The sequence below is a fragment of the Trichomycterus rosablanca genome, chromosome 1, assembly GCF_030014385.1.
Source record: "Trichomycterus rosablanca isolate fTriRos1 chromosome 1, fTriRos1.hap1, whole genome shotgun sequence".
In the NCBI taxonomy this organism is placed as follows: Eukaryota; Metazoa; Chordata; class Actinopteri; order Siluriformes; family Trichomycteridae; genus Trichomycterus; species Trichomycterus rosablanca.
In genome coordinates, this window is record NC_085988.1 from 19,135,840 (window position 1) to 19,207,928 (window position 72,089).

At 38.8% G+C, this 72,089-nt stretch overlaps 1 protein-coding gene across 2 annotated transcripts; it reads right to left on the minus strand.

The window, feature by feature from the left end:
- Positions 1-5,827: 5,827 nt before the first annotated feature.
- Positions 5,828-44,324, minus strand: cxxc5b (CXXC finger protein 5b). 2 transcript variants are annotated; one of them, XM_063000589.1, is made up of 3 exons: positions 44,076-44,324; positions 34,547-35,572; positions 5,828-7,146 (listed from the first exon to the last, which is right to left on the minus strand). In XM_063000589.1, the coding sequence occupies exons 2-3, from the start codon at positions 35,369-35,371 to the stop codon at positions 7,105-7,107; spliced, it is 867 nt and encodes a 288-aa protein (XP_062856659.1). In that variant the 5' UTR covers positions 35,372-35,572; positions 44,076-44,324; the 3' UTR covers positions 5,828-7,104. The 2 variants fall into 2 exon arrangements, with proteins under 2 accessions (XP_062856659.1, XP_062856651.1); XM_063000581.1 differs by having other exon boundaries at positions 5,828-7,149.
- Positions 44,325-72,089: the final 27,765 nt, after the last annotated feature.

Below are 72,089 nucleotides of genomic sequence, written 5' to 3' on the forward strand. Positions count from 1 at the left end.
AGTATGTGGACACTTACTGGAGCGTCTGCTTTTCGGATTTCCTATTTTCTGGCCATTAATATAAAGTTGGAGTGGGAAGCGCTGTCACCTCACAGCAAAAAGAGCTTGGGTTCGATTGCATGTTCTCCCTGTGTCTATGTGGGTTTTCTTTAGAAGCTCCGGTTTCCTCTTACAGTCCAAAAACATGCAGTCAGGCCAAATGGAGCTACTAGAAATTGCCCTTGGTATGAATTGGTGTGTATAGGTATATTTGCCCTTTGATGGACTGGCAACCTGTCCGGGGTGTTTCCTACCTTTTGCCCAGTGAATCAGACCCACCATGACCCTGACAAGGATAAAGCAGTGGTAAAACAGACAGTAAATAAATGAATTAATTAATTGCTAATACAAAGTCCTCACCATCACTTACCCTTTGAGGCAATAACAGCGTCCACACTTCTGGAAGGCTTCTGGAAGGTTGATTGGCAAATCTAAAGCAGCCATAGACTAAACTGATGCCATATCCAGGTTGTATTCCTGCTGGAACCACAACCCTGACCAGGATTAAACAATGAGTTCTTCAAAATATGCCATTCTGAGACCAAGCAATAAAAATGTGATCGGAGTTGAGGATCAATCCCAACTCCCTAGATCTTTTGCAACACCCACCCTACAATCTGAGTCACTGTGCCACCAGTACTAATGTCCTTTCTTACCTTAATCTTACGTGTTCATAGTATTTAATATGTGCAGTTTCTTACGAGGGTGGCACTGGTGGCAGAATAAGAACTGCATAGTAACCACGGGCACCTGGGTTTGGTCTGGTCTGTGAGCGTCCCCCCCCCCCCCCTCCTTTTCTGTAAGGGTTTCCTTTGGGTACTTTGGTTTCCTCCCACTTCCAACCACCCAAAACTTGCAGAACGTTGACTGGTTAACCTAAATATGTATAAATGTGTGTGTATGTGTGTGTTGCCCTGTGATAAATTAGCACCAGGTTATATTCCTGCACATCCTGACCAGGATGAAGTGGTTAGTGAAAATTAATATATAAATAAATCTGTTCTGCATTTATAAGGTAGTTTTGCACTGAAACAGATCCTACATTTGGCAATAATGTGTTCAATGTATTGATAGAAATATATGGACACCTGACAATGTGTTTGTTAGATATCCCATCCCACAACCCTGGGCATTTGTAAAAAGCCCTCAGCCTTTAATTTTCTGGATTAAATATTTTATCCATATCTGTTGGAATTTGTGCCCATTTAGTCAACATTTGTAAGACAATCACAGAGGGGTTCAGTTGAGGACAGGGCTCTGTGCAGGCCAATACATCGCCAGACCAAGTCAACAATCCAAGTCTTTGTGAACCTCACAGCACACAGGAACACAGTCATTTGATTCATGTATTTGATTCATTTGATTCATTTTGTATACCTGTTGTGTTTGGGTGTGGCTGAAAGACCTGATCTCATTAATGACATTTTGGCCATATAGTATAAATGTGTAGTTCAGGAAAGATAGAAAAAAGAGCATAGACAAATAGAAATAAAAACAAGATCTACAAGATGGACCAACTAGGTAGGAGTGTCTAATAGAGTAGACAGTGAGTGGACACGGTATATAAAATCTCCAGCAGTGTTGCTGTGTCTGATCCACTCGTACCAGCACAACACACACTAACACAACACCACCATGTCAGTGTCACTGCATTGCTGAGAATGATCCACTACCTAAATAATACCTGCTCTGTAGTGGTCCTGTGGGGGTCCTGACCATTGAAGAACAGGATGAAAGGGGGCTAACAAAGCATGCAGAGAAACAGATGGACTACAGTCAGTAATTGTAGAACTACAAAGTGCTTCTATATGGTAAGTGGAGCTGATAAAATGAAAAGTGAGTGTAGAAACAAGGAGGTGGTTTTAATGTTATGACTGATCAGTGTACATCCCAGGGTCGAACACTTTGAGTTCCTCTATTTATTCCGAAAACCAAGGAGAGCTGCAAACTCAGACCTGTTAATTTCTGACATAGATACATGCATTCTGTGACATAATGGCTGTGAAGACATCGGCGTTATACTAAAGATAGTCGCACATTTCGCTAAACTCAGGGTTCGACTGTTGTCCAGGCTTCAACATGGAATAACCAGCATGGCTCACGAAACACACTGTGGTTCGCCGGACAGCTGAGATGTTACTACTCATCCAAGATGGCCACCAGCACATGGCTACAAGGTAAGGAGGAAGGATTTCTGCACTCGAGCCTTGTTTACAAAATAGTGTAGTATGCTAGGTAAACATACAGAAAGCTTTCTGAAGTTGTTTATTGACTAAGAGGGATTTTTGGCCATTTTTTTACTGACAAGGTGCAGTTGTCTACTCTTAAATTGTAACTTGCTTGGGGGTTGTGGGGACCAAGCTCTAACAATCCAAATAAATGTAATTTTAAAGAGAAATGCCATGTGCAGATTTATTTTAAACGTTGTTGCCCAAAATAAAAATAAAAATTTAATTCCTAAAAATATAGGAATACTGTTACATTGCTAATGCTAATGGTTACAAACTATATTTAAGTCCATATTTGAGCAGCAACATACACTATATTGCCAAAAGTATTCGCTCGTCTGCCTTCACATGCATATGAACTTGAGTGACTCCTATTCTTAATCCATAGTGTTTAATATAGGGTGGCCAGCCGTCCGGTTTTAGGTCGGACAGTCCGGCTTTTCAGCTGCCAGTCCTCCATCCACGCAACGCTAGGATGGACACTTAAAAATCCTCCTTGTGGAGTGAACTGGTTTCATTTTTGATCAATATTATCTGTCATTGGCTCAGGTACACATCAAAACAAATGCTTTGTATTTCATTGGTTTAACAGCCTCATTTGACTGCTTATAGTGCTACCACTGGCCAGTCGCAGAAGGTCTGCCCTCTAAATGCTAGTCTGTGATTGGGTGGTTGAATTTCACCCGCTCGCTCTGTTCTGTATACACCTCTAATTGAGTCAGTTAGTCAGCAGCTCTCATGTTTAGGAACGCTGTGAAAATGCCAAAAAGTAAACTTTTGGAGGCAGCGAGGAACGTACTTAAATATCAAAAGTAGACACAACATGGTGAGTAAAACAGTAATTTGTTATAGAATTCTTGCTTAAATTGGTCAAAAACTCTGTTATATGGGTTATGGTTTCATTCTGTGTGTTGCAGTATCATGTCTGCACTACCCTGTTCCTGGTATGATGTCCTCCTTTTGGGTGTAATGTCCTCCTTTTTGGGGTGTAATGTCCTCCTTTTTGTGGCTATGAATGTGGCCACCCTAGTTTAATATGATGTCGGCCCACCCTTTGCAGCTGTAATTTTTGACCATTCTTGACCATTCTTCCAGAAGCGCATTTGTGAGGTCAGACACTGATGTTGGACGAGAAGGCCTGGCTCATAGTCTCCACTCTAATTCATCCCAAAGGTGTTCTATCGGGTTGAGGTCAGGACTCTGTGCAGGCCAGTCAAGTTCTTCTACACCAAACTCGCTCATCCATGTCTTTATGGACCTTGCTTTGTGCACTGGTGCGCAGTCATGTTGGAACAGGAAGAGGCCATCCCCAAACTGTTCCCACAAAGTTGGGAGCATGAAAATGTCCAAAATCTCTTGGTATGCTGAAGCATTAAGAGTTCCTTTCACTGGAACCAAGGCGCCGAGCCCAACTTCTGAAAAACAACCCCACACTATAATCCCCCCTCCACCAAACTTTACACTTGGCACAATGCAGTCAGACAACTACAGTTCTCCTGGGACCCGCAAAACCCAGACTCGTCCATCGGATTGCCAGACAGAGAAGAGTGATTCGTCACTTTAGAGAACACGTCTCCATGTCTTGGTGGCTACGTTGCTGTCGTTCCCAATCGCTTCCACTTTGTTATAATACCACTGACAGTTGACTGTGGAGTATTTAGTAGCGAGGAAATTTCACGACTGGAATTGTTGCACAGGTGGCATCCTATTACGGTACCACGCTGGAATTCACTGAGCTCCTGAGAGCTCCAAGCAGTCTGCATGCCTAGGTGTTTGGTTTTATACACCTGTGGCCATGGAAGTGATTGGAACACCTGAATTCAATGATTTATATGGGTGAGTGAATACTTTTGGCAATATAGTGTACTTAAAATAAATAGACCACCAGGCTGGTTAATGCGCCAGAAAGCTTGTCATAAACATTTTTTGTTTTTCACCTTTGCCTCTACCTGAGCCCTATACAGGGTATTATGAGTTATTTATCCCCCCAAGAATGTTCAGAACACTCTACGGAGTTTATCACAGACTGGACTGAATAATGAAGAACTCCAATTGCTTGTTTATTCTTTCAGCTAATTCTAACCTTTAGTTTAAATTAATTGTGTGTTTGTGTATGGTTTGTGTAAATCCTATTCATTTAAATCATTCTCCAAGTCACCTAAGGAGGATGGAGGTCCCTGCTGAGTCTGCTTCCTTTCGAAGGTTTCTTCTTGTAATTTGAAAGGAGTTTTGCCACTGATGCCCTTGGTTTGCTCAACAGAGGTGTTTGGTCTGTCAGTCCTGGATTCTGTAAAGCTGCTTTGAGACAGGGGCTGCAACCGAAATCGCGTACTTAAACAGTATGTACTAGATTTGAGGCAGTGTGCACTGTTTGGCCGGTAAAACAGTAAGCTCTTTTAGTACGCGAGTGTGCAGTATGCATTTAACCTCAGACGTATTACATCCAACATCTTACCAGCGTCACATGATGCATGATGTCATATCGCCACAGTTATAACAATTTTTAACATTAATTCTGTCGGGTTCCACAAAGCTACTCATAACGTTATTCAGGGTTGTACTTAATCATAACATTTTTAATGTTTGTCTTACTTTACTTTCTGCCATTTGCCATCTGCTTTGAATGCCTTTGCAGCTCTAGTTGAATTATGGGATAGATTATCGGACCGCAAGTGTGCATTGTTTGCATACTCAAAACTGGCCGCCCAGTCAGTTGGTCATCCGGGTACTTTTCGCGTACTGGTTAATGAATACTATGTATTCAGACACACTATCCACTCTTGTGAACTGCTTTCGCATACTGTTTAGTACGGAAGTATGCATTTTCGGACACAGCCTATGTCCATCGTAAAAAAGCGCTATACAAATAAAATTTGACTTGACTCGACTATAAGGGATCACTGAATACTCACTCACGCTCTTAACTGCTTAACCAATCAGGGTCGTGACGAGGGAGGGGGGTGCTAGAACTTTTGGAATGGGTGCAAGGCACACAGTAACACCCTGGATGGGGCGCCAGTCCATCGCAGGGCAGACACACATACACCCATTCACCTATAGGGCAATTCAGTATCTCCAATTAACTTGACTGCATGTTTTTGGACTGTGGGAGGAAACCGGAGCTCCCGGAGGAAACCCACACAGACACGGGGAGAACATGCAAGCTCAACACAGAAAGGACCCAGACCGCCCCGCCTGGGGATCGAACCCAGGACATTCTTGCTGTGAGGCAATAGTGCTACCCACCGAGCCACCGTGTCGTCCCGGATCACTGAATAGTTTGATGAATATAATATTGATTTCAATTATACGTTACAGCCTTTGTAATCACCAGATTAAAACCCAATCAATCAACAGGAGATTTTAAACTTAAGTGTTGGTGCTCAGGTAGTTTTAGAGACTTGTAGAAGATTTGTTGAGGGTGTTTGGGGGGGGGTTACTTTGTTTTATTTTCCTAGTGTAATTTTGCCACTTTACACTATTATTATTACTCCATATGACAGCTACCACTGTGAACGACTGTATGCTTTCTCAAAAGATTTGTGAAACTAGCCACCACATCTTTATGAACTACAGTTTATTTGACACAATTGAGCAGATCATTAAATGAGGGCACTGACTTCCACTTCCATACACATTACCTTAAAGACACCTGAGATTGACAAGTGTTGCTTTAAAACAGCAATGCCACACCTTTTCCCCTGAAGATGGAACAGTTATGCATTTTAATCTCCTGGGCTTTAAATCATGTTCTTAAAATCACAATGACAGGGTAAATGCCTTATTGTTGTACCATTGAAAAGCCTTATTGAGCCAAATCACTATAGCACTATAGCAGTAGACATGATTTACTCAGTTTTTAAACCCAAACAAGCTGTTAGTAATCTCCTACAACTGTTTTGGCTCTTAATTTAGAAGTATTTGGGCAGATCATTAATAAAATTGTTGGTTGTTTATGGAAAAGGGGTGCAGCTGATTACCACTTGACCAAATTGGATCCAAAAGGCAAATATGATAGGGAAAAAACCATACGATCTGTAAATGCCACTAGCTGGTGTTCAAACTCCTTTTCTCTTTGACTCCTCTTGGCCATCTTTGAATGAATAATTCTGTTTCACAATACAAAATATAACAGTAGATGATATTTCTGTATGTCTGTCAAAAGGGATGCTACATTATACTGAACGATTTCTTTGTCGTTTCATGATCTGATATCAAACAGCAATCTGAAAACCAGTTTTATGACAAACTATCCCGACCCCCCTCCCCGATCCCCAGAAAAAAAATGAACATAAAAAAGCCAGATCCAAATATACTGAAGCAGTCAGTAAGAACATCGGTGCTAACTGTACAATAGTGCTCTGGATTAATAACTAGCTTTAATACAGAGTCTGGAGTTTACATTCTCTAAAGCAAATACAGCATTCCTCCACACATGGACAAAACACAAAAACACAGAAAAATAAAATGATTGTACATCTTCTGTTTGACGCTGCAGAGTTCCCAATGTGTCCGACAAAGGACAAGACTCTACGATAAGAAGTCAACCGGTTCCGGAACGGAACATAGAGAACAACAAACAAACTAAATTAACAAAAAATTAAACAAAACAATGACACGTTGTCATAGCAGTTTATTTTTGGTTCAGAAGAACTTGCTTCGTCCTCGTATAGTGCCTTCTTTTTCCTCTCCTGATCTGGAAAGGCCGTTTGTTTATTTGTTCTGTTATTTGTGGCCAGTGTTTATGAGCCAGCAGCAGTCCGAACGGGCGTTGGTGTTGCGCTTGATTGGCAGTTTGTTAATTTGAGCTCGCCGGGGAGTCCGGATGTCTGTTGTCCTACTGGAACCAGCGGAAAGGAGCGCCGGTGGGCAGCATCACCTTCTTAGAGACACAGGGAAGTAAAAGATGGGGGAGGGGGAGAGAAAGAGAGAGAAGAAAGAAATGGTGGTGGTCAGAAAATCAGTCTGATAAAACAAGAAATACATATCAAAAATAATTTATATAAATAGTTTTCCCATTTCCACTAGTGTACTGTTAGCCAAGAATGGTTATCAGTTATTTACTAGTGCTATAAGGAGCCAAATTTAGCTTTTAGCCTCAGGTTTGGGATTAGTTTAGTTTAGAGTCATGTTTTTACTGTTTAATCAGGACACTTTATAAATGTTTATCCTGAAGCTGATCCTATATGTAGACCAGGGTTTTTTAAACTTAGTTTCTTTTAAGTGACCCACATTTTGTCCATGATTTTTACCATGACCCAGGCAACACAAACAATGCATCACAACAAAACATAAAAACTATATACTTAATTAGTAAAAATAGGGACAATCTGGTCCCACTGTGGTTTACAAGATAGAACGTAAAGCCTTCACAAAGGGCATTCATGTAGAAGTTCATTTTGTGTTTATGTGCCTGTTAAAATTCACTCACTTTCTTAACCACTTAACCGCTTAACCAATTAGGGTCGCGTGGGGTGCTGCAGCCTTTTCAATGGGTGCAAGGCACACAGTAACACCCTGGACGGGGCACAGTCCATCGCAGGGCAGACACACATACACATTCACACCCATTTACTGTACCTATAGGGTAATTAACCAATTAACCTGACGGCATGTTTTTGGACTGTGGGAGGAAACCGGAGCTTCCGGAGGAAACCCACACAGACACGGGGAGAACATGCAAACTCCGCACAGAAAGGACTCGGACCGCACTGCCTGGGGATCGAACCCAGGACCTTCTTGCTGTGAGGCGACAGCGCTAGCCACCGAGCCGCCCCCTGTTTAAATTGGTTTAACACTGATGTAGATGATATGAGGACAAGACCAGGTGGCCGAGTGGTTAAGGCAATGCTCTGCTTATCCCTTGTGCTGGTAGGGCAGTTGTAGCCTAGCGGTTAAGGTACTGGACTAGTAAACAAAAGGTTGCTGGTTTAAGCGCCACCTTTGCCAGATTGTCACTGTCAATTGCTGTCACCCTCAATTGCTTAGACAGTATTCTGTCACAGTACTGTAATTCGATTCGGATACAAAGCATCTGCTAAATGCCAGAAATGTAAATATGTTTGTTAGAAGTGTGCTAACTTTGAATGCACTTTATGCATGTCTTCATATTAAAACTTGAATGTCAGTGCTTTTGTATGTTCCAGCATAAGTCACAATATCCTGCACTTTCTTTCACTAACCCAGCACTTTTTATACCTTCACATCAGTGAGACTAATAGTGTTAATCATTACATTACATTTACATTTTCAGCATTTAGCAGACGCCTTTATTCAAAGCGACTTACAGTACTGTAACAGTATACAGTTTAAGCAATTGAGGGTTAAGGGCTTTGCTCAAGGGCCCAACAGTGACAACCTGGCAGTGGTGGGGCCTAAACCAGCAACCTTCTGATTACTAGTCCAGTACCTTAACCACTAGTCTACAACATCCCTTCACTGGATGAGATATTACCTGCATTTCAAGCTCTTATAGAAATCCTTTGTGTTGACAATAATCAACACAGCACCAGTTAATCTCTTCTCTTCATTTACATTATTGTATCATTCATATAAGAAATAAATAATAAAGGTGAACTATATTAAACTCTGAGGTGCTTGAAGCACTGTTTGCAGTACCATGACCTTACGTTACCTCCTCCTAATGTTCTTCCTACATAGTGGTTCTAATATTCATAATCATTTTATGCAGGTGATACATTGTAAAGACTAAGCATTATTTCATATTCTGTGATTTTCTATTCATTTTAAGTGTATTATTGAAATATTAAATTACAAAAGAATATTGCTGGTAAAAATGGCAGTTAATTGTATGAATTTTTCAATAACCAATCAAATTAATTAATATAAAAATACTTTAAAAATTAGTTGTGGGTTTGAATTTTGTCTTCATACCTGCTGTAATTATTACCCAAGTATCTCTGTAATATTAGTGCCATTTGAATCACTTTTATTGGGGGTCTCACCCTCCTAGGTAATACTTGGACCCCCTAAACGGGAGGGGGGTTGTTAGCTAAACTTTAACTTCAGGCAAAACTGATGTCAGCATTCATCAATATAAAGTTGACACAATCTAATTGAGAAATACACAAAGCAATAAACTGTGTTAAACAAGTTAGCTGCTACCTACATTAACATAGTACAGAACTTGTAGCACAAAATGAATTTAGGTCGTCAGGTCGCTATACAGTTCACACTTCACGACTGGATCTCTTGTAATCGGGAGTCTTTCAAGTCGGTGTGTATTTCACACTACACGACTGATAGGTGATAGGGGGTTTCACACTACACAATCTATCACCAACTGGAATCACAGGCGAGCTTCTCTGGTCTCCCAAACTACGTTTTGCCATGAAAACAAATGTGAGAAGTGATGAAAGGTTTAATACTACCAAGTCAAATGTATGTCAACAATGAGCGAGCGATCAAAGTTTGTGCGCTGATGTGCAGAGTAAAATCAAGGAGAAAAAATAAATAAATCTGAGTGAATTGTCTACGCCACCAGCATGGATTGTCTGTACTGTAGTGAGTTGGAGGTTAATAAATATTTTTTGCAATGAAATGTTGGTGTTATGTTTTGTAGAGAACAATAAGGTCACAAATACTGTAAAACTTATGTGTGTGCCAATGTATTCTGTATAAATTATACTATTCTGAGTTTCCCCTCACACCGTATCTTGCGTTCGCATTGGCTGTTCGACATAGCACTTATTGCTAGTTGAGTGACTCAGATCCAGATATTTGACAGGCTAGATATCTCAGAACGAGTTGTTGAACAGTTCATACATAGCGATTGAGAGCCGAGTTTCGATCGCCAAGCGAATGCCGAGTTGCTCCCGAGGGCGGCAAATCTAGTGCCGACCAGTCGCCGAGCAAAAATCAGGGCAAAAATCGTGTCCTTCAACAAGTCTCTGACATATTGCTAAAACATCAGATCTTTTTCATGGCTTGGTTTCTGTCTATTCTTTTCTGTCCTCATATTGTCTATTCAATGATGTCACTACATTTTGTTATTTTGTTGTAGCTTGTATATCAAAACCTGACTGTGACAGTTTTTACCTCATGTTTTTGAGGTAAAAAGCGGGAACTGCGTTGCCAAGGTAACAGTCAATGTGCTAGTAGTGGTTAGTGAGAAAAAAATAGAGTTGATTTTTTGGAGACGAGACGCAGCCTGGTACTATTTATTATAGTCGTTTGAGGTAGGCGTAGTAAAAACTTTTTGTTAGAATTAAATATGCACTAATATAATAAAACACAGAGTTCATTAGACATAGCTTTCAAATCTCAAAAATATTAAAACTTCCAAATTACCGTCTTGGCTGTTCTAGTATTAAATATTAATCACACTAACCATACTGTATTAAGTCTTTTAGGTATTTGATACAACGTGATGTTGAATGAGACTCAACCTTACACGCTTTCAGTAGGTTTGTTTGTTTGTTTATTAGAATTTTAACATCATGTTTTACACTTTGGTTACAATCATGACAGGAACGGTAGTTACTCATTACACAAGGTTCATCAGGTCACAAGTTTATATCGAACACAGTCATGGACAATTTTGTATCTCCAATTCACCTCACTTGCATGTCTTTGGACTGTGTGAGGAAACCAGAGCTCCCAGAGGAAACCTATGTGGACATAAGGAGAACATGCAAACTCCACACAGAAAGGACCTGGACCCACCCACCTAGGGATCGAATCTCTTCTCTTCATTTACATTATTGTATCATTCATTTAAGAAATTAATAATAAAGGTGAACTATATGAAACTTTGAGGTGCTTAAGGCACTGTTTGCAGTACCATGACCTTACGTTACCTCCTCCTAATGTTCTTCCTACATAGTGGTTCTAATATTCATAATCATTTTATGCAGGTGCTAAATTGTAAAGACTAAGTATTATTTCATATTCTGTGATTTTTATTCATTTCAAGTGTATTATTGAAACGGTTTCCTCCCACAGTCCAAAGACATGCAAGTGAGGTGAATTGGAGATACAAAATTGTCCATGACTGTGTTTGATATAACCTTGTGTGAACTGATGAATCTTGTGTAATGAGTAACTAACGTTTCTGTCATGAATCCTGTAACCAAAGTGTAAAATATGCCATTAAAATTCTAATAAACAAACAAACAAACCACCTGGGGATTGAACCCAGGACCTTCTTGCTGTGAGGCGACAGAGCTACCGACTTAGCCACCATGCCGCCCCTTTCAGTAGGTAAAAGATTTATAAATATACCCTAAAATAAAAATACCAGTATGTACTGTAACCCCTTATATTACTTTACTTAATAATTATATCCCCAGAAACCTCATTCCTGGAATAGTTGTGAATGTGCTGTGTAAAATGCAATACAAAGAAGAATCTGTGATTAGTTAATTCTCTTGAAGCATTATTCAAATGAAAATGTGTAATGAAAAAGGTTTTCACTGACCGACTTAATTCTGTTTTGTAAATATAAACAAATTTGAATTTGATGCCTGCAACACATAAAAAAACTGGAACACAGGCATGTTTACCACTGTGTTACATCACCTTTTCATAATTACACTTTTAATGGTTTGGGAACTGAGGACACTAATTATTGCAGTTTTGGAAGTGGAGTTTTTTCCCCCATTTTTGCTTTATACAAGCCCTCAGCTGCTCAACCGTGCATTAATGATTCTCATATTCATGATGCGCCCGAATGTTTAACATTAGACAGATCTGGACTGCAGGCTGGTGAGTCAAGCACATGCACTCTATGTCTACAAAGCCATGCTGTCGTGGTACATGCAGAATAAGGTCTGGTAGTGTCTTGCTGAAATAACCATGAACTTTTTATTAAAAAGATGTCTGCTTGCATTGTTTGTTTGTTTGTTAGGATTTTAACGTCATGTTTTACACTTTGGTTACATTCATGACAGGAACGGTAGTTACTCATTACACAAGGTTCATCAGTTCACACGGTTATATCGAACACAGTCCTGGACAATTTTGTATCTCCAATTCACCTCACTTACATGTCTTTGGACTGTGGGAGGAAACCGGAGCTCCGGGAGGAAACCCGTGCAGACACGGAGAGAACATGCAAACTCCACACAGAAAGGACCCGGGCTGCCCCACCTGGGGATCGAACCATAGGACCTTCTTGTTGTGAGGCGACAGTGCTATCCACCGAGCCACCGTGGGCTTTGTTTGTGTAATAGTTTCTAGTAACCTGCATCTCTTGATGCCCTGGTGGACTTTGTTAAGTGATAACAAATTTCTCCTGAGCTAGGAATAAGTTTGTACATCAATCTTGTGCACTCCATGCAAACCTACATTTAAAAAGACTTCTCAGAAAGCAATGACAATTGCAATCTAGTCCTACATACATGTTATAAACATGTTGCCCATTTGATATCAGGAACATAGATAGATAGACAGATAGATACTTTATTAATCCCGAAGAAAATTAAGGCCTCAGTAGTAAGTTACATAAATCAAAAGTCAAAAGTAATAGTACACACTACAGAGATTCACATTATACAAACAAGTATCTGTATAACCACAACAACACGCGACAACACACAACAACAACAGGACCTGAGGGTACATGGAGGTGTTATTTTGGTTAACATTGTAAGGCTGGTATAGATTATAAGTAACAGCTGTAAAATATAGAGTTCTAGGTTACATTTATAGGTGCAGAGACGAACTGTGTTAGGAGACAACGGTTTTCTGAAGTACAAAGAGCCAACTTCATATTAATGCCCACGGTTTTGAAATAGGGTATCAAACAAGTTAATCAAACAAAGTGTCCAAATACTTTTGGCCATATAAATAATATAGTGGTCTCACAGCTTTTCAAGTAATGTTAACAGTAATGTTATTTTTTCATAAATTACACAAATAGGAGCATCACATTGATTGAACGGACCTTTTTTTACAGCCACTTGTTGTAGGATGGATTTTAAGCACGCTACACTTCCCCAAAAGTGATTATATGAACACGCTCTACATAGAGCTCATGAATTATAGAAAGCACAACTAACATCAACTATGTTATGCGCTATGCTGTCTCAGAAGTGTGAATGTCAGACAGTCCAGAGCTTTTAGAAAAATCTTTTCTAGCCATCAATCATTCAGTGCAAGAATAGTAAATACACAACAGTGAAAGGTCACCTATTGTAAGACCTTCTTAACACTACCGTTATTATTTTTATTGTGACTTATTAAAGAGTGTGGCAACATTATTTATAACAGCAGTATCTGCCTCCACCCGATCATGCTCAGACTGATCTCACTAAGCAATCAGCCTTCAGGATGAAATTTTCATGCATAAAAACTGTGTTCTAAACCATATCTGTTTTTTGAGGACTAGGCCTAAATCACTTTATTTATTTATTTTATTAGAATTTTAATGTCATGTTTTATGCACTTTGGTTACATTCGTAACAGGACAGGTAGTTACCGGTTACACAAGAATCATCAGTTCAAATCTTTAATGTCAAACACAGTCATGAACAATTTTGTATCTTCAACCGGAGCTCCCAGAATAAACCCACACAGAAACGGGGAGAACATGCAAACTCCACACAGAAAGGACCTGGACCGCTCCACCTGGGAATCAAACTCAGGACATTCTTGCTGTGAGGCGACAGTGCTACCGACCGAGTCACTCTGCCACCCGGCCTAGATTATAGTGTACATTACCCCATCTTCTCATACAAAACAAATGCAATTTAAATAGAATTTTTGCTTATTACAAACACCCTCTAGTAACACTATACACCGACCAGGCATAACAATATGACCACTGACAGGTGAAGTGAATAACACTGAATATCTCTTCTTCATGGCACCTGTTAGTGGGTGGGATATATTAGGCAGCAAGTGAACATCCTCAGTTGATGTGTTAGAAGCAGGAAAAATGTGCAAGCGTAAGGATTTGAGCGAGTCTGACAAGGGCCAAATTGTGATGGCTAGACGACTGGGTCAGAGCATCTCCAAAACTGCAGCTCTTGTGGGGTGTTCCCGGTCTGCAGTGGTCAGTATCTATCAAAAGTGGTACAAGGAAGGAACAGTGGTAAACCGGCGACAGGGTCATGGATGGCCAAGGCTCATTAATGCACGTGGGGAGCGAAGGCTGGCCCGTGTGGTCCGATCTACTGTAGCTCAGATTGCTGAAGAAGTTAATGCTGGTTCTGATAGAAAGGTGTCAGAATACACAGTGCATCACAGTTGCAGGGTTGTTTTGGCAACAAAAGGGGGACCAACAAAATATTAAGAAGGTGGTCATAATTTTATGCCTAATCGGTGTATATAGCCTTTTTATTGTAGCTGCTATTCCAGAAACAAGTGCATTAATATGCCCATACCTAGTTTAACAACAAGGCCTAGGTCAATTTTGGCTTAAAGTGTTGCGGTCGCAAGAAAAGCCTAAATAGTGTTGCAGTCAGGGTTCTGCGCAGTCCAGTAATATTCCTCTTTACCAAACCTGTCAAATCCTGTTTTTAGACCTCACTTTGTGACCAGGTACAGTCATACTAAACAGAAAAGGTCCTTCCCTATACTGTGTTTAATAGTGTTCTTTGCGGTCAGGGTTCTGTGCAGTCCAGTATAATTCCTCTTCACTGATGCAGTCATGAACAGATGCAGTCATGCTGGAAGCTGAAACAGAAAAGGTCCTTCCCTAAACTGTGTTTAACAGTGTTGCAGTCGCGGCTCTGAACAGTCCAGTATAATTTCTCTTCACCGATGCAGTCATGAACAAATGCAGTCACGCTGGAAGCTGGAACAGAAAAGGTCCTTCCCTAAATTGTTTAATAGTGTTGCATTCAGTGTTCTGTGCAGTCCAGTGAAATTCTCCTCACCAAACCTGTCAAATCCTGTCTTACTAGAATTTGCTTTGTAAACAGATAGTCATGTCGAAAGAGAAAAGGTCCTTCCCTAAATTGTTTAATAGTGTTGCAGTCAGGGTTCTGTGCAGTCTGTTAAAATTTCTCCTCACCAAACCTGTCAAATCCTGTTTTTGTAGACCTTGCTTTGTGAATGCAGTCATGCTGGAACAGTAAAGGTCCTTCCCTAAACTGTTAAAGTGTTGCATTCAGGGCTCTGTGCAGTCCAGTTAAATTCCTCCTCACTAAACCTGTCAGATCCTTTTTTTTAAACCTCACTTTGTGAACACATGCAGTTATGCTGGATGCTGGAACAGTATAGGTCCTTCCCTAAACTGTTTAATAGTGTTGTTTGCAGTCCATTTACATTTACAGCATTTAGCAGACGCTTTTATCCAAAGCGACTTACAATTATGACTGAACATGAGGGTTATGGGCCTTGCTCAGGGACCCAACAGTGGCAACTTGGTGGTGGCGGGGCTTGAACTGGCAACCTTCTGATTACTAGTCCAGTACCTTAACCACTGAGCTACCAACACGGCAGGACAGGTCTGTAGTGCGCGCTGGTTTGGCTGCGAATCACCAGATGGCTGCTTGTCGCAGTTGGTTACTCTTCATCCCCTCATCCCTACTAGTGGCTGGTCGTGTGACTATGTTATGTTTTGTTTACATGTGCTTGTGTGCTGTAAGGAGCTTTTTTTCATGTTACCATAGTGGGCTCCTCAGGGAGCACAATCTGGTTGCTGGTTTTTTTTTTATCTCCTATCCTCCCAATGTGTTTATTATTTCTTGTTTCTTATCCTGTCTTCCCGTCCTGTCTCCCCCCCCCCCCCCCCCCCCCCCCCCCCCCCTCCCTGTCATATTGAATGTTTGGACGGGTGGATGGCTAATTTCGCTGTAATTGTACTTGTTGCAATTTATAGTGACAATAAAGTTCTACTACTACTACTACTACTACCACTGCCCAGTCCAGAATACACAGCTACCACTGCCCAGTCCAGAATACACAGCTACCACTGCCCAGTCCAGTGAAAGTCCTCCTTACCAAACCAGTCAAATCCTGTCTTTCTAGACTTTGCTTTGTGAACAGATGCAGTCATACTGGATGCTGAAAGAGAAAGGGTCCTTCCCTAAACTGTTTAATAGTGTTGTTTGCAGTCAGGGTTCTGTCCAGTCCAGTTAAATTCTCATCACTAAACTTGTCAAATCCTGTTTATCAGACCTCACTTTGTAAACACACGCAGTCATGTGGGGCAGTTGCAGCCTAGTGGTTTAGGTACTGGACTAGTAATCAAAAGGTCGCTGGTTCAAGCCCCACCACTGCCAGGTTGCCACTGTTGGGCCCTTGAGCAAGGCCCTTAACCCTCAATTGCTTAGACTGTATACTGTCACAGTACTGTAAGTCACTTTGGATGAACGCGTCTGCTAGATGCTGAAAATGTAAATGTTTGCTGGAACAGATAAGGTCCTTCCCCAAACTGTTACCTCAAAGTTGGTTGTATACACCAATCAGGAATAACATTATGACCACCTCCTTGTTTCTACACTCACTGTTTATTTTATAAGCTCCACTTACCATATAGAAGCACTTTGTAGTTCTACAATTACTGACTGTAGTCCATCCATTTCTCTACATACTTTTTAGCCTGCTTTCACCCTGTTCTTCAATGGTCAGGACCCCCACAGGACCACCACAGAGTAGGTATTATTTGGATGGTGGATGATTCTCAGCACTGCAGTGACACTGACATGGTGGTGGTGTGTTAGTGTGTGTTGTGCTGGTATGAGTGGATAAGACACAGCAGCGCTGCTGGAGTTTTTAAACACCTCACTGTCACTGCTGGACTGAGAATAGTCCACCAACCAAAAATATCCAGCCAACAGCGCCCCAATAGATGACCCTAAACCTGTCCTGGCTGATTGACCGCCTACATAAAATCTAGTATAAAATATTCTTTTAAGGTAAACTTTGAATTAAAAAACACAGCAGACTCCAAAAACGTGGCACACTACCACCTTAACAGATCTGCACTGTTCGTTCTTTCCTTCCTCGTCTTTCTTCATGCCTTCCTCCGCTTGATTTACCCCCTATTAGTCACGTTTACTCTCCCTCCCCTCCCCCCCCCCACACCCGGTTGGACTCTGAGCCTGTGGAGCCTGAAATGCCGCAGTAGTAGCGGATTTTTCCCAGCATGCCCTGGGGCTGTGGGGGCCGACCGGGCGGCGGTGGGAAGAAGGGACTGGCACTGCGTTTCCTGGAAAAGCAAACCATCATCACGCAAGCGAGAGAATTTAGGAAAGGGGGGGAGGTGCAGTCGCTTAATTATGAACTAAATTGGCAGACGATGATTTCACCTTGTGACTTTACGATAACATCACACACACACACACACACATAAATATACAAACACACACACAGATACACACATACACACACTTTTTTGTCCCGGACACCCTCTCCCACTCCCTCATTACTCTCCTAGATAGCTGACAGGACCTTGGCATATTTGCGCACACTCACACTAACGGGCATGCGCACACACACACACACACACACATACAGAGTTCCCCTTATCCCTCCCTGACCCCACTGACAAGCCAACACAGATGGACGCTCGGTGCAAGCACATGGCCAATCAACCCCTGGCCTCACACACACACACACACACACACACACACACACACACACATACACACAGACAAACACACCCATTCTACTCACACACACAAATAAATATGACACCGGGCACACTTTTGCCGTTATTTTTTTCACCCCTATTTTTAATTTCTGTAAATTAAGCTCACCCAAACACACAGTGACTCAGTGTTCCTAAAATACCCCCATCTGTCTGACTGTCCTGTGTGAGGTTAAGCTGCTTGGGAAAGAGGTGGAGCCCGAATAACAGCCAACTCTGTCTCCTCCCACACACAATCCACAGCTGTCAGAGGCTTTAGGTGGAAAACATTACACACACACACACACACACACACTGAACAATTTAGAAAGGCTTATTTAAAATAACACCCTATAGATTCTGGTCTAATCACTATCCAACATATTTAAGCACGTTAGCAGCTACGCAAGTTATTCAGCAGAAAAATCCCAAAACAAAACACCCAGGATATATCTGAGCTGATTAGTGACCTACATTTAAAATGTATTAAATATATTTAAAATATAAATGATTACAATTATTATAATATTTAAAGCATTATTATGGGCAGTTGGGTAGCACAGAGGTCTATTATGCTGTCCCACCATCGCTGAGATCCAGGTTTAAATGTCACCTGTGCTATCGGATGGCTGAGCATCTACACAGACATGATTGGCTTACTCTGAGGAGGATTGGTGTCCTGTCCAAAGGGATTGGTGCCCTGGCCAGTGGTGGAACAGGATAAAGCGGTTAATGAAAATGTAATTTAAAAAAATACTATTATTATTATTATTACTACTACTACTACTACTAATAATAATAATAATAATAATAATAATAATAATAATAATAATAATAATAATAATAATAATAATAATAAGAAGAAGAAGAAGAAGAAGAAGAAGAAGAAGAAGAAGAAGAAGAATTTCATTTAATTAAAAACATATAAATAATAATAAAAATAATAATACTATACTACTACTACTACTACTAATAAAATAATAATACTATACTACTAATAATTATTATTTTATTTAATTAAAAACATATAAATAATAATAATAAAAATAATAATACTACACTACTACTAATAATAATACAATAATATTACTATACTACTACTACTACTACTAATAATAATAATAATAAAATAAAAATAATAATACTATACTACTAATAATAATAATAATAAAATAAAAATAATAATACTATACTACTACTAATAATAATAATTTTATTTAATTAAAAACATAAATAATAATAATAATAAAAAACTAATAATACTATACTACTACTAATAATAAAATACAATTATAATACTATACTAATAATGATAATAATAATAAAATAATACTATACTACTACTACTAATAATAATTGTATTTAATTAAAAAACATATTAATAATAATAATAAAAATAATAATACTACACTACTACTACAACTAATAATAATAATAATAAAATAACAATACTATACTACTGCTACTAATAACAATAATATTTGTATTTAATTAAAAAACATATAAATAATAATAATAAAAATAATAATACTACACTACTACTAATAATAATAATAATAAAATAATAATCAATTTTTTAGTGTATATACATTTTTAACTGATAGACATGTTTTAACACATTTATTAATTTTCATTAACTGCTTCATCTGAGTCACACTGGGGTCAACAAAACCTGGCAACACTGGTCGCAAGGCAAAAATTACATTCTGAACAGGTTCCCACTGATTCACTCAATCTCACTCACACCTAGTATCAGTTCCGAGCAGCTAATCCACCTGCAGCATGATTTTGGCAGGGGGAAAGAAAAAAAAAACATGCTTCTTTGTTGCACCCAGTATACCAGCTGTGCCACATTGCCGTCCCCAAATAATAATCTGATGCACTTTTTACACCACAGTTGTAGCTACTGTAGAAAGAGGTGTGATTTCAGGTGATTTCTCAGTCATTTCATGCTACTTTTGGCCCCGACATAGCCAATGATGCATGCGCAGAAGCCCAGCCGGATGATAGCACCACTGAGATTCAAACCTGGATTCATGAGTCATGGCAATTACGGTTTCAGTGTGAAACACTGGGCGCAAGGCAGGAATAACACAGAAGGTTACTCGCAGGGTTTTGCCTCCCAACTCAGAGATAGCCAATTGTGTCTGTGTAGACGCCCGGCTGGCTGATAGCACAGCTGAGAATCGGACCAGGATCTTAGCAGTGATGGGCTAGCATGACAGACCGCTGTGTCACCCAAGAACCCAATAAATTAAACATAAACATACACCGATCAGCCATAACATTAAAACCACCCCCCTTGTTTCTACACTCACTGTACATTTTATCAGCTCCACTTACCGTATAGAAGCACTTTGTAGTTCTACAATTACTGACTGTAGTGGGTCTGTTTCTCTGCATGCTTTGTTAGCTCCTTTCATGCAGTTCTTCAATGGTCAGGACTCTCCCAGGACCACTACAGAGTAGGTATTATTTGGGTGGTGGATCATTCTCAGCACTGCAGTGACACTGACATGGTGGTGGTGTGTTAGTGTGTGTTGTGCCGGTATGAGTGGATAAGACACAGCAGCACTGCTGGAGTTTTTAAACACCTCACTGTCACTGCTGGACTGAGAACAGTCCACCAACCAAAAATATATCCAGCCAACAGCACCCCGTGGGCAGCGTCCTGTGACCACTGATAAAGGTCTAGAAGATGACCAACTCAAACAGCAGCAATAGATGAGCGATCGTCTCTGACTTTACATCTACAAGGTGGACCAACTAGGTAGGAGTGTCTAATAGAGTGGACAGTCAGTGGACACGGTATTTAAAAACTCCAGCAGCGCTGCTGTGTCTGATACACTCATACCAGCACAACACACACTAACACACCACCACCATGTCAGTGTCACTGCAGTGCTGAGAATGATCCACCACCTAAATAATACCTACTCTGTGGTGGTCCCGTGGTGGTCCTGACCATTGAACAACAGGGTGAAAGCAGGCTAAAAAGGTATGTAGAGAAACAGATGGGGTACAGTCAGTAATTGTAGAACTACAAAGTGTTTCTGTATGGTAAGTGGAGCTGATAAAATGGACAGTGAGTGTAGGTGGTTTTAATGTTATGGCTGATCAGTGTAAATACAATACAAATAAAATAGCGAATGTAGTACCAAAGTAGAGCTTCTGTACTTTAAAACTATGACTTGGTTCTTTAGAGATGCTTCAGACACACACATACATGAACATACACACACAACCCACCCTCCCCAGCCTAGAAACACATGCACATAAACACACTCCTTGCCTTACACCCATCAATGTTCCCCGATCACGATAACCAAGTAGATTCCCACCACCTCATCAATATGAGCCTGTTTATGTGGTGAAATATATCTACACACACACATCCACACAGAGCCCTGTCAATAAATGCATGCAACCCCCCACTGTGACATCAGCGAGAGCTCTTTAAGCTGGGTAAGCCCCGTCACTATCATCATCCATTCCAGCTCACTGCCAATACTATCACTATAACAGTGATATACAATCACCGTGCCACTCGCACAAACATACACACGTACACATTAGAGGTGGGTGACATGACATCACATCAGTAATTCGTTCATCTTCAGTTAATGTTTTATCCTGATCAGGGTAGGAGTGATGGAAACACAGGGTCATTCACTTCCACCACTCACACAACCATTTAAATAACCTCTACAGTTCAAACAAACCTGATACTTAATAACAAATCAAATAATAATGTATGAATTTGGTTCATTTTGCAGGACACAACCATAGACGCTTGACGTCAAATTTGGCTTAGTGAAAAAATACAAGTTCATACTGGCCGCAATAAAGTTACACACCCCGGGACAGGATGTCAATTCATTGTAGAACTCGGCCACATTAGGACACAGCCAATCATGTCTGTATGTAGACGCCTACTCGACCGATAGCACCACTTGGGATTTGAACCCTGGATCCCAGCGGTAATGTGTTATCGTAATTTACAGCTGCATCATCCGAGTGTCTGTTAATATTTATTCATAATAATTTATAATAATGGTGTCAATGCAAGCCATATCTACAGTGGATTCAGTTAGTATTCAGATCCCTTGACTTGTTGCACACATTACTGTGTTGTGGATTTTGAATAGATGAAATGCATGCAAAAAAGTCAAGGGCTCTTAACATATTCTGAATCCACTGTATATCCATACACCTGACTGCCCCCTAATAGATTTTAAAAGGTTCTAATGCTATAGTAACAACTACAATAACTGATTTCAGCATGTAATACTTGTATATTTCTATTAGGGGCTTCATTCATACATGACAGCCTCTGAGCCATGGTGACATAAACCTTACTCATGTGTGAACAGTGTCACCCATATTACAACAGCTTCTTATTCATAGAAGACCTGTTGTCACCCGTTTGACTCCTAAGTTCATGGATCACCTTTGGCCATCCAGACAAATTTTGGCCTAAGATGAGGCAACAGGTTGGTTTTCCTCCCAACTTTGCTAACAAAAGACCACTGTTTCAAGTGTTTTAACTGATCCTGTAAAACTAGTCGTAATGAATTAGTCAATGAATTAGGAGCCATGCCACACAGTTTAATTAATGACATGATGAACCTTAATTAATGGCATAGTGCATCCTGGTGTCATGTGTTCCCCAGGTAAGCGACGCACACGCACCCGGCCATCCACGTGATGTAAAAGAAAACGTGATTCATCAGACCAGGCCACCTTCTTCCATTGCTCCGTGGTCTAGTTCCGATGCTCACTTGCCCATTGTTGGTGCTTTTGATGGTGGACAGGGGTCAGCAAGGGCACCCTGACTGGTCTGCGACTGTGCAGCCCCATATGCAACAAACTGTTTGACCACCCATGACCCTGTTGCCAGTTTACCACTGTTCCTTCCTTGGACCACTTTTGATAGATACTGACCACTGCAGACCGGGAACACCCCACAAGAACTGCAGTTTCGGAGATGCTCTGACCCAGTCGTCTAGCCATCACAATTTGATCCTAGTCAAAATCGCTCAAATCCTTACATTTTTCCTGCTTCTAACACATCAACTTTGAGGATAAAATGTTCACTTGCTGCCTAATATATCCCACCCACTAACAGGTGCCGTAATGAAGAGATAATCAGTGTTTTTCACTTCACCTGTCAGTGGTCATAATGTTATGCCTAGTATGTGTATATGTACATGTATGTATTTATTTATTGCTTCCAAACTGCAACAGTTTAGGGAATAATCTTTCCTGTTCCAGTGTGACTGTGCCTCTGTGCACAAAGCAACGTCTATAAAGACATTAAGAAATCTTGGTTTAAAGAAACTCAAGTGACCTGCACAAAGCCCTGACCTCAGCCCCACTGAACAGCTATGGAATAAACTGGAACGTCAGTTGAGCCTTTTTTGACCAACAGTGCCCAGCTACACAAATGCTCTTTTGACTGAATGGGCACAGATTCCCACAGTCTTTATGTTCACCCTCAACTCATTGTGAACGTTTTTGCATTAGAATTTTTATGCTAAAAAGACTTAATTTACTGGTACATATATACAATTTTAAAAAATATACTGTTGAACCTTTTTTTTTCGTAAACCCGCAAGTTTTCATCCACAAAGTGTTTGCAGTGCTTCACGTCAATACACACTTGATCCAATATCCTGATGTTTATTAGTGCAGTGTACTGTCAACCTGCTCAACCTCACTACAATCGATTCAATATAAATATAGCAACATGGCTCACAACCAATGAATTATAATCTGATGAATTAGTAAATATATTTTATGATTGTTTTTTTATTATTATGTTTGTCTTGGCCTGCTAACTGTGTACACTTAGAATCTAGTTTTGTCCTCCAAGTTAATCTGTGGATTTTAAAGTGAATTTAATAAGCTTGAAAAATGCTGTCATGGCTAAATTGATAACTGAACCAAAATATTTTAAGCTAAAAGTTCTCATCCTTAGCCTGAACACACCCATGTGGCAAAAAGCATCACAGTGAGTTGCTTATGTAACCAGGCATTAAGATAGCACTTTCAAAACATGCCATGGTGGTATGCTAACTTCAAACTGAGCTTTCTCTCTCCTTAACACACATGGCTAACACACCTTCATGCAATTTGCTCAAGTATCTAGCTAGAAAAATAAGTGTTTTTACAAACTTTTCTAGGTTATAAAACATAGTTTTTTTAATTAATGGACAAGTTGATTAATATCTTTACTATCAGGGGGCAAAACATTAATTTAACACCAGTAACTCCTCCACTGTGCCTCCACAGAAACGTCATAGTTGCCCCGGATACACAATTATACAAAATAATTAATATTACAAAATAAAGTGTTTTTGATGAACACACAGTAAATGTATGAATCATTTATTTTAATTTGCAGTTTAGTAAAACACATTTTAAATTAATTTAATTTAATTATCAAGCAATAAAATGTAAATGTGGCATGTATGGTTAGGAATTTACTGTTTACATGTTTGTTTGTTTTTTGCACTTTCCTCAATGTTCCTCCCAATCTAGCTGCATCCAATTACCCGATTGCATTACGCTTCCTCTCTACTAATGTTGATTTCCACCCTGGTTGAGGAGAGCCGAGAACTCTGACACGTGTGCAGTTGCCGACTGCATCTTTTCACCTGCATGAGGCAAGTTCATATGTGGATCAGCTTATTGCACGGAGAGTCACACACTGATATCCATCATCCACAGTCTTTGTGCAGGCACCATCAATCAGCCAGCAGAGGTTGTAATTGCATCAGTTATGAGGTCCCATCCAGCACCCACCCTGAATGAACAACAAACCAATAGTTGTTCGTGTAGGCGCCCAGCCCAGCCGGATGGCAGAGCTGAGTTTCAAACCGACGAGTTTGAAATGTCAGCTCTGGTGTGCTAGCATGTTTTACTGCTGCGCCACCTGAGCGGCCTACTGTTTACATGTTGTACAGATGTAAAACTTTTTCTGAAACAGAGACTGGACCTCTGTCCTAAAATATTTATAATCTTGAATGTTGAGCACAATGGAGACACTCGCTTTAAAGAATGTATTGTCCCATTTTATGATACAAGTGTATGATGCTAGTGGAGTTAAGATAACAACATGTCTGTTATACCTACTAGCCAAAATATTTACGGCACTTGGCAGCCACTTTTATCCGAAGTGACTAACAATGGTGACCCCATACAGTCTGAGCAATTAAAGGTTAAAGTCATCAGACCGGCAACCTTCTGATTATTAGTCCAGTTCCTTAGCCGCTAAGCTAACACTGCTCTTATAGCTTACTTACAGTATATGCTAATAGCTTATTTATTATTATTATTATTTATTTATTTATTTTAATTATTTATTTTTTTAGGTAAAATCCTATTGACTGTAGAGTTACCTGGTTTTAAATTTCACCATAATCCTTTTAGCCTCCTCCCAACTAAGCCCTTGTTGACTTTATTGATATGTATTTATGGGAGTAATAATTTTCATTTACAACAGGCGTCATATCACAAGATCAAACCTCTATCACATGTTTAGTAGGTAAATGCAATCATAAACAGTTCTATAAGAAAACAGATGTTACTGTCCAGTCCCATGTTACAGAGCCTAACAGAGCTAACAGCACTAATACCTGACAATACTCCAAAACATGGTTCAAATTACAAGGGGATTGGGGGGATCTGACCCTCCTAATTAATACTTGGACCACCCAAAAAAACAGTTAAAACAACAGTCTGGGGGGTTGTTAGTTAGCTAGACTGTAACTTAGGGCAAAACTTAAAAATAAATGATCTTAGAATTCATAAATATGCAACTGACACAATCTACTTTAGAAACTAAAATACAGCACCTTCTTAGTGCCTTGCATTCGCAACTTTAATAAAGATATATAAAGTTAACCCCTCACTGTAATTCACACTCTGCCCCAAAATAATCCTATCATAGTGTTAACATATTGATAAATCATTCTGTAATATTTTATCAAAATTATTTAATCCTTACATGCCTCTTATCGATAAAGGACAGTTTCAGTGTTCAGCTGTGATGTTCACTGTGACTAAGATCAGGGTTGTGTTTTGCAGTGCAAGAATTCCACGTGACACTGGCACACACACACACACACTCACAAACATACACACACAATCACCCACAGAAAAACACACAGAGGATTTCAGCCACACTGACACCTGGTGCTCCAGATGACAGCCACAATGGCCAGATGGACCGTATCAGGCTGGCACAACAACACGCACACACACACACACACCTCAAAATGAGTAAACATACTCCACTCTTAGATCATTTCTCATACTTACACATTCATTCATTCATCTTCAATAATATACTATGAATAGGAAGCCAATCTATTACAGGTCACCGTAAACCTGCCCATTTGTTTAGTCATTCACACCTAGGAGCCATTTCTAGTAGCCTATAGGACACGAGTACACAGACAACAAGGCAAAGTTAGAACCCAACCCATGTTTCTAGGTTAGCTTAAAGCCCAGCTCACACCTCCCCAGAGCCCTGGGTGCTGTGTGGCACCCACACTATTTGCATCGCCACTGCGCTGCCCAAGCCACATGAATTTACTCTTCACTTTCACTAATTGCTTGATTCTGATCAGGGTGGCACAGGGTAGCAATCATTCATTATTTCATTAGTTAATTATTCATTCATTTGCATTAAATAACTCATCCAGGCAGGTGAGCACTCTGGACAGTGAGCCAGTCTTTCCTGGATTCATTAACTCACCCATTTATTCATGATTAATACAAAGACCTACTGCTTTATACTTCTGGGATTTGGGAGAAAACTGGAGTACATGGAAGAAATCAATGCAGATGTGAATGAAACATGTTACACACCGCTCACATGCTCTGTATACATTGAAATTGGATTGCTGTACCATATGTATTGCAATGTATGACATAGCTGTATTAAGAATCATGCACCATGTGTGTAATGACATAGTTTAATATACTTAGATGTAATTATTAGATATGGTTTGGAGAAATTCATGCATTTAAAGAAATTTCAAAGTCAAAGTCCATTTTATTTGTATAGCGCTTTTCACATTAGACATTGTCTAAAGCAACTTCACAGAATCCAGGACCAACAGACTAAAAACCCCTGCTGAGCAGGCCAAGGGCAGCAAAAAACTCCATTGCATTTACAGGAAGAACCCTTGAAAGGAACCAGACTCAGCAGGGACCTCCATCCGCCTTGGGTGGCCTTGAGAATAATTAAAAGCTTTTCACCCTTCTAAATATGAGAATAACATGATTTTTGTATTTACCTCACCTCCTTGTTTAAGTATTATGCAACACCCACTAACAAAAATCCCAATTTTTTCCTTTCAGCTGCTCCTGTATTTAGAGTCACCATAGCAGATCATTTTGGTCCGCATACCTTATTTGGCATTGTTTTCACCCCGGATACCCTTCCTGATGCAACCCTCCTTAGTATTCAGGCTTTGGACTGGCACTGAGAGTGCAAGCCCAGGCTGTTCAGCCTCCATCTCCCTCCAGACACAGCCAATCATGTCTGTGTAGACGCCTGACCATATGTTTATTATCAGAAACAGAAAAAGTGGGATAAAACACTCCACCCTAATATACATTCCATTAAGTATTTTAAAGCCTTAAGTATTTTAAAGCAGATCTAATTTTCTATTCCCATGAGCCTTTGAGAACATCGCGGCCATCAAAGAAACACCTTTATGATTTAATCAGTTAATGGAAAGCGCAGAATCCGTGCCAGTTATCCGTATAATCAAGTCATGACCAAATCTAGATAAGCACTTACTCTGAGATGTTTGCAGTTGTTCTCAATAAACAGATCATGAGATAACGGTGGAAGAGGTTAGCACAAAGTTATTTCTGAAATGCTTGATGGGGGTCAGCCACTGTGGAACCTACTGCCCATTATGGATGTGCAAGGTTTAGTAATGTTACTGCTCACGCGTTCTTATTTAGGTCATATTCAATACAAAAAGTCAGTGTGTTAGATTAAGGTGTGTAATGGTATTTTTTACAATATAATCAACCAGTGTTTCACTGTATCGCAGTAGCATGTGGGGTAGAGACATCATTAGGTAGACCAAGGGTTGCCAACTTTCAGAACTGAAAATAAGGAACACCCTGAGCTGGCGGATTGGTGGAAGGCATAGGATGGGGGGTGGGATGGCAGGTGTTTACCTGAGCAGGAGCGTCATAGGAACATTATCAAAATGTTTTATTTGGGCTGTTTAACATTTATCATTTTCATTCTTTATAATAATAAATCAGAACCATATTTTAGGCAAAACAACATGCATAAAGAACATTTTTTCTCAATAGTGCAAACGTTTTTACATAATCCATCTTCACACTGACATGCAGCCCCGATTCTGGACTGCGTTGATTAGGGGGGCAGTGAGAAAATCTGAGGGGGAAGGGGTATGGGGGAGTAATGCCCACCCCAGCGCGCCCATAGCGTTGGCCCTGCTTGTGTTACTTTAGTTTCGCCCTAAGCCGGATTCAAACCTAGAACGGGAAAATGTGCGCGCTGCACTCTGCCCACTACTCAAACTACTCAAACAGTGGGATAACAAATAAGTTGTTATGCTGATATGCCTTCACACATGGCGTTACTAAAACTAAAAGTGAATACTACTTAAAATAATAACCAAACGCTTTCTTATTCCCACAGCAGCAGCAGTTTCCTTCTGTTTCATACATATCGCCCTGTCTGCAGCATTTCTCTCCCATTGATAAAAACACGGAACAAAGCGTGTCCAGTATCAGTTCAATATGGAACGCGATGTTTAGTTTCCAAATAAGGAACGATTCCATATTTTACGGGATGGTTGACAACCCTAGGTAGACCTAATATCCTAAATAATCCTAAATAATCCTAAATAAACCATTAAACTATGAACCGACTAGTAAAATAATTCAGTTTTGCTCTTTTTCATTTTTTTATTTGAGTCTGCTGTCTACAAAAATGATAAAAAGCACTGGTGAGGCCATACCATCAGCCTAATCAATGTGCTCGATGTGCTATCTGTCACGTCAATACAAATAAAAAGCTAATAGCTCTGACACATTTACTGCTTGTTGACACCAAAATCACAGCTTGTCCAGCTCAATAACAGCTATTACTCTAAATACAAGTATATCCAAAATGTAAAGAAATCCATTTAAAATAAATTTAAATTACAGTGTTTTGTTTATAATACTGTAGTTTTCAGCACTTGCTATTAGCATTAGCTGTTGCATTAGCTGGGTGACTGAGGTAGTGAAGTACAAGTGCTTGTGTAGCCCACACAGTATTTGTTACTAAACACTGAACAAACAAAATAGAGACTTTTTAACACTATTTTATATTTACCAAAATATTTTACACTGATTTTTAGTGCACATGCAGCTCATTTTATTAGTACCAGTGAAACACATACTACAGTTTGAGAAACATGGACACAATCACATCTTTTTTAACGTTTACACACACAATGGCGCGCTTTGAAAGAGAAAACACTAACTGCTTTATTCTGTTTACGTAAACATGTGACCTTTCTTGTTGGTTGAGATAAAAGCTACAATATACACCGAATAGGCATAACATTATGACCACCCTCCTAACTGACTGGTCAGCGGATATGCATCTGTGATGCACGGTGTATCCTGACACCTTTCTATCAGAACCAGCATTAACTTCATCAGCAATTTGAGCTACAGTAGCTTGTTTGTTGGATCGGACCACACGGGTCAGCTTTCACTGCCCACGTGAATCAATGAGCCTTGGCAGCCCATGACCCTGTCGCCGGTTTACCACTGTTCCTTCCTTGTACCACTTTTGATAGATACTGACCACTGCAGACTGGGAACACCCCACAAGAGCTGCAGTTTTGGAGATGCTCTGACCCAGTCGTCTAGCCATCACAATTTGGCCCTTGTCAAACTTGCTCAAATCCTTACGCTTGCCCATTTTTCCTGCTTCTAACACATCAACTTTGGTGATCAAATGTTCACTTGCTGCCTAATATATCCCACCCACTAACAGGTGCCGTGATGAAGAGATTACTTCACCTGTCAGTGGTCAATATGTTATGCCTTGTCAGTGTATCAGCCAAAGTATGTAAAAATCTGACCATGAGCTTGTTGGACATACTATACCATAACCAAGTTAATATCAAGTTGCCCGACGCTCTGAGTTGCATCGATAATTATTATCTTAAGGTTTTCACAGCATTTCAAAGTATGACTCTAAAAATCTCTGCCTGTTAATTAATTAATTCATTCATTTATTGTGTGTTTTACCACATTTTTATTCATTGAAGCATTTCTAAGGACAGTCACCGATGGTCATGAAGGCCTGTCTCACAGTCCACATTTTTATTCATCCCAAGAGTGTTCAGTGGGATTGGGGTCAGGGCTCTAATCAGGCCACTAGAGTTCCTCCAGAACAAATGGATCAAACCATGTCTTTATGGAACTGACGCGGGTACACGCGGGTACAGTCATGCTGGAACCGGAAAGAGCCTTCGCCAAACTGTTTCCACAAACTATTTTATACGTGTCTTATACGTTTTATAGTGTTTTATATGTGTACCTGTTACACCTGTGTGTCTAAAACACCTGAACTTAATAACTTGGAGAGATGTCCACATACTTTTGGCCCTAACTTGTACAGTGCATAGTTATTATTTTTTGGATAGTCCTGTGTTTTCATGCCTTCGTTTATTTATTTATATGTATTACATGTATTATTGTATTTATTTATGCTTATAGATTATTATTATAGGTTTTTATTTTTTTTATTATAGCAGGTGAATTGGGAACAGGTGAGGGGTATCATGATTTGGAAAAAAGTAGGCTTCACCAAAGTCATGGAGTACTTCAGAAAACCATTGTTTATTAACACAGGCCACCACTGCATTAAGTAAAGCAACCTAAACTCTATTAGGCCAAAAGAAAGTCATAGATCAACTCAATACAGAAACACTGCCAAGTTGTCTGGGCTTGAGCTCATCTCATATGGACCAAAAACATATACCGTGGTCAGATGAGTCCAAATGAAAAAATGGATGTCAAGTATAAATGTCAAGTTCTGTTATCCAGACTGTTATTAATGAACGTGCAAAAGCCAACATCTGTCATGGTATGGCGGTGCATTAGTGCCCACAACAGAGAGGTACATTGGGATTTTAGCAGACAAAGAGGTTCATGGTTATTCCAGTGAGACAATTGCAGTCCTCATCCTGCAGGCATTACAACAGCATGGCACGTCGACTGCGTGTGTTTGACTGGCCTGCCTGTAGTGCAGATCTGTCTCCTGCTGAAAATAACTGGTGCACCATGAAGACAGATGCGACCACAAACTGCTGTGAAGCTGAAGTCTCGTTTCAAGCAAGAATGGGCAAACATTTCCAATTTTGAAACTGCAACAATTAATATCCACAGTTCCCAAAGCATTAGAAAATGTGATTAATATAAAAGGTGATGTAACACCGTGGTAAACATGCCTCAGTCCCAACTTTTTGATGGTAATTAAATTCAAAATTTCTTTATCTTTACGAAATAATCGCATTTTTTCTTTGCACAGTCAGTTAATTAAAGGTTCAGGTACAATAACAAATCACATTTTATTGTTTTATTTGTTGCATAATTAAGCGTCCGAACTTGGGACCCCAACAGAAATGGGGTTAGTAATTAGGACTATCGTTAATATATAAAATACACATTAAATTAAACATTTGGTTCAGATGCAAAAGCCAACAGGAGGCATGTTTTGCTTCTGGCTGATGGATGGGAGAGAAAAAAAATCACTTGTGACGCCATATCAGCAGCCTAATGAGTCATCTGTGTGCCAGGCAATGACAGATCAAGTACCCAGACACATAATATGTCTTTAAATGCATGGGCCAGCGGTTTGTCCCTTCTTATGGAACAACTGACACAAGTTTATACAAGTTTACACACTGCTTCTCATCCCTGTGTTGGACATTTGGTAATAGATGAGTCAGGGGTATCCGGATCCTGAAGAACACACTATCATCAGTCCACTGACTTGTCCGTGCCTGACTCGTCTTTGACAAAATTCCAAAAACTCGGAAGTGATCCGGAAGGCACTGACAGCTCCCTGGTGAGTTATAACATTTTTCTTCAAAGAGAAATGTTGTCTTCCTTTAAAGGACAGGATCAAATGATTCAGAGACGGTAGGGCTGTCAAGACTGAGTGAAGACCGGTTCATGTTATAACATGCTATAACATGCTAATTTAGTGGTTTCCACTGTCTCATCAGGATTGTCTTGAAGTTAGGAACTAGAATAGCTAACACCTAATGACTCATAATCATCAAGTGAAAAGAACAAAAGGGGTACAAAAACTTAGTGGAAGCCTGGATTTAGGCAGTTTACCCCATTCTTCAAGGCAGATACTCTCAAGTTCCGTCAGATTGGTTGGTAAACATCTGTGAACTGCATCTTTAGGTCTCTCGACAGATGTTTTATCGAGTTTAAGTCTGGGCGTTAGCTGGGCCACTCAAGGACATAACTACCACTCCAGTGTTTTTGGATGTATGCCTCAAGTAATTATCATGTTAAAAAGAGAACTATCACCCTAGTTTAAGTATGGTTGCGCTCTCAGGAGGTTTTGTTCAAAACACTTAACTTATACCAGTCTCCCTTTCACCCTCATAGCATGAGGCTATCACCACCATAGCAGAGATGGTGGTTGCCATGCAATGTGCAGTACATGCTTTTCACCCGACATAGTTAATTTCTTATCTCATTAGACCACAGAATATATTTCCTTAGCATGCCTTTTAGCAGATTCCAAATGGGCTGTCATATGCCGTTTACTCAACAGTGGTTTTCATCTTGCCAACCTGCCATAAGGGCCTGATGTATGACATGATGCAAAGCTGGTTGTCATCTTGCTTAGATACCCAATTTGTAACTCTTGTAAGATTCGGGGTTGTGACATTTTAAAATTACTGAGGACACTTAACGCCTTAGATGTTGTTTTAGATTATTGCCCTAATGTATGCCTCAATCAGAATTCCATTGCAGAGATCTATGGACCCTGTGGGCCCTTTCCAAACTACGTCCAATGAAGTAAAATTGCAACCGGTGGACTCCAGATGAAATCAAGTCACATCTCCAGGATAACTAAAGCAAACTGAATGCACCTGACCACGAGTTAGAGTGCCACAGCAAAGGGTCTGAATACTTTTGTAAATAAGAGATATCGGTTATAGAACTTGTAACTATTGTTGTAGAATCTTTCAACAGTGGAGAGGGGTTAGCATGGCAATTTAACTGAATTAGCTGAACTGCAACTATGCAGCCCTGTATGCAGAAGGGTTCAATGAACTGTGTGTTGTGACACTTTCACCTCAACACCAGGATTCCTTTGCAATTTGAGCTACAGTAGCCTTTGTGTTGGTCCTTCATGCCCTCTGTGATCAATGCGTTTTGGCAACTCAACAACCTGTCGGCGGTTTCTGGCTTGTCCCTCCTCAGACCACTGTTGGTGGTTATTCACTGCGGCTACCTTTGAGTACCCCTTGCTGTTTCTGAGATACTTTAATCCAGTCATTTGGCCATAATGATTTGGCACGCATCAAAGTCAGTCAGTTCTTTATGCTTAATGTTTATTTGTACTGCAGTCAACACATATACTACAACCACACTCAGCCCAACATTTAATATACCTGACCACGGGCGTAACTACCGGGGAGGCAGGTGCACTGGGGGGCCCTCCATGACATGAACTCAACCCCCCCTGACATTAGTCTATGTTCAGTGTTGCAGGCATCAGAAACAAAATTTGTTTATTTTTACAAAATCCATAAAGTTGGTCAGACAAAACAGTAAAAGTTTTTTCTTTGTACTCATCATTTAAATAAAGTATATGTATACCACCCCCAAAACACCCCAATACTTTGCTACCCGACAAGGTTGACATATCACACAGGTAACTGAGGTAAGTACCCACCAACAGTGGTCAAATGAGGAACAAGTCACAAACCATCAACATACTGTTGGGCAGCCATAAAGACTACAACAGAAGGGTTACTGTGGCTCAACACCCATCAAACCCTTTAGCAAATGGGGCTGTGTGGTCGCAGGCCAATCAAAATGCCCAAGCTAACTCCTGGCCCCAATCAAAAGCACTTACAATGATCACAAAGCCATTGGAACTCAACATTGGAAGAAGGTCGACTGATCAGTTGAGCCGCAAGATTTTCACCCGTGAAAGAGGCTGCACCAAGATACACTGTCGGATGACACTGTTGGTGGTCATTCGCAGCGGCTACCTCTGGGCATCCCTTGCTGTTTCTGAGATACAGAAGTTAAAGGACATGCTGGTAATGTCCTAGTACCAGATACCACTAAGCTCCCTTAGAAATCTTGTGGGGTTCATGACGCAGCCATGAATTGAACATTGGGGGGGGGGGGGGGGGGGGGGGGGGTATTCTAAAACATTTTTGCCATAGTACCCTGACACTGACATATCCTACCATTACACAAAGTAAGTGGAATATATATATTTATTTTTACACCATTATATTTGGAGGGAGGCATTTTGAGCATATCTAAATCCTTGGGGTATCACAGGTCTGATGTACCAAATAGGACTTATTGGACCATACATTGGTGTACCCATTTTTTTGGTCTTATTAGTATAAAAACAACAGTACTCTTAGATTCATGAGTCTGTAGCATTGTCAGATCTTACCTCCAGACCTCCAGCTGGTTTCTTCTTTAGCTCCTCACATTTCCTGAACTTGCAAATCTGGTGGCCAGTCTTGCGGTTACGGCAGCTACTACACTGCTCGCAGTTGATCCTGCGCCGGCAGGGCGGGCACAGGCCGCACCGTTTGCGCTTTTTCTTGGAGTTGGCACTGGCGGCAGCCGCCATCTCGTTTTGTGCTTGTTGCTGCTCCGAAGCAGCTGTCACCTGTGACAGTGCTCCGTCGGCCAGGAACACTCCAGCGGGCGTCATGATGAAGAGGCCAGGGTGGAACGGGAAGGCTCCCCCAACCCCTGCGCCGTTGCCCAACAACGAAAAGTCTGTCACACTCCCTAGTGAATCTGAGGCGGACACTGCTTCCATGTCCCCGCCTACGCCTAGGCTGGAGGAGTCAGAGACAGGAAGTAGCATACTGGCCCTTCGTAACAACTCGGCTGCTTGGGCCAGATGTAGGCCGCTCGGAGAGTCCAGTAGGCTAGAAACCAAAGCACCTCGATCCAGTTTGTTGAGTCCCGCCTGTGCTCTGTGGGCGTCTACTGAGTGAGACTTAATCCCTGTTGGTACTAAGGAGCTCTGGGCAAGTCTGTTAGCATTAGCAGTAGCAACTGCAGCGGCAGCAGAGCATGTGGCGATGTACTGAGACAGGGCCCGGGAGTGTTTAAGGCTCTTGCTGAGCGGTGTGCTGATGATGCCACTACGGTTTCTACGCTCCACCACAGGCGACGAGTCTTCATCAGCAAAGCAGCTGTCCCGAGCATCATCATCCTCTCGAGCTTGGTTTCCCTCCATCAACCCCCCACTGGCAGACATGGCCCACAGTACGAGGGGGAGGGAGAGAGAGGAAGAGGGGTAGTGGAGGAGTGGAGGGCAAAGGGCAGCAATCTTCTCGCTGATTGGTGCTTGGCTATTAGTGATGCTAGCAAATATAAACAGTTAGCCTCGATTCGCTTGTCTACAGCTGACAGTTAGCTGTCTTTATATGCATTTTATAGGGATATCCAACTTTGAGACCTAAGAGAGAAAAAACAGAGGTACAGTCAGGCAAACAATGTTTAATTAAGGGTCATTAAATAAACAACCAAAGTTGTTTTCTAAATTTGAGGTACCCTGATTAGCTATTATTTATTCTCCTATATTAAATAACAGATATGGCAGAGAAAATGAGCTAGATCATTTCTATCATTTCTAGCCTGGGCTTAAACAACGTTATTGGGCGGCTGAACCTTAAATGCCCTAATATTCACACAGGAGTTCCTGAGATACAATAGCTCAGATCAACAAAGCAGACAGGAGCCCCATAGCTTCCAACCGGTGAACAGGATCAGGTATTCTCCATTTCTGTCCACAGATGGCTGTGTCATGGTGCAAACTCACAATATCCTGACAATGAGAAACACTGTTGGGACCCAGTGAGCCCAACAGAAGAAAAAACCCCAGAGCCCTTCATCACAAAATTTTGTACACTTGAAATTCAATTTAACACTTAAACTGTAATGGTCCCACCTGCCATATAGACCGGGGGCATGAATTATGGCACCATGCCCACCTGCCATGCCATTATGGGTCGGCAGGGGGCAAGGAGGCCTTCAGACAGTGCTGGTTCTTTTTTATCGGCACTTCAAGTGCATTCTCTGAACCTCATCAAGCTTTCGTTTGCTGCATTCAGTTGGAGTCCTCTATATAGCAGACTTGTGGACCAGCTTGTAGCTGGCTGGCTTTTCTTATTTTCTGCTTTTTGTTTATTTGTGCACTTGTTTTATTTTTTAAGCTTATACAATGGGCTGAAGTCTAATACTTGGACCTGTTCAGCATTTTTTGCAGGCTCTTTAGCTAGTGCTCTTTAGTTTTTCTGTTTCTTTGTTGTTGACTTTTTGAATGTTGCCATCACATAGACACCACCTCCATGTGGTGGGGTGGCAGTCCACTCATTTTTAGCCGCTGCCGGTTTTACTGAGTTCCCTGTCTTTGTTCTTTCAAAAATAAGACTGAGTTGTCATTCAGTGGAGGACTGAGCAGCTAGCACTAGTGGCAACTTGGCTCTTTTTGGGTTAATTCCTTAAAACACTGCAGTACTTCTAAAAGAACAAATAACTTTGGGAGCTGTTCCTTTAAGAGGGGGTACTGTAACGGATCCACCTGCCATATAGACCAGCAGGGGCACGGATTACGGTATCATACCCACCTGCCATGCCATTATAATTCAGCAGGGTGCATGGAGGCACAGATGGCTGACAATGCAGATTCCTTTAACTGCACTTCAAGGGCAGTCTCTGCACCTCATTAGACATTAATTTGCTGCAGCCAGTTGGAGTCCTATATACGCTGGCTTCTCTGATTTCCTGCCTTTTGTTTGTGGCTTCACTTAGCACATCCATAGCAAGGCGGTCACCAGTCGGTTAAATAAATTAATTTAAATTGCAAATAAAAAATAAGCATTTTTAATTATTTACTGATACAAGTAATATGTAGAGTGATTAAAACTGTTTTGACCTATGGTGCTCTACAGTGCCACTAGTGGTGCAAAGTGCAATGAATAGCAAAAAGCTTAACGGCAATGACAGAAAAGTAAGCTTTTACCATGAAACCATTTACTCATACTGTTTAGCTAGCTTGTATCTAGTTAGCTACTTAGCTAAGTAGTTAGCTACTTAGCTAACTAGATGACACACCTAAAACATATTTCTAACAGCATACCTAGTAAATCATTTGCAATTGTGTTTCTTTTTTGTAAATACATTTTCTGTTTAAAATACTTAGCGATAAAACACACTGACACACCAGAGCTGACACTTCAAACTCGTCGGTTCAAAACTCAGCTCTGACATCCGGCTGAGCTGGGCGGCTACATGAAGGATGGGAGCCAGATAGGGACTCCTCATAACTGATTCAATTACAACCTCTGCTGGCTGATTGATGGCGTCTGCACAGAGTTGAGGGATAATGAGGATCAGGGTGTGACTCTCCATACACAAAGCTGATCCGCACATGAACTCGCCTCGTGCAGGTGAAAAGATGCAGTCGGCTACTGCACACGTGTCAGAGGGGGCGTGTGTCAGTCTCGCTCTCGTCAATCAGCAGTGGGGATCAGCATCAGTACAGAAGAAGCGTAAGGTAATCGGGTAATTGGATACGACTAGATTGGGGGGGGAATTAGGAAAAATGCAAAAAAATTAATTAATTAATAAAAAAAAATTTAATACTTCATGTTCATTGACCAATGGTGAGATCAGTATTTTGTAGCAGAAACCAACTATCAGGCTAGGTGTGTTTTTCTTTTTACTTAAATGGTTGGGAAAGCCTAGATAACTCAGCATTATGTTACACTTAGATAGAACTTTTGGCTAGCAATACATTTGCATGATGGGAAATGTATTACAGCAGGTATTTTTATTACAAACATTTACTGCAATTCCACCTAATTTAGTCCTGTCTAATCTTGTATGGATTTTGTTTTTGTTAGTGTTAGACCCCTGGTGTTTAGTGTAATTGATCATTTTAGCCACATAGCCTTTTCTTGTGTATCTGTCAGGATTTTTCAATTTAATCTTTTACAGCAGTGTATTAAATGCTTTGCCACAGGAAATCTATTACTCCTGTTCTGAAAGCAGTGACAGTAATGAAACAGAAAGAAAAAAAATCAACACAGAAGAGAGAGGGTAAAGCTTGCTGAATAATGTTGTTACAAGCCATCAAAGCGTTTAAATAGTTGGGACGGTCTTGAGGCAGCCTTACAAAGCTACCTGTGCAGTGACTTGATTGCAAAGACGTGTGAATGGATTTGGTAGGTGGAGTTTTATGTTTTCTGTTCAGCTGATCAGTCTGTGCATTAGCACGTCGGAAGCAGATACAGTATCACAAACTTGATATACTATACTGCTGTATTAAATACTCAATTAGTACTAATTAAGTGTACTAACAGAGGAAAATTAAAGTTTCAATGAGTACAATTGTAATTAACCAATCATTATGTACTGCATTTCTGTTCAAAGGCACTTTTCTTTCAGCTTCGTGTCCACCCAAAAAGCCAAAAGATGCTTAATGTGATAAAAATGTGACATTAAACTTAAGATTTCTTTCAAATTATAAACAGGAATTAAAGTGTATTGACTGCAACACAGACCTGGGTTCAATACTTTTCTGTGTGGCATTTCACAAGTTCTCTCAGTGTCAACAAGATTTTTCTTTTCAGTGTACTCTGGTGTTCTCCAAACCCCCCAAAAATATAGAAATGGGTGGATTGGCTGCTTGAAATTGCCCCTAAATACATGATACATGAGTGAGTGCATGAGAGTGTGATGCTTTGTGATGGCTTGGCACCTTTGCCCTAAAATTCTTGCATTATGCCCACTTACATATGAAGGAAATATCATAACATCACTGATACAGTAGTTAAGGGCAAGAATCTTAGTATGTTTGTTTATTAGGATTTTAACGTCATGTTTTACACTTTGGTTACACTCATGACAGGAACGATAGTTGCTCATTACACAAGGTTCATCAGTTCACAAGGTTAATATGGAACACAGTCATGGACAATTTAGTGTCTCCAACTTGCATGTCTTTGAACTGTGGAAGGAAACCGAAGCACCCGGAGGAAACCCACGTGGACACGAACATGCAAACGCCACACAGAAAGGACCACCTGGGGATCGAACCCAGGACCTTCTTGCTGTGAGGCGACAGTGCTACCCACTTAGCCACCGTGCCGCCCCAAGAATCTTAGTAAAATATAGAGTTTCAAGTGTAAAGTGAACAGGAATTGCAGATGTAGAGGGAACCTAATGCTTAAATTTGAAATTTTTACACAATTAATTAATGGAAAGCATTATTGTGGGTTAATTAGTGTATGGATGGCACAGCCGTAAAGCTCGCTAACCCACTTCCTCTGAGATCCAGGGTTTGTCTCAGAAGCGGTTCTGGACTAGTAATCAAAAGGTCGCTGGTTTAAGCCCCACTCCTGCCAGGTTGCTGCTGTTGGGCCCTTGAGAAAGGCCCTTCAATTGCCTAGACTGTATACTGTCACAGTACTGTAAGTCGCTTTGAATAAGGGCATCTGCTAAATGCTCAAAGTATAAATGGATAAATAAGTAGGTACAAATGAGTAAATATCCAAATTTACATTTTACAGAGGATTGGTGGCTGTTAATTACAGCAAAACAACCAGCCACATGCTCATTATTTTTTATTGTCATTAAGATGACATGACTGTTGAAAGTCTGTATACATTAAACTAAAACTTCATCAACTAAAGGTAATTAATGCAAGATTAATAGCAAGCAAAGTATAATTAATTCTAAATTTCAGCAATCGGATTTTTCTGGTTTTCTTGGTCTGCTTATGTGGCTGCATAACAAGTCATTTACCAAGGACTGTTATGGTTCTTGCATAATGACCTCAGATATCCAAAAAGGACTTTTGGTTTTCATTCTTTAATATAGTTCCAGTACAAGTATATACAAACCTAATGAAAGGTATGTTTTTTTTTTACAAAAACAAATCAGTAACTATATTAAAATGTAACAACGACCAAGTAGTTGTACATTTGGTACAACTATCTGGTACATTCATTGATTATTTTATAAGCTACACCTACCATACAGATGAACTCTGTGAGTATACAATCACTGACTGTAGCCCATCTGTTGCTCTGTGCACTTTATCCCCGACCTGTACCCTATCTAGGGCAGTTGTAGCCTAGTGGTTAAGGTACTGGACAAGTAAGCAGAAGGTCACCGGTTCAAGCCCCATCACTGCCAGGTTACTGCTGTTGGGCCCTTGGGCAAGGCCCTTAACCCTCAATTGCTCAGACTGTATACTGTCACAGTGCTGTAAGTCGCTTTGGATAAAGGTGTCTGCTAAATGGTGAAAATGTAAATGTAAATATCTATCATTTGAAACTGATTTCTATACAACCGCCACTGACCAGATGATAAATAAGTGTTTAAAAATGTTTTCAAAAAATGCCAATATTGTACATAATGAGTAACAATCACAGTGAAGGCAAATGGCCACTAATCTTTCTAGAACAGTTCTGGCATCCAATATTTTACAATGTGCTCTCAGACTAATAGGTACAGTAAGAAACAAAAGCCGTGCCCAGGTGGCGCAGCGGGATATTCCGCCAAAGTACCAGCACCGAGATTCTGTACTCCTGGGTTTGAAACTCGGCGTTGTGGGCATAATTGGCAGTGGGCAGTGCCTGCGGGATGACCGGACTATGTGGGTGAGGTCTTCATACGCTGTGTAAGGACCCTGATTGGCAGATAGAGAGGCGCCTGTGCAGAGTGCATGGGTGAAAAAGGGTTCGCTGCGTGCGGGTCAGGGGAGGCGTGAGCAGCAATATACCCACGTCAACTGCAATCAGGGATCCCCAAGAAGCAGAAGACAAATTGACTACGCTAAATTGGGAGGAAATAGGAGAAAATGCATAAATAAAATAGAAATAAATAAATAAATAAATAAATAAATAAATAGATAGATAAATAAACAAAACAGTAAAGAATGGAGGTGGCAGCATATTAGTATGTAACTGTTTTGAATAAAACATGAATGGAGTGATAGATGAACAACAACCCTTAATTTAAAGACTTTTTAAAGGAGGTGAAGGTGCTTGTATGACCTGGCAAATCTCCTGACTAAATCACATTAATATTTATTGAGAGTTTTGACATTTCAAGTCCATTAAAGAGACCCTTCTACCTCTGTTAAATTGAGGACAATTTGCCAAGAGGGATGGGTCCAAATTGAACCCCAATGCTGCAAAAGCTAATTATTACTTGTCTTAAAGCCGTAATTGCAATTACAAGCAACAACATTGTAACAAAAGACAATTGTGGTTATTATGAGTTTTTCTTATTTATTGAGTTTCATTGTGTACGATTTTAAAAGCACCTACATTTTTGAATATATAAGTGCAAAGTCAAAATACCTTGTGTGTATATTTGAAGTGGACCTACGTACTGAGGAAAAACAACAGTAGAATGCTGGCAGTATAAAAATATTTCATTGATTTTGACTTAATATTGATTTAACAGTAGTACACATTATGGTCAGAGGTGAAGAGCATGTTAAATGGACCTGCATCAGGTATGAGTAGGTGTAAATGCTATCAGCAGGTAGCTAGTGCAGGACAAAGGGCCAAGTGAGAAGTCCATTACCATTCAAATAGACAGCAGCTGATTGACCTGACAGGCTGATAAGTTCGGATAAACTGTTTGGGAGTTGATGAAACTGTGAAATGATTAAACAGTGCCACGCTGAGACTGTAAACACACAGACTAAACGTAATCTCATAGCTATGCGATCGTGAAAAAGAAAGAAATGAAACTAGCAGCGCGTCTGGTCGGGTACAGGGCTGATGAGGGGGAGGGGGATGAGGAGGAGGAGGAGGGAGGGAGGGGGTCACCGTGAACTCCCGTGTGCGGAAACCGACACTGAGAGAGAGAGAGAGAGAGAGAGAGAGAGAGAGAGAGAGAGAGAGAGAGACAATAGAACCGCACTGACCACAAAAACAATGAACCCAGGCCTGCACATTATTACCTAAATCTTCTGTATGTCCTTATACCTCCAATTCAGCCTGTTTCAGGTAATTAAGTAGCCTTCAATCATCAGAGAGCCTGCGGTCATGAATGAATGAACGAAGGGGATTTAGCTAGCTACTCATGAAGGATCAGTGATTAGACGTGGCGTTTCCAACAGCCTAAAAGAAATCCTGTGTTACATCACTCAAATTGTGAATAATATTTACTCAAACATACAAACATGCAAAAAGTTCACCACCAACAAGTTACATTTCTGTCGTAGGATATGACTGCATAGCTAACGATTCGCTTATCAGATGAGCCAAACTACAGATAGCCAACCTGACACCTAAACAGAGTGGGTTTATTATTAGTATTATTATTCCTTCATTTAGATTCATATAGAAACCAAAAATCATAAAGCTTATGTTATTATAAAGTCATAAAGTATTCTGAATAACACATTAACCTATATCTGGCTGTCATAACATATAATGCTTTATATTTTCTGTCCAATTCTGTTATTTCTATAGGCTGTGATTTCATAAATTAATACAATTTATGACTATTTATGATTTCTTAATACCACGTTTATGAAAGCACTTCAGCGCATCAGAATAACATGACTGTTTTTGTACTGATTTTTGCATCCCAAACACGTGCTGTAATCATCCCGACCACATGGAATAGTAACTATAGTAAATAACTGTAGAATAACTTAACTGAGGCATTTAATTCTTTTAATAAAATGCAATGGCATAGTTGTATGTCATCACACTTAAAATTTAAATTTAAATTAGGCATAGCTGTCAATAGCAGAGTTTATTCTTCCTTATTTTGCACATAAAGAATAAAGAATAAAATAATATTAATAATAATAATAATAATAAAGGAAGGAAAAATATTAAAAAAATAAACTGAAGGTACCAGAAGGTGTCCTAGTTTTTTTTTTCTAAAATTCGGACAAACTGTACAAATCACTTTTTTTTATGTGTGTTAAATAACAGAGTACAGAGAGTGTTTTGTCCCATAGCATGCATATTTACAAATATTAATATTAAGAAAAAGATGTTTTTGAGTCATTAATGGGCTGATATGGTTTACCAAGTCAGGTGGTAATATGTCAAAAATGATTACAACTTGGCCATGTTTATATTTTCTTAATTACAATAGTTTATGCAGTATCTAATGTAGTGTAGTCATTACAAATATTATATAGAATTTATATATATATATATATATATATATTATTTATTTAAAATATTAGAGTTACAGTATATTCCTTATTCATTGAATAGAATGAGAATTTTTCAAATGTGAAATTAAAAAAAAAGCCACCAAACAAATACAAATGTAGAGAACATTGCAAATATAAAAATACATATTGTATTTATAATTTTTTTGACTAAAGCATTTTGAAACTTTGTGAATTGTAAATACATTCAGGCCACTTCTTGAACCCTGTATTTCAATGACCCTCATAATTAAAGAAATTTGTTTATGATAAACATCTGATTAGTCCTAGATCTTAGATCTTTTCCCAGTGTGTGTTAAAGCTTCAATTTCTCTCAGTCACTTGTGTGGTCATTTTACAGCAAAAAAAGGGAGAAAAATATCTTTTGTCTGGTCGACCGATCTGAGATCAGCGCGTCCACGGGCGACAACAACAAACGTTAGGTATGCGCCAGCACGTACTGGTGCCACACTTCAGACCCGTTTATTCCTTCTCCACTGTCTTTCTTCAGGAAGAAGATGTCATTGTAACTTTGAACACTCCTCGACAAGTCCTCGACAAACTCTGATCCCCCTCCCTTCCCCTTCCCTCAATACAATATCTGCATATTCACATTCACATATTCAGTCCGCATTTTTCCCCTTACGCACCTACCGACACGATTGCGCCCGCGGAGCGCCTCGACCCATTCAGCTTTCTACCACCTTAAAATGATAAACAAAAATCCCCCAAACAAAAAAGGAAACAAAAATCCACTCACCACAAAACCCAGATCTTCTTTTTTTTCTGTCGTGTCGATACGTGTCAGTCGGACAGCTAGAAATCAGACAGGCTGTAAATAGAGTAAAACATTAAGAGTTCCAGAGCGTCAGCTCCTGCAAGCCGTCGTCGCCTCATGCTACCTTCCCACCTCCAGCTCCACATCCCCGCTCCGCTTCGCCGACAGCAACATGCAAACACATTGCACTGATTTTTGGAGCTCCACGCAAAAACCGAAGTGGATTTTCCCTCCCACCTCGCACCCGAGAAGAGAAAAAAAGCGCGACAAAACCATGCGTGCGTTAAAGCGTGCGTGATTCTACCAGATCCGGATGAATCAGACTTTACATTCCATCTGCATTCTCATGTGTGCGAGAGCAGCACTCTGCTCTAATGAATGAACTATACTTCAGTTATGGGAATAAGAGAGAGACCGAGTGAGCATGGATAGGTTGGAGGCAGCCCATTGTTGACATTATTCTTGATCGCCGTTGGCTGAGATTATTTTTTTCTCTCTACATATGAGCCAGATGGATTTTCATAGGTTGCCTCTGTCTTTAAGACACAACTTTTTTTGCACATTCATGATTTCCAAGGACTCTGACCCGCCTGCATGTTTTGTAGTATGCAAATGGGGCTGGGATTTAAACACAGGCTCCTGTAGTAACCAGACAAAAACACAGAGCAGAAATACATATGAAACAATAACATATATGAACATTTACATGTGCCATATGTTTCTACATATAATTAAACAATTAACATTGATTATGTTTACGTTTATTGCTATTTTAAAATATACAGATAAAACTGTTTAAGCACACACACTGTTAAAGCAGTCTACAATTTTCAATTGACTTAATGTATTATAAAGATGAGATTGAAATATAAGATCTTACAATAATTAACACCAGCAAATCTGACATTATGGCATGTCATAAGCTCATAAGTAAATCTGATATTATGGCATGTCATAAGCTCATAAGCAAATCTGACATTATGGCATATCATAAGCTCATAAGCAAATTTAACATTATGACATATCATAAGCAAATCTGACATTATGGCACATTATAAGCAAATCTGACATTATGGCACACCAAAAGCACATAAGCAAATTTGACATTATGGCATATCATAAGAAAATTTAACATTATGGCATATTATAAGCAAATCTGACATTATGCCATATAAGCAAAGCTGACATTGTGGCATATCATAAGAAAATTTGACATTATGGCATATCATAAGCAAACTTGATATTATGGCATATCACAAGTAAATCTGACATTATGGCATATCATAAGCTCATAAGCAAATTTGACATTATGGCATATAAGCTAATTTGACATTATGGCATATAAGTTAATTTGACATTATGGCATATCATAAGCAAATTTGACACTATGGCATATCATAAGCAAATCTGACATTATGGCATATCATAAGCAAATCTTATTTTATAGCATATCATAAGCAAATCTGACATTATGGCATATCATAAGCAAATCTGACATTATGGCATATCATAAGAAGATTTAACATTATGGCATATTATAAGCAAATCTGACATTATGCCATATAAGCAAAGCTGACATTATGGCATATCATAAGCAAATTTGACATTATGGCATATTATAAGCAAATTTGACATTATGGCAAATCATAAGCAAACTTGATATTATGGCATATCACAAGTAAATCTGACATTATGGCATATCATAAGCCCATAAGCAACTTTGACATTATGGCATATCATAAGCTAATTTGACATTATGGCATATCATAAGCTAATTTGACATTATGGCATATAAGTTAATTTGACATTATGGCACATCACAAGCAAATTTGACTCTATGGCATAAGTAACTCTGACATCATGGCATATCATAAGCAAATCTGACATTATGGCATATCATAAGCAAATCTTATTTTATAGCATATCATAAGCAAATTTGACATTATGGCATATCATAAGCTAATTTGACATTATGGCACATCATAAGTTAATTTGACATTATGGCATATCATAAGCAAATTTGACACTATGGCATAAGTAAATCTGACGTTATGGCATATCATAAGCAAATCTGACATCATGGCATATCATAAGCAAATTGACATTATGGCATATCAAAAGCAAATTTGACATTATGGCATATCATAGGCAAATCTGACATTATGGCATATCATAAGAAAATTTAACATTATGGCATATTATAAGCAAATCTGACATTATGCCATATAAGCAAAGCTGACATTATGGCATATCATAAGCAAATTTGACATTATGGCATATTATAAGCAAATTTGACATTATGGCATATCACAAGTAAATCTGACATAATGGCATATCAAAAGCCCATGAGCAAATTTGACATTATGGCATATCATAAGCTAATTTGACATTATGGCATATAAGTTAATTTGACATTATGGCATATCACAAGCAAATTTGACACTATGGCATAAGTAAATCTGACATCATGGCATATCATAAGCAAATCTGACATCATGGCATATCATAAGCAAATCTTATTTTATAGCATATCATAAGCAAATTTGACATTATGGCATATCATAAGCAAATCTGACATTATGGCATATCAAAAGCAAATTTGACATTATGGCATATCATAAGCTCATGAGCAAATTTGACATCATGACATATCATAAGCTAATTTGACATTATGGCATATCATAAGCAAATTTGACACTATGGCATAAGTAAATCTGACATTGTGGCATATCATAAGCAAATCTGACATTATGGCATATCAAAAGCTAATTTGACATTATGGAATATCATAAGCAAATTTGACACTATGGCATAAGTAAATCTGACATTGTGGCATATCATAAGCAAATCTGACATTATGGCATATCATAAGCAAATCTGACATTATGGCATATCATAAGCAAATCTGACATTATGGCACATCATAAGCAAATTTGACATTATGGCATATCATAAGCAAATCTGACATTATGGCATATCAAAAGCAAATTTGACACTATGGCATAAGTAAATCTGACATTGTGGCATATCATAAGCAAATCTGACATTATGGCATATCATAAGCAAATTTGACATTATGGCATATCATAAGCAAATCTGACATTATGGCATATCAAACGCTAATTTGACATTATGGAATATCATAAGCAAATTTGACACTATGGCATAAGTAAATCTGGCATTGTGGCATATCATAAGCAAATCTGACATTATGGCATATCATAAGCAAATCTGACATTATGGCATATCATAAGCAAATCTGACATTATGGCATATCAAAAGCAAATTTGACATTATGGCATATTATAAGCAACGTTGACATTATAGCATATCATAAGCAAATCTGACATTATGGCATATCATAAGAAAATCCTACATTATGGCATATCATAAGCAAATCTGGCATTATGGCATATCATAAGCAAATCTGGCATTATGGCATATCATAAGCAAATCTGGCATTATGGCATATCATAAGCAAATTTGACATTATGGCATATCATAAGCAAATCTAGCATTATGGCATATCAAAAGCAAATTTGACATTATGGCATATTATAAGCAAATTTGACATTATGGCATATCACAAGTAAATCTGACATTATGGCATATCAAAAGCCCATGAGCAAATTTGACATTATGGCATATCATAAGCTAATTTGACATTATGGCATATAAGTTAATTTGACATTATGGCATATCACAAGCAAATTTGACACTATGGCATAAGTAAATCTGACATCATGGCATATCATAAGCAAATCTGACATTATGGCATATCATAAGCAAATCTGACATTATGGCATATCATAAGCAAATCTTATTTTATAGCATATCACAAGCAAATTTGACATTATGGCATATCAAAAGCTAATTTGACATTATGGCATATCATAAGCAAATTTGACACTATGGCATAAGTATATCTGACATTATGGCATATCATAAGCAAATCTGACATCATGGCATATCATAAGCAAATTGACATTATGGCATATCATAAGCAAATCTTATTTTATAGCATATCATAAGCAAATTTGACATTATGGCATATCATAAGCAAATCTGACATTATGGCATATCATAAGAAGATTTAACATTATGGCATATTATAAGCAAATCTGACATTATGCCATATAAGCAAAGCTGACATTATGGCATATCATAAGCAAATTTGACATTATGGCATATTATAAGCAAATTTGAAAGTATGGCATATCATAAGCAAACTTGATATTATGGCATATCACAAGTAAATCTGACATTATGGCATATCATAAGCTCATAAGCAAATTTGACATTATGGCATATAAGTTAATTTGACATTATGGCATATCATAAGCAAATTTGAAACTATGGCATAAGTAAATCTGACATCATGGCATATCATAAGCAAATCTGACATTATGGCATATCATAAGCAAATCTGACATTATGGCATATCATAAGCAAATCTTATTTTATAGCATATCATAAGCAAATTTGACATTATGGCATATCATAAGCTAATTTGACATTATGGCACATCATAAGTTAATTTGACATTATGGCATATCATAAGCAAATTTGACACTATGGCATAAGTAAATCTGACATTATGGTATATCATAAGCAAATCTGACATCATGGCATATCATAAGCAAATTGACATCATGGCATATCATAAGCAAATCTTATTTTATAGCATATCATAAGCAAATTTGACATTATGGCATATCATAAGCAAATCTGACATTATGGCATATCAAAAGCAAATTTGACATTATGGCATATCATAAGCTCATGAGCAAATTTGACATCATGACATATCATAAGCTAATTTGACATTATGGCATATCATAAGCAAATTTGACACTATGGCATAAGTAAATCTGACATTGTGGCATATCATAAGCAAATCTGACATTATGGCATATCAAAAGCTAATTTGACATTATGGAATATCATAAGCAAATTTGACACTATGGCATAAGTAAATCTGACATTGTGGCATATCATAAGCAAATCTGACATTATGGCATATCATAAGCAAATCTGACATTATGGCATATCATAAGCAAATCTGACATTATGGCACATCATAAGCAAATTTGACATTATGGCATATCATAAGCAAATCTGACATTATGGCATATCAAAAGCAAATTTGACACTATGGCATAAGTAAATCTGACATTGTGGCATATCATAAGCAAATCTGACATTATGGCATATCATAAGCAAATTTGACATTATGGCATATCATAAGCAAATCTGACATTATGGCATATCAAACGCTAATTTGACATTATGGAATATCATAAGCAAATTTGACACTATGGCATAAGTAAATCTGGCATTGTGGCATATCATAAGCAAATCTGACATTATGGCATATCATAAGCAAATCTGACATTATGGCATATCATAAGCAAATCTGACATTATGGCATATCAAAAGCAAATTTGACATTATGGCATATTATAAGCAACGTTGACATTATAGCATATCATAAGCAAATCTGGCATTATGGTATATCATAAGCACATTTGACACTATGGCATATCATAAGCAAATCTGACATTATGGCATATAATAAGCACATTTGACATTATGGCATATCATAAGCAAATTTGACATTATGGCATATCATAAGCACATTTGACATTATGGCATATCATAAGAAAATCTGGCATTATGGTATATCATAAGCACATTTGACATTATGGCATATCATAAGAAAATCTGACATTATGGCATATCATAAGCACATTTGACATTATGGCATATCATAAGCAAATTTGACATGGCATATCATAAGCAAATCTGACATATTTACATTTACATGACATTATGGCATATCATAAGCAAATTGTACATTATAACATATCAGACATTATGGCATATCATAAGCAAATTTGACTTTGTGTCATATCATAAGCAAATCTGACATTGTGTCATATCATAAGCAAATCTGAAATTACGGCATATCATGAGCAAATTTGACATTATGGCATATCATAAGCAAATCTGGCATTATGGTATATCATAAGCACATTTGACATTATGGCATATCATAAGCAAATCTGACATTATGGCATATCATAAGCACATTTGACATTATGGCATATCATAAGCAAATTTGACATGGCATATCATAAGCAAATCTGACATATTTACATTTACATGACATTATGGCATATCATAAGCAAATTGTACATTATAACATATCAGACATTACGGCATATCATAAGCAAATTTGACTTTGTGTCATATCATAAGCAAATCTGAAATTACGGCATATCATGAGCAAATTTGACATTATGGCATATCATAAGCAAATTTGACATTATGGCATGTCATAAGTTCATAAGCAAATTTGGCATTATGACATATAAGACATTATGGCATATCATAAGCAAATTTGACATTATGGCATATCATAAGCAATTGGAAATTATGACATATCAGACATTATGGCATATCATAAGCAAATTTGACTTTGTGTCATATCATAAGCAAATCTGACATTGTGTCATATCATAAGCAAATCTGAAATTATGGCATATCATGAGCAAATTTGACATTATGGCATATCATAAGCAAATCTGGCATTATGGTATATCATAAGCACATTTGACATTATGGCATATCATAAGCAAATCTGACATTATGGCATATCATAAGCACATTTGACATTATGGCATATCATAAGCAAATTTGACATGGCATATCATAAGCAAATCTGACATATTTACATTTACATGACATTATGGCATATCATAAGCAAATTGTACATTATAACATATCGACATTACGGCATATCATAAGCAAATTTGACTTTGTGTCATATCATAAGCAAATCTGACATTGTGTCATATCATAAGCAAATCTGAAATTACGGCATATCATGAGCAAATTTGACATTATGGCATATCATAAGCAAATTTGACATTATGGCATATCATAAGCTAATTTGACATTATGGCACATCATAAGTTAATTTGACATTATGGCATATCATAAGCAAATTTGACACTATGGCATAAGTAAATCTGACATTATGGTATATCATAAGCAAATCTGACATCATGGCATATCATAAGCAAATTGACATCATGGCATATCATAAGCAAATCTTATTTTATAGCATATCATAAGCAAATTTGACATTATGGCATATCATAAGCAAATCTGACATTATGGCATATCAAAAGCAAATTTGACATTATGGCATATCATAAGCTCATGAGCAAATTTGACATCATGACATATCATAAGCTAATTTGACATTATGGCATATCATAAGCAAATTTGACACTATGGCATAAGTAAATCTGACATTGTGGCATATCATAAGCAAATCTGACATTATGGCATATCAAAAGCTAATTTGACATTATGGAATATCATAAGCAAATTTGACACTATGGCATAAGTAAATCTGACATTGTGGCATATCATAAGCAAATCTGACATTATGGCATATCATAAGCAAATCTGACATTATGGCATATCATAAGCAAATCTGACATTATGGCACATCATAAGCAAATTTGACATTATGGCATATCATAAGCAAATCTGACATTATGGCATATCAAAAGCAAATTTGACACTATGGCATAAGTAAATCTGACATTGTGGCATATCATAAGCAAATCTGACATTATGGCATATCATAAGCAAATTTGACATTATGGCATATCATAAGCAAATCTGACATTATGGCATATCAAACGCTAATTTGACATTATGGAATATCATAAGCAAATTTGACACTATGGCATAAGTAAATCTGGCATTGTGGCATATCATAAGCAAATCTGACATTATGGCATATCATAAGCAAATCTGACATTATGGCATATCATAAGCAAATCTGACATTATGGCATATCAAAAGCAAATTTGACATTATGGCATATTATAAGCAACGTTGACATTATAGCATATCATAAGCAAATCTGACATTATGGCATATCATAAGAAAATCCTACATTATGGCATATCATAAGCAAATCTGGCATTATGGCATATCATAAGCAAATCTGGCATTATGGCATATCATAAGCAAATCTGGCATTATGGCATATCATAAGCAAATTTGACATTATGGCATATCATAAGCAAATCTAGCATTATGGCATATCAAAAGCAAATTTGACATTATGGCATATTATAAGCAAATTTGACATTATGGCATATCACAAGTAAATCTGACATTATGGCATATCAAAAGCCCATGAGCAAATTTGACATTATGGCATATCATAAGCTAATTTGACATTATGGCATATAAGTTAATTTGACATTATGGCATATCACAAGCAAATTTGACACTATGGCATAAGTAAATCTGACATCATGGCATATCATAAGCAAATCTGACATTATGGCATATCATAAGCAAATCTGACATTATGGCATATCATAAGCAAATCTTATTTTATAGCATATCACAAGCAAATTTGACATTATGGCATATCAAAAGCTAATTTGACATTATGGCATATCATAAGCAAATTTGACACTATGGCATAAGTATATCTGACATTATGGCATATCATAAGCAAATCTGACATCATGGCATATCATAAGCAAATTGACATTATGGCATATCATAAGCAAATCTTATTTTATAGCATATCATAAGCAAATTTGACATTATGGCATATCATAAGCAAATCTGACATTATGGCATATCATAAGAAGATTTAACATTATGGCATATTATAAGCAAATCTGACATTATGCCATATAAGCAAAGCTGACATTATGGCATATCATAAGCAAATTTGACATTATGGCATATTATAAGCAAATTTGAAAGTATGGCATATCATAAGCAAACTTGATATTATGGCATATCACAAGTAAATCTGACATTATGGCATATCATAAGCTCATAAGCAAATTTGACATTATGGCATATAAGTTAATTTGACATTATGGCATATCATAAGCAAATTTGAAACTATGGCATAAGTAAATCTGACATCATGGCATATCATAAGCAAATCTGACATTATGGCATATCATAAGCAAATCTGACATTATGGCATATCATAAGCAAATCTTATTTTATAGCATATCATAAGCAAATTTGACATTATGGCATATCATAAGCTAATTTGACATTATGGCACATCATAAGTTAATTTGACATTATGGCATATCATAAGCAAATTTGACACTATGGCATAAGTAAATCTGACATTATGGTATATCATAAGCAAATCTGACATCATGGCATATCATAAGCAAATTGACATCATGGCATATCATAAGCAAATCTTATTTTATAGCATATCATAAGCAAATTTGACATTATGGCATATCATAAGCAAATCTGACATTATGGCATATCAAAAGCAAATTTGACATTATGGCATATCATAAGCTCATGAGCAAATTTGACATCATGACATATCATAAGCTAATTTGACATTATGGCATATCATAAGCAAATTTGACACTATGGCATAAGTAAATCTGACATTGTGGCATATCATAAGCAAATCTGACATTATGGCATATCAAAAGCTAATTTGACATTATGGAATATCATAAGCAAATTTGACACTATGGCATAAGTAAATCTGACATTGTGGCATATCATAAGCAAATCTGACATTATGGCATATCATAAGCAAATCTGACATTATGGCATATCATAAGCAAATCTAACATTATGGCACATCATAAGCAAATTTGACATTATGGCATATCATAAGCAAATCTGACATTATGGCATATCAAAAGCAAATTTGACACTATGGCATAAGTAAATCTGACATTGTGGCATATCATAAGCAAATCTGACATTATGGCATATCATAAGCAAATTTGACATTATGGCATATCATAAGCAAATCTGACATTATGGCATATCAAACGCTAATTTGACATTATGGAATATCATAAGCAAATTTGACACTATGGCATAAGTAAATCTGGCATTGTGGCATATCATAAGCAAATCTGACATTATGGCATATCATAAGCAAATCTGACATTATGGCATATCATAAGCAAATCTGACATTATGGCATATCAAAAGCAAATTTGACATTATGGCATATTATAAGCAACGTTGACATTATAGCATATCATAAGCAAATCTGGCATTATGGTATATCATAAGCACATTTGACACTATGGCATATCATAAGCAAATCTGACATTATGGCATATAATAAGCACATTTGACATTATGGCATATCATAAGCAAATTTGACATTATGGCATATCATAAGCACATTTGACATTATGGCATATCATAAGAAAATCTGGCATTATGGTATATCATAAGCACATTTGACATTATGGCATATCATAAGAAAATCTGACATTATGGCATATCATAAGCACATTTGACATTATGGCATATCATAAGCAAATTTGACATGGCATATCATAAGCAAATCTGACATATTTACATTTACATGACATTATGGCATATCATAAGCAAATTGTACATTATAACATATCAGACATTATGGCATATCATAAGCAAATTTGACTTTGTGTCATATCATAAGCAAATCTGACATTGTGTCATATCATAAGCAAATCTGAAATTACGGCATATCATGAGCAAATTTGACATTATGGCATATCATAAGCAAATCTGGCATTATGGTATATCATAAGCACATTTGACATTATGGCATATCATAAGCAAATCTGACATTATGGCATATCATAAGCACATTTGACATTATGGCATATCATAAGCAAATTTGACATGGCATATCATAAGCAAATCTGACATATTTACATTTACATGACATTATGGCATATCATAAGCAAATTGTACATTATAACATATCAGACATTACGGCATATCATAAGCAAATTTGACTTTGTGTCATATCATAAGCAAATCTGAAATTACGGCATATCATGAGCAAATTTGACATTATGGCATATCATAAGCAAATTTGACATTATGGCATGTCATAAGTTCATAAGCAAATTTGGCATTATGACATATAAGACATTATGGCATATCATAAGCAAATTTGACATTATGGCATATCATAAGCAATTGGAAATTATGACATATCAGACATTATGGCATATCATAAGCAAATTTGACTTTGTGTCATATCATAAGCAAATCTGACATTGTGTCATATCATAAGCAAATCTGAAATTATGGCATATCATGAGCAAATTTGACATTATGGCATATCATAAGCAAATCTGGCATTATGGTATATCATAAGCACATTTGACATTATGGCATATCATAAGCAAATCTGACATTATGGCATATCATAAGCACATTTGACATTATGGCATATCATAAGCAAATTTGACATGGCATATCATAAGCAAATCTTACATATTTACATTTACATGACATTATGGCATATCATAAGCAAATTGTACATTATAACATATCGACATTACGGCATATCATAAGCAAATTTGACTTTGTGTCATATCATAAGCAAATCTGACATTGTGTCATATCATAAGCAAATCTGAAATTACGGCATATCATGAGCAAATTTGACATTATGGCATATCATAAGCAAATTTGACATTATGGCATGTCATAAGTTCATAAGCAAATTTGGCATTATGACATATCAGACATTATGGCATATCATAAGCAAATTTGACATTATGGCATATCATAAGCAATTGGAAATTATGACATTTCAGACATTATGGCATATCATAAGCAAATTTTACATTGTGGCATATCATAAGCAAATCTGACATTATGGCATATCATAAGCAAATTTGACATTGTGGCATATCATAAGCAAATCTGACATTATGGCATATCACAAGCAAATTTGAAATTATGACATATCAGACATTATGGCATAGCATAAGCAAATTTGACATTGTGGCATATCACAAGCAAATTTGAAATTATGACATATCAGACATTATGGCATAGCATAAGCAAATTTGGCATTATGGCATATCACAAGCAAATTTGAAATTATGACATATCAGACATTATGGCATATCATAAGCAAATTTGACATTGTGGCATATCATAAGCAAATCTGACATTATGGCATATCATAAGTAAATTTGACATTGTGGCATATCATAAGCAAATCTGACATCATGGCATATCATAAGCAAATTTGACATTGTGGCATATCATAAGCAAATTTGACATTGTGGCATATCATAAGCAAATCTGACATTATGGCATATCACAAGCAAATTTGAAATTATGACATATCAGACATTATGGCATAGCATAAGCAAATTTGACATTGTGGCATATCATAAGCAAATTTGGCATTATGGCATATCACAAGCAAATTTGAAATTATGACATATCAGACATTATGGCATATCATAAGCAAATTTGACATTGTGGCATATCATAAGCAAATCTGACATTATGGCATATCATAAGTAAATTTGACATTGTGGCATATCATAAGCAAATCTGACATCATGGCATATCATAAGCAAATTTGACATTGTGGCATATCATAAGCAAATCTGACATTATGGCATATCACAAGCAAATTTGAAATTATGACATATCAGACATTATGGCATAGCATAAGCAAATTTGACATTGTGGCATATCATAAGCAAATTTGGCATTATGGCATATCACAAGCAAATTTGAAATTATGACATATCAGACATTATGGCATATCATAAGCAAATTTGACATTGTGGCATATCATAAGCAAATCTGACATTATGGCATATCATAAGTAAATTTGACATTGTGGCATATCATAAGCAAATCTGACATCATGGCATATCATAAGCAAATTTGACATTGTGGCATATCATAAGCAAATCTGACATTATGGCATATCACAAGCAAATTTGAAATTATGACATATCAGACATTATGGCATATCATAAGCAAATTTGACATTGTGGCATATCATAAGCAAATTTGACATTATGGCATATCATAAGCAAATTTGACATTATGGCATATCATAAGCAAATCTGGCATTATGGCATATAAGCAAATCTGACTTTATGGCATATCATAAGCAAATTTAACATGACATATCATAAGCAAATCTGACATTATGGCAGATCATAAGCTAATTTGACATTATGGCATATCATAAGCAAATTTTACATTATGGCATATCATAAGCAAATTTGACATTATGGCATATCTAATTTGACATTATAGCATATCATAAGCTCATAAGCCAATTTGACATTATAGCATATCATAAGCTCATAAGCAAATTTGACATTATGGCATATCATAAGCAAATTTGACATTATAGCATATCATAAGCTCATAAGCAAATTTGACATTATAACATATCATAAGCTCATAAGCAAATTTGACATTATAGCATATCATAAGCTCATAAGCAAATTTGACATAATAGCATATCATAAGCAAATCTGACAATATAGCATATCATAAGCTCATAAGCAAATGTGACATCATGGCATATCATAAGCAAATTTGACATCATGACATATGGCATATCGCAATTAAGATCATAGACTAATGATTGCTAGTTCAAGCCCCACTACTGCCAATTTGCCCTTGTTGGGCCCTTGAGCCAGGACCTTAACCCTCAATAGCTTGAACTGTATATGGCATCACTTGTAAGTCATTTTGGATAAAAGCATTTGCTAAATTATATAAATATAGATTTGCAGCAAATGTTAAGGCCAGTGTAGCTCAGTGGTACTAGACTAGTAATCAGAAGCTTGTGGGTTCAAGTCCCACCACTGTCAAGTTGTCACTGTTGGTCTCTTGAGCAAGGCACTCAACCCTAAATTGCTTAAATTGTATTGTATCATAAATATAAAAAGTAAAAAAATAAAAAGTTGCTTTGGATAAATTACAGAATCTGTTAAATGCTGTAAATGTAAAAATAAATAAATGTTTTAAAAATAGACAAGGAAGTCAATAATTATAATAATAAAAATATGATCGCACATCAATTTAATTAAATGAGTCAACTTGACGGCTTTTGATAAATGATGACGATAAACACATTTATTTATTCAGTCATTGATTATGAACCGAAAGGTAAGCTGGTGGCTCTAAATTGCCCTAGGTGTGTGTGTGTGTGCGTGTTGCCATAAAACAGATTGATTTCTGCCTTGTGTTTTCATTCATTTAAATTTTCAGCATTTAGCAGACGTTTTTTATCCAAAGCGAGTTACAGTACAGTGACAGTATATTGTCTAAGCAATTGAAAGTTAAGGACCTTGCTTAAGGGCCCAATAGTGGCAGCCTGGCAGTGGTGGAGCTTTAACCAGCGAACTTTTGATTACTAGTCCAGTACCTTAACCACTAAGCTACAACTGCCCTTGAATGGCACCAGACCAACATTATTAATGATAAAGCGGTTAGTACAAATAAATCTTCTTCCTGTTCCTCAGCCTTTGTCCCGTTTTTCGGTTACAGGGTCGGCCTTTCCGGCTTCTTCCCGTTAGGGGTCGCCGGCGGGATTTGGCACAGTTTTACGCCGGATGCCCTTCCTGACACAACCCTCCCTATTTATCCGGGCTTGGGACCGGCACTACAACGCACTGGTCTGTGCATCCCAGCGGCTAGGTAACTAGGGGACAATTCAGTGTCTCCAATTAGCCTAGCGGCATGTCTTTGGACTGTGGGAGGAAACCGACGCAGACACGTGGAGAACATGCAAACTCCGCACAGAAAGGACCCGGCCAGCCCCACCCGGGGATCGACCCCAAGACCTTCTCGCTGTGAGCCCGGTTAGTACAAATAAATGAATAACCCAATAAATAAAATAATAATAATAATAATAATGGCAATTATTTAATTGAACTATAAAATGTCAGATGCACAGATTTAAATATCAGATCACACAGGGTTAAACTTAACACAATAACAAAACACTACAATTAATAAGCGTACAATTACTGAATATAAATCACTAAACTTTAATATATACAATTTATAAAAAATAATATTTCTTGTTAAAACAATTATACATTCATTTTAAAACACGACGCATCTTTTTCAGTCAAATATTCATTAATTATAGATGATAATTCAATAAATATTAAAACTAATTTCCATATTATTAACAGGGCCGGCGCTAGGGGGGGGCTGAGTAGGGCATTGCCCCCCCAAATTGTGTCTTTGCCCCCCCAAGCACAATGCAAGCAACGGCTATTTTTAAAATTATCTCTGAACCAATCACAAAAATGCATTTTGTTTTACAGCGTGAAGATATTTCCTTGCTTATTCCTGATTGGCTCTTTGAGTCATATAAAAATCGGCAGACTGCCCCAAACAGTTCAGTTCGGCAGTATATGTTCTGTTAGTGTGAGCGAGAGGCAGGTATACTGGTAAACACTTTTTTTTACAGAATTAGTATTCTTTTGTTTTCTTTATATTTTAATTTCCCAATAATATAAATATTCTCACTCATTCCTATTTCCACGTTTGAATATTCTCAGTCTGTGTGTAGGTACATTTGTCAGCTTTGACTTAAATTTGTATTAAAGCCTTTCAAGAAATAGAGTTGTTCTATTAGTAATGGCAATTTAATTAAGGGGGCGTATTAAAATGAAATACAATTAGATAATCTTTTTTCTCCATTTACATAATCAACATGTATTTTTTAATCATTGGGGTTTAAGTTTAAGTTCGAAAACATGCATTTTTATTTCTTTACCTCATACATCACTTTAAGCCAGTATCAATAGCTTGGCTGTCATCATTCATGCACAAATCAAGCCTTGAATATATTTCTGGCTTCAAAAACATGACTATCAACATGCCCCTCATTAGGTTTTACTGCCCACCCAAGCAAAGCAGTCCAGAACCGGGGCTGTTATTATATTCTCTTTGTGTTTGCTACAGATCAGCGACACGTTCAGTACCGTGTCCGATATTGGTTCGGTATCGGTTCGGAATTAATCCTGTATCGATTCAGTATTAGATTAGTATTGGTGTGTCCGCACAGCCCTCGCTCGGCTCGGCTCGGCTCGGCTGGTCTCAGCTCCGTTCCTGTCTGTGCGTGCTGCAGCTCAGGGCCAGTCTGAGTCCACTCCACCTCTTGCGAGCGTCCTGTGTGTTTGGCAGGCGGCCAACCGAAGCGCGGGGAAGCGACACCGGCAGGGCGGCAGAAAATTTTCCCCTCCGATTCAGGCTCCTTCCCAGCGGCAGGCGGGCGGACATTGGCTGGAAAGTGGAGCAGCTCGTCAGAGACGATCAATGAGAATCGATCTCCACTGGCCGAGCTGAGGAGGCTTTACTCACGAACAAGAAATAAAGCAACGTGCTGCATGATGTTCCTTCTTCCCCCCTGCGAGTACAGACTAACTAATGACTAACTTTGGAACGACTACCTCACATCAATAATATAAAGTTTCAATATCAGGAATGCAGTCTCAGTGCTGTGCACTTAAATAACCGGTCAAAAAGATGAATGAAGGGTATACAAACTTCTTGTCCAAGCCCAAATACAGCTGGAGGATTTTTATATGTCTCAACCTAACAATATATATATACTGTATACATATATATCCTTGTTTCTACTCTCACTGTCCATTTTATCAGCTCCACTTACCATATAGAAGCACTTTGTAGTTCTACAACTACTGACTGTAGTCCATCTGTTACTCTGCATGCTTTGTTATCCCCGTCATCCTGTTCTTCAATGGTCAGGACTCTGACAGGACCACCACAAAGCAGGGATTATTTAGGTGGTGGATCATTCTCAGCACTGCAGTGACAATGACAATTGATGGTGGTGTGTTAGTGTGTGTTGTACTGGTATGAGTGGATCAGACACAGCAGCGCTGCTGGAGTTTTTAAATACCATGTCCACTCACTGTCCATTCTATTAGACACTCCTACCTAGTTGGTCCACCCTGTAGATGTAAAGTCAGAGACGATCGCTCATCTATTGCTGCTGTTTGAGTTGGTCACCTTCTAGACCTTCATCAGTGGTCACAGGACGCTGCCCACGGGGCAATGTTGGCTGGATATACTGTATTTTTGGTTGGTGGACTATTCTCAGTCCAGCAGTTACAGTGAGGTGTTTCAAAACTCCAGCAGCGCTGCTGTGTCTTACCCACTCATACCAGCACAACACACACTAACACACCACCACCATGTCAGTGTCATTGCAGTGCTGAGAATGATCCACCACCCAAATAATACCTGCTCTGTGGTGGTCCTGGGAGAGTCCTGACCATTGAAGAACAGCATGAAGCATGCAGAGAAACAGATGGACTACAGTCAGTAATTGTAGAACTACAAAGTGTTTCTATATGGTAAGTGGAGCTGATAAAATGGACAGTTAGTGTAGAAACAAGGAGGTGGTTTTAATGTGAGTTTTAAAGGTGTTGAGTTTCAGGGTATTTTTTTTTTCATAAGGATGTATGGGAAACCTGTTAATGTGTTTCATGGTCCTGTGGAACTGTATATATTTTAGGATAATGTAAAATAATAGGCGGCACAGTGGCTTAGTGGGTAGCACTGTCGCATCACAGCAAGAAGGTCCTGGGTTCGATCCCCAGGCGTGGTGGTCCGGGTCCTTTCTGTGCGGAGTTTGCATGTTCTCTCTGTGTCTGTATGGGTTTCCTCCCACAGTCCAAAAACATGCAGTCAGGTTAATTGGAGATACAGAATTGCCCTATAAGTGAATGGGTGTGTGTGTGTCTGCCCTGTGATGGACTGGCGTTCCGACCAGGGTGTTACTGTGTGCCTTGCGCCCATTGAAAAGCTGGGATAGGCTCCAGCACCCCCCCACGACCCTAATTGGATAAGCGGATAAGAAAATGAATGAATGAATGTAAAATAATGGGGTTGTTCTCACACATATACACTGGGAAATATACACTTTTTTTGACGTTCAGTTTTGTGCACCGCTATTTTCCAATCATGCATCTATGATTAGGAAGCGTAAAAATAATAAAGAAGTAAAGGTAAAGTGTTTTATTGTATTGTTATATTGATTTTTAACTGTTTTTTTTCCCAATTGGATTTCAGTGTCTTAATATAGACTTATTGTACTAAAAAAACAAGTGAGGAATTTCATGAGCAGTAATAATTAAGAGAAGTTTAGTGTTCCTGTGTCGTTCGTTTAGTACATTATTCCACATTAAGCTTTTTTTTTTATTAATTTTTTTACGATAAGCCTTTTAGACCCGGAAAAGCTGATTCTCACAATTTTGCAGAACTCCCAGCTGTAACACAAGTTTATAAGTGAAACAGTGAGGAAAATACTGTACAGCTAAACACAGAGTGGATTTGATTGTTATTTATCTCATATTTGCACTATGATGACATTTTACCGCACCGCTCAAGCTGAGCGCTGAACAAAGCAGCTGTTCGTTGTTATTTTGAAATTAAATAAATAATTTTTAAAAAAAGGCTGAACACGTCGAATCTAAGGGAAACGTTGAGTTTAAGGGTACAATTTTCTTCCTGAAGGGTGTCGAGTTTCAAATATTTCGAGTTTAGGGGACATCGAGTTACAGGAACCACTGTATATTTTATGAGTCCATGTGAGTTTAGGTACTTCTAATTTTAACACCTCCCTAACAATAAAAAAGGTTGATTGACTACTTTTAAATTGCCCCTGGCTATGAATCTGTGACATGAAGACGTACTTACTGCCTTTATGAATGGTAAGAATTTTTACTAAATGCGTTTCCTATTTTAAGCTATCGACTGTTTAAATCAATGCTTTCATCCATCAGTAATTGCTTTATCTTGATCAACATGAAAGCCTATCACATTTCAAGGCAAATATACACGCTGGACAGGGTGCCAGTCGATCACAGGGCATCACACACTTAACAGTTCCAACGCTTCCTTTAAAGTAGCTAATTTACCTCCTGGGATGTTAATGGGATGTGAATATGTCTGCAGAGCAAACCAGTGTAGTCACAGGGAAAACATGCCAAATACCAAACAGACACTGCAACAACCCGACCCATGACCCTGGTTTTTAACAGCTCACTCATTCATTTATTATTAGTAACCACTAAATCTAGATAAGGTGGTGGCACGGTGGCTCAGTAGGTGGCTACTAGGTAGCCTCACGGCAAGAATGTCCTGGGTTCGATTCCCAGGTGGAGCGGTCGGGGTCTTTGTCCTGTCCAGGGTGTTTCCTACTTTTCACCCAATAAATTCGACCCACCACGACCCTGACTAGGACAATGAATGAATAAATGAATAAACCTAGATCAGGGTCCGAGAGGGTCAGGAGCCTATTTCAAAAACACAACTTGAGAAAACATGTTGGACAGGGTGCCATTCCATGACAAGGTGCCAGTCTATCACCCACTCACCCTCTGTGTTGGTGTTCGTATTCAGGGTGAACATACACTACAGTATAAGGACAAATTTTCATCCAATTTTTCAGTTCATAAGTTTCAACCACAACAGTTGCTAACAGGTGTAATACATCAATTATATAAAGGAAATTGTATGCCTCCAACTTTGCAGCAACAGTTTAGGGAGGGCCCTTTTCTGTTACATCATTACTGTGCACCTGCGCTCAAAGCAAGGTCAATAAAGACATAAAGAAAACCTGGTTTAAAGAAACTCCAGTGGCTTACATAGATCCCCACTGAACAGCTTTGGAATAAACTTGAACATCAACGGGCTTTCTTGAACAAAGTAGCCAAACAAATGCACATACCAAATAGACACCTTCAAACAGACATCCTTCAAAGTCTTGTGAGAAGCTTTCATTCCCATGATGTTAAACAATATTATCATTTTATTTCATCAACTACTTTATCCTGGTCAGGGCTGTGATGAGCCCGTTTTTACCAGGGAAACACTGGGCGCAGGAAAGGAAAACCCTTGTCGGGGCTCCAGTTCATCACAGGTCTTCTTCAATCCCCCCTCCCAAGACATAGCCAGTCAAGTCCTTGCAGATGTTCAGCCAGCCGACAGTACCGTGGGTCTTAGTAGTGGTGGGATACAGTAGGGCTAGGGACCGCTGTGCCATCCAAGCACCGCCAAAAGTACAGTGGCACCTTAAAACTCGACGTCATCTGATTCTGGGAGTGACGGTGAGTTTAAAAGGCATTGAATTTTAAGGTATTTTTTTCATAAAGATGTATGGTAAACCTGTTAATGCGTTTCATGGTTCCATGGAACTGAATATATTTCAAGCTAATGTAAAATAATGGGGCTTTTTAGATAAGTGTTTTAGACTCTGTGATTCTCACAATTTTTCAGCACCCCGAGCTATAACACAAGTTTTAAAGAGAAAATCCAGCTAAACACAGATACATGTGGACGCTTTCATGCTGGATTTGACGATTTTTCCACACAAATTCAGATTCGTCTCATATTTGCACCTACCACACCGCTCAAGCCAAGCGAAACATCGAGTTTAAGGGGGCAGATTTCTCGACATAGGGCATAGAGTTTTAAAGATTTCGAGTTTAGGGTACGTCAAGTTACAAGGTACCACTATCATATTTACAGTAATCATACTGTGTTCACAGTTGTATTGACAACACTGGAATGAAAGTATTTATTCATTCATTTATTGTCTGTTTTACCACTGCTTTATTCTTTTCAGGGTTGTGGTGGGTCCAATTTACTGGACGTAAAGTTGGAAACACCCTGGAGAGGTCAACCGTCCATAACAGGGCATACATACACACATGCACACCCACAGGGCAATTTAAGTGGCTCCAATTAACCTGACTGCTTGTTTTTGGACCGTGGGAGGAACCCGGAGCTCCTGGAGACAACCCATCCAGACACTAGGAGAACATGCAAACTCCACACAGAAAGGACCCAGACCACTCCACTTGGGAATCTTCTGTAAGGAGGCAGTGCTACCCACCGAGCTACAGTGCCGCTCACTGAAAGTATATATGCTCTTTAGATGCTCTTAGTCACATGTTGCCGTCAGCCAATCAGAGGTGCCCACCTAGCACAGTGAGTCACATTACATTAAAAAAATTATAGAAGCAAAATGGGTCTACATTTTCAGCATTTATGCTATTGAGGTTTAAGGGCCCAACAGTGGCGACCTGGCAGTGGTGGGGTTTAAACCAACAACCTTCTGCTTACTAGTCCAGTACCTTAACCGCTAGGCTACAACTGCCGTGTCTATGATCTAAATCAACCAACAAGTATACAATTCACAATTGCTTTTTTACATTTACATTTACATTTTCAGCATTTAGCAGACGCTTTTATCCAAAGCGACTTACACAATGAGCAATTGAGGGTTAAGGGCCTTGCTCAAGGACCCAACAGTGGCAACTTGGTGGTGGCGGGGCTTGAACCGGCAACCTTCTGTTTACTAGTCCAGTACCTTAACCACTGAGCTATCACTGGCTTTTTTGTAATTATATGATGATTTTCCTTTTGCAGATTGCCTGGGTTTGACAAGTTAGGTTTTTTTGAAGTTAGATTTATATTTAAATATCTATAGAGAAAACTAATTCAGAATTTACATTTGGAATAATAGCTTATGGTGCTGGCCTGGCGCAGCAGTCAGTTACGCTAGTTGTATCTCAGCTGTGCTATTGGCTGGCAGAGTGTCTGCATGGACATGATTGACTATGAGAAAGGGAAGCTGGCCGTAGCCCTGCAATGGATTGGTGCCCTGTCCAGTGTATTCTTGCCTTGCACCCTTATTCAACACTTATAAAAAAAAAAAAAAGACATTTTATTGAAGCTACAGTTTGTAGAAGCTCTTTTGACAGGAATTACAGCTGCAAGTCCTGAATTCATCTCTGCAAGCTTTGCACATCAGGATTTGGGCTGCCACCACTACGCATCACTGTAAAGCAGGTATTAACCGGGTGATAAGCAGTGTCTGTTTTTCAGCAGAAAGAGTACTTGGTGTTCTGCCTAAATAGACACATTTTCATCAAACCAGAGAATCTACGTATATCTTCATGTTGTCGGAGTCTTTTACATGCTGTTTAGCAAACTCCAACACAACAGCGACTTCTATTTTGCCGCTCTGCCATACAGGCCTGTTTTATAGAGGGCTGCAGACATATTTGTGTCTACAAAATCCTCCCACTTCTGCAGAGGACTTTTGGAGCTCTCTTTCAGAGTGACTGTGAGCTTATTTCTTGCCTCCCTGACAAAGGCCCTTCTTGCCTGGATGCCCAATTTTCTGCCCATGCCTAATGATGGCCAACTCACAGCCTTATGTATACAGTAGGATACAGTTCCTTGGAAGTTAGTGTTTCCTGACAGTACAGTGTAGGTGTAGATTTGTGCCTTTCCAAACTATATCCAATCAATTCAGATTGCAACAGGTGGACTCTAGTTGTAATCGTTAGGATAACACAAAAACTATGTCTGTGTCCGTAATCACATACTTTAACAGTATGTACTAAATTTGAGGCAGTGCGGCGGTCCCTGTCCTTTCTCCACGTGTCCACGTGGGTTTCCTCCCACAGTCGAAAGACATGCAAGTGAGGTAAATTGGAGATACTAAATTGTTCATGACTGTGTTTGATATAACCTTGTGAACTGATGAACCTTGTGTAATGAGTAACTATCGTTCCTGTCATGAGTGTAACCAAAGTGTAAAACATGACATTAAAATCCAAATAAACAAACAAACAGAGATTACGTCACTGCAGTTTTCGCTTACTAAGCTAACACAGTTAGCCTTAGGCCACTCAAACAAATGGGTTGAAGCGGCACAACCTGCTAGCATGCCAGCTAACATCTCACTCCATTTAAAGAAAATGGTTAAACTGTCACTGACAAGCCCAAATTTGCAAATGACACTTGTACACCTTTATACAAATAAAAAAAATTTAACATTTATTTACATTTAAATGAACTCCGTTTGTTGTGCACCATATTTGTTATTTTTTGTGAGAAAAGTTGTGTCACACTGAATGCTGAGATTGCCTTCACCATAGCATTGGATGCTCCATTGTTATTCAGTCAGTTTATCACTTAGAACTAAGGCACCTCATAAGGCAGAATTTTAAGGTATCTAGGAATTCGGACAGCCTTCTTCTCGGGAGCAGCATAGGATGACATAAAATGTGTCTATGAAGAGAGATCACTAGATTTTTAAACACACCCAATGTGTGAAAAGCATGCAAGAAGTCAAAAGATCTGAATATTTTATGAACACATGGTCTGAACTGTATGGAAACTTTTGACTTCAGCTAATTATTTTAAACCAAAACCTTTATTGATAAGTTTGTTAGTATTTCCTTTGTAAAGTTACATATTTTAAATATTTATACAACCATCCAAAATGCAGAAATACATTGCAAATCAAACTGCTACCATTCCTCAAGATTTATTGAAAATCTTTTACCAAAACTGACTACTTCAGAAAGCTGCCCTTTGACCACCATTGTGTAACATCAGAGTAAACAAGTTTTCTCTTCAAAAGCTTGTCCATGACAGTTGTACATATAAAATATACAAGGTAGACAGAGGTATGTCTAAAAAATGTCATTTACATTATTCAGTTTTCTTACAAAAGAGACAGAATTCAATCCAAGCACAGAACTGAACAGTTGAGGGTAAAGAGCCTCGTTCAAGAACCCAACTATGAAAGTCTCACAACCTTAACCGTTAAGGTACCACTTCCTGTTGACTGTGAAAGGAAATTTAAATTTAGTTTGGACCTCAAAGCGCTTAGTTTCAGTGTGAGTCAGTGTGTTCTGCCTTAAACTACACTACATTCTTCCTCAGTCGCGCTGTTTAGTTTTTTTAACTTAACACCCATGTGCTGACTAATTAATTTAATTCACTTATTCAGTGATAAGCATTTATTCTAGAGCACTTTCCAATGAGGCAAATAGACAGAAATCAATATGTTGGTAACCGTTTTCATTATATTCAGTTTATATCTTACTTCGAAACACTAAAACCCAGTCTGACTAGACAGACTACAGAGGCAGATCATGCAGATCGTTTAATGCTAATGTGCTTGGCTTGAGGCAGATGTACAGTATTACTTGTAATTACTTGTGTAATTTGTAAACAGTTGTAATTACTGCTGGAAACCTTTAAAAAAAGTCACATATACTTCACATCTTAACATTTCCTTTCACGCAATTACATTCAAAGTTGCGTTTTACTATGCATTTAAAATGTGTAAATAATTTCTGCCAAAATCCACTTTTACATTTTCAGCATTTAGCAGACGTTCTATCCAGAGTGACTAACAAAAGTGCTTCCATAGTAAACATTACCTTACTCTAGTTCAAGTAAACAACAGTCCAAGAATACAAATCTGCTAAAAACCCTGTTAGAACCAACGTTTTTTTTTAATGCCACAAATAAATAAAAGCATAAGTAAGTACATGTCAGCTTGCTTAGTAAAGAGGTGAAAGTGAGAGACTGAGACAGGGGAAGTTTGTTCCACCACATGGGTGCAAGTACAGAGAAGAGCCTTGATGCTTGTCTTCCTTGAGCCCTGGGTGGAAGATCAAGTCGAGCCAGACTAGTGGCTTGGAGGTTGTGTGGTACAGAGCGGGACTTTGTTAGACCTCGAAGGTAGCTTGGAGTTGGTCCATTTTTGGTTTTGTAGGCAAGCATCAGTGTTTTAAACTGAATGTGTGCAGCTACAGGAAGCCAGTGAAGAGAACGCAGCAGTGGGGTGATGTGGCAGTGTTTAGGTTGGTTAAAAACCAGCTGAGCAGCTGCATTTTGAATGAGTTGTAAGGGTGTAATAGTGGACCTAGGAGCACCTGCCAGGAGGGAGTTGCAGTAGTCCAACCGTGAGATTACAAGTGACTGGATGACAATCTGAGTGGCTTCTATGGATAGAAATGAACGAATCTTCTTGATGTTGTAAAAATGTGAAAATGTGTGATGCATAAGGTTATGTGTCGAAAATACATGTAAGAGTTGTACCCTGGCCAGGATCATAGCTGGTCTGGAAACACTGAGAGTAAGATAGGAATACCCTGGATAGGGCACCAACATAGCCAATCACCTGGCCCTTTGGAATGCAGATCTCAGAGGTGGTGGGCTAGCGTAATAGTACACTGCACCAATCGAGCACACCTTAAATAATTAGTTTTACATTCATTGAAATATTATAGGATTGTCACTACCAGCAATAAGCAGGGACAAGCACACTGGGGTCTGTAGTATAAGGCAATTAGGTCACTGACATCTTTATTTGAGTAGAATCAGGGGTTTACCAACGTGGTTTACCATCCATCATCAAGCTTCAAAAACATCCCTAATGTTTGTTTGTTTGATTATTAGGATTTTATCGTCATGTTTTACATGTTTTAATGTGGTTACATTCATGACAGGAACTCATTACACAAGGTTCATCAGTTTACAAGTTTATATCGAACACAGTCTTGGACAATTTAGGGTCTCCAATTCATCTCACTGTGGGAGGAAACCGGAGCACCCGGAGGAAGACCACGCGGACACAGGGAGAACATGCAAACTCCACACGGACTTGGACTACCCCACCTGGGGATCGAACCCAGGACCTTCTTGCTGTGAGGCGCAGCCCTAATGTCAGTGTAAGTAAAGTACATTGTTGCACATATTATTATTATTGTTCAGGAGCCCAACAGTGGCAACTTTGAGGCAGTGTGGCTTAAACCGACAAGCTTCTGATTATTAGTCCAATGCTTTAACCACTAAGCTATCACTGTGATTAACATGGTAATGACATGGTAGTGTGTGTATCAGGTGCAGCAGTGTTATTGGGAATTGATGCACTTGATGTTGCCATCTCCCAACAACACTGCTGCACCTGCTACATCTATACAAATACAACACACACTACCGTGCCTGTAACAGGGTGGCTGCTGAGGGGTCTTTGGTAGCTCACCCATGTTAGGCGTCGTTCTTTTCTGCACTGCCTAGTTTGGCTGGCAGATGGGGCATGGAGACACAGTCTGTGATGTCTCTTAGTGATAATCAGTGGGGTCTCATAAGCATTGCATCACACCAGATGGAAGGTCTCCTATAATTCGATCTGGTCTGGTTTTCTGCTAGCCTGGGAAACCAGTATTCTGTATCTTTTTTTAGGAAGCTCAGCCAGAGTTGCGTCAGTGTGGGGGTGTCATGGTTAGAGCTGCACTGAATTAGTGAGTGACCCCCAAGGTGGTGTGATGACCCCTTTTTCAGAGCGATCCCCACGGATGGACCCACGCTGGGTGCAGGCTGTGCCAGTCTGTGGTGTGGGCTTACCATGCCTCGTTTTGTCGTTTACTAGGGTTCCGTATCTGTCTTTCTTTCGAGGGCTGGTTTGTCACGGGCGGCTGGGATAGCTCATGGTATCACAATATCCAGTTCTCATCTTTGCACTGTTCCTTTACTATCCACTTTCTCCATTATGGGGCTTGAAGAGCTTTATTTATTATATTTGTTAGTTTATTTCTATTATTTCAGCCATTTATTCATCTGTGTATGGATACCATTTTCTTTCCCACCAGGTGTGTGAGGATTCACATTGCTCTCTCGCTCTTTAGCGTGGCATGTCCATCCCTATTAGAGGGTCTTTACCATATTAATGTGATTGCAGTGCTAAGAATGGTCCACCATCCAATTAACATCTGGTCAATGGGGGTCCTATGTGGATACCTGTTGATTAATAAATGGGGTACAGGCAGTGACAAAGTCTACAGAGTAACAGATGGAATCACTGTCAGTAATTGTTTACCCATAAAGTTTGTCTAATGGATAGTGTAGCTTATAAAATAATCAACAAATATACTAACCTACTTACTTACTTAGGGACAGTGGTAGCCTAGTGGGTAGAGCTTTGGGCTGTTTATCGAGTGGTTGAGGGTTCGTATCTTAGCTCTACCAAAATGCCACTGTTGGGCCCCTGAGCAAGGCCCTTAACCCTCTTGGCTCCGAGGGCACTGTACAATTCTATTCTATTACCAGACACCTAAGTGATGAGGGTACTGTAGTACAGCAGTTGTAGCCTAGCGGTTAGGGTACTGGACTAGTAATCAAAAGGTCACTGGTTTGTCGCTCAGGTGGCGCAGCGGTAAAATGACATTCTGCAACCAGAGCTGGATTCTGAGTACCTCGTATCGAATCCAACTCTGCCTCCCCGGTTCGAGGCTGAGTGGCTGTATGAGCAACGATTGGCCGGTTGCTCAGTTGGGTGGTGGGACAAAGAACCGGATGTGGGTCTCTTTCTGTCAGAATGCGATTACGACCTCTGCCGACTGATAAGAGGCGCCTGCACAGAGATGAGGAAGAGTGCCCTTAGGGTGTGTATCTCCGCATGCAATGCTAGGTGGCGCCAAACTCATCAATGTGCGGGTGGCAAAAATGCATCCGGCTGCTGCTCATATGTCGTAGGGGATATGGGTTAGCTTCGATCTCCTCGGTCAGGGCAGGGTTCGGCATAGACAGAGAGGAAGCACGATGCAAATTGAACAATTGGATGCGCTAAAGAAAAAAAAAAAAAGAAAAAAAAAAAAAAAAAGGTCACTGGTTTAAACCCCACCACTGCCAGGTTGCCACTGTTGGGCCCTTGAGAAAGGCCCTTAACCCTCAATTGCTTAGACAGTATACTGTCACAGTAATGTAAGTCGCTTTGGATAAAAGCGTCTGCTAAATGTCGAAAATGTAAATGTAAATATTTTTAAATTATCTTGACTACAGCAGGTATCACCTTGATGCCCATATAAATGGGACTTGTTTGCACTCCATGTAAAAAGAACATGGAACAGTGGGCTCCTACCAAGGGTTGAAATCAAACCCAAATTAATCTTATGCTGAGAAAATAAAGCATCCATAAATTCTGTGCCGTTTTAGGACCAAAGGGCTTCATCCGTGCATCTTCATATCGGCATTTTTGAGTAGCACATTGTAGATCCTTTTTTTGTTTTGTTTATGCATTTTCTCCCGACTTTAGTGCGTCCAACTGCTCGATTGCATCATGCTTCCTCTTCACTAATGCCTATCCCCGCTCCGATAGAGGAAAACTAAGCTAACCCACACATGGGCAGCAGCCATATGCATTTTGTCACCTACACTTGACGAGTGCATATGCGGATCAGCATTGTGTACGGAGAGACACACCCTGACAGCACTCTTTCCTCGTCTCTGTGCAGGCACCATCAACCA

What these genes read in the sequence shown, in the direction of transcription:
- cxxc5b (XM_063000581.1), bottom strand. Translation starts at nt 35,371, where the DNA reads ATGTCTGCCAGTGGGGGGTTGATGGAGGGAAACCAAGCTCGAGAGGAT. An exon ending in AACCAGCTGGAGGTCTGGAG is followed by an intron (nt 7,150 to 34,546) that starts GTAAGATCTGAC and finishes TGTGTCTCTAAG; the next exon opens with AAGGTGATGCTGCCCACCGG.